At 45.6% G+C, this 72,089-nt stretch overlaps 1 long non-coding RNA gene across 1 annotated transcript; it reads left to right on the top strand.

Moving 5' to 3' along the window:
• Positions 1-20,389: 20,389 nt before the first annotated feature.
• LOC146776114 (uncharacterized) lies at positions 20,390-51,189 on the top strand. The gene is made up of 3 exons (XR_014971969.1): positions 20,390-20,472; positions 39,495-39,618; positions 50,859-51,189. It is a non-coding gene; the product is annotated as an uncharacterized LOC146776114 (long non-coding RNA).
• Positions 51,190-72,089: the final 20,900 nt, after the last annotated feature.

Below are 72,089 nucleotides of genomic sequence, written 5' to 3' on the forward strand. Positions count from 1 at the left end.
TTGACAAACCCATAAAGTGGCTGTCATATTCAAAAACATCCCATACAGACTGTGGCACCTATACACAAACTCATACACACACTGTGACACCTAATGACAAACCAAAAAATCACTGTCACATTCATTCATGTACCCAAGCAGACACTGTCACACCCATTCAGAAACCCATACAGTCACTGTCACACCCATTCATATACCATAAAGACACTGTTACACCCATTGACAAACCCATCCATATACCATGGAGATACTGTTACACCCATTCACAAACCCAGACAGAGACTGTCATATCCATTCACAATCCCGTATAGACTCTGTGACACCCATTCACAAACCCACACAGACACTGTGACACCTATTCACAAACCCATACAGACACTGTCACACTCATTCAGGTACCCAAACAGACACTGTCACACCCATTCATAAACCCATAAAGACAGTGTCATACCCATTATTATACCATAAAGATACTGTTACACCCATGGACACACCCATACAGACACTGTCACACCCATTCACAACCCCATACAAACACTCTCACACCCATTCAGAAAGCCATAGAGACACTGTCACACCCATTCATATACCATAGAGACACTGTTATACCCATTGACAAGCCCATACAAACACTTTCATACCCATTCACAACCCCATACAGACTCTGTCACATCAATTCACATACTCAAAGAGACACTGATACACCCGTTCACATAGCCATAGAGGCTCTGTGAAACCCATTTAGAAACCCATACAATCACTGTCATACCCATTACCAAACCCATGCAGACACTGTCACACCCATTCACAACCTCATACAGGCTCTGTCACACCCATTCACATACCCATAGAGACACTGATACACCTGTTCACATACCCATAGTAACTCTGTCACACCCATTCACAAACCCATACAGTCACTGTCATATCCATTGTCAAACCCATATAGACACTGTGACACCCATCCATATACCATAGTGACACTGTCACATCCATTCACAAACCCATACAGAGACTGTTATGTCCATTTACAACCCCATAGAGACTGTGTGACATCCATTAACTAACCCATGCAGAAATGGTCACATCCATTCATATGCCATAAAACACTGTTACACCCATTGACAAACCCACACAGACACTGTTACACCCATTCATATACCATACAGACACTGTTATTCCCATTGAAAAACCTATACAGACACTGTCACACCCATTCACAACCCCATACAAACACCCACACACCCATTCACAAACCTCTCACATAGAGAGTATGACAGTCACAGTTACACCCATATAGAGACTGTTACAGCCACCGTGAGTTCCACTCACAACTTGCTACATAAAATATTACATGTGCTCTTTTGTATTCAATGTGTGCTTTTGGTTTGCGGATCCACTAAGTGGATTTTTTTTTAAAGATTTCAATTACATATTTTTTAAGTGTTTGGGGAGTAGGGTAGCTCTGAGAAGAGCCTTTGTGTTTATATTGTGTATGTAATTTATTCATATAAGAGTGGTTGCAGAGTTTCATGTTTCTGAGAAACACCTTGTTGCCTTCATCTGTGGAGTGAACACCATCTCTTTATATATTCCATGCATATGGAACCATAGCTTTTTATTGTTGATAGAGCCCATTTTATGGCCTCTGGGAAATGCTGTAACAGTTTTATTAACATGTTTCCTGGTTTTCTCAATCTGTGGACAAAATTGAGATGACCATTTCCATTTCTGCCTCCGACACCCATAGGGACACTGTCACACCCTCTCACATATCCATACAGGTACCCTTATACCCTTTCTCATATCTATACAGAGACTCACACCTTCTCACATACCTAGTCAGAACTCTTTTATTCCTATTCACATACCCATACAGACAGTGTGACACCCATTCACATACCCATACAGACTCTCACACCCTGTCACATACCCATACAGAAACTCTCACACACTCTCACATACCCATACATTGACTTTTACACCCCTCACATACCTATACAGACAGTCTCACACCCATTCATATACCCATGCACATACCCTTACACTCTTTCACATACCTATACAGTCTTCCTTTATTCCCATTCACATACTGATACAGAAACTCCTACACCCTCTCATACCCTTACAGATATCCTTTATTTCCATTCACAGACACATACAGTGTCATACCCTTTCACATACACTTACAGAGACTCTCATACCCTCTCCCATATCCATAGAGAGACTTTTACACCTTCTCACATACCCATACATAGGATCTTGCACCCTTCACAAACCTATGTAGACACTGTCCATGTTTTCAGATACCCAGAGACTGTCACATCCTTTCACATACATATACAGACCTCTTTTATTCCCATTCACACCCTCTCATATATTGCCATACATAGACTGTCACACCCTTTCACATACCCATACAGTGAGATAACCATTTATATACCTATACAGAGACGCTCAACCCTCTGTCATACTAATACAGTCACGCCTATATCCATACACATACCCATACACAGACTCTCACACTGTCATACACTCATACATAGATTGTTACACCCTCTCCTATACCCATACAGACAGTGTTAGAACCACTCAAATACCTATACAGATACTCTCACACCCTATCACATATCTATACAGACACCCTTATACCCATTCACATACCCATAAAGAGACGTTCACAGCCTCTCAGATACCCATACATAGAATGTCACACCCTGTCACATCCCCATACTGTTACCCGTATACCTATTTACATACCCATACAGAGGTCCTCACACCCTCTCACATACCCATACATACACTCTCACACCATCTCACATAGCCATACCGACAGTGTCACAATCATTCACATACCTGTACAGATACTCTCACATTCTCTGACATACCCATATAGACACCCTTATATCCAAATACATACCTATAGAGATCCTCTGACACCCTGTCACATACATACCCGTACAGACTTCCTTTATTCCTATCCACATACCCATACAAACAGTGACACCCATTCACATACCCATACAGGGACTCTCACACCCTCTCACATACCCATACAGAGACTGTCACATCCTCCCAGATTCCCAGATACCCATGTAGACACCCTTATACCCATTCAGTCACAAAAACTTCATTCTGCAAATTACAGCCATAAAAGTACAGATAATAAAAAACATTTCATAAATAATAGAGTAGCATTTCAAGTTACATCTAGGGATAATACAGTTACTTTAAAGGAAGAAACTACATAGGGGGCATATTGATAACATACATAAAACATATATAAAAAGGGACGATTGGTCTCAGCCTAAAGATTTAAAAAGTTGAAAAGTTTTTTAAACTGAGGTTAGATCCTAACATACAAGTGTGATTTGGGTGGGGTAGTTATGTTGAGCTATATTTGTTTCTAACTCCCAGCGAAAGATGGAAAACCTTTCCCTCTGCCATGCAAATATTCTCATTCTTCAGCCTTTGCAAACGCTCAAAAGCCTCGTTATGGGAGTTCGTATTAAAAGAGCAAAAAATAGGACACAAAATCACTTCCTAGCATCACCATAAAAGTGCAAAATACAATAAAGTGCAATGATCTTTGAATGGCAGTGTTATTGCACGGACATCTAGGCAGTGGGTTTCCCCAGACTATATTCCTAAGAAAAGCAAATATGAGGTGCAATAGATTGAATTGTAGTATTGATAAATAAAACTTGAGTTTCCCATTCAGAAACCAGAAGAGATAAGGCTCACACCCCTGTGTCAAATTGATTGAATTAGAAGTGCGGCTTACAAGCAAGTTATCAAAGGCCGCCTGGTGGGCTCTGCCTTGCCTTCACCAAAATCCCTCCTTTACCCTGGTGATAGCCCTGGAGTCAATGCTTGCCGGGTTTTCGTTGTACTCCTACAGACCCAACTCTAGGAATTCTTTTTTATAAATCTAATCCATGGTAGAGAGAGCATTGTCCAGAGAGAGACAATCCTCCAGTACATCTTTAGAGAGTTGGGCATCAGGGTTCCCTTAAATCCTCAGCCATAGGAGTAGTATTTCCAGCTTTATCCTGTCACCTACAGCTGTTAAGCCAAACTCTGATAGGCACATAAAGGCAGGGCATGACTGGGTAACGGCCAATAGCCTACAAACAAACTTATTTTCTACTTGCTAAATTCACCAAGGAACTTTATATCCCCAGACCCCTGCCCCATAAGTCGCCACAGTAACACATTTACTTTGATAAATCTCCATCAGTTCTTTGATCAGTATGTGGCCCAACCTTCTCGCAAATAAGAACACCGCCTCCTCAGCTCTTTAAGTATGAGCATCCCTGGATTGATGTAGGCTCTTCCAGGTTAGGTTTTGATCAAAAGAAAGCCTAGATAATTTAAAAACTTTGCTCTAAGGATTTCCCCCCAAAAAGAAAGTCCTAGCTTTCACATTTCTAGGCACTCTCACATACCCATACAGACAGTGTCACAACCATTTCTATACCTATACAGACTCTCACACCCTCTGACATACTCATACAGATATCCTTTTACCCTTTCACATACCTATACGGAGTCTCTCACACCCTCTCACATACCCATACAGATAGTGTCATAACCATTCACATACAGTGACCTCTCACATACTTTGACATACCTATAAAGACACTGTTATATCCCTTCACTAACCCATACATAGTCTGTCACACCCTCTCAGATAACCATACATAAACTGTCAGACCATCTCAGATACCTATAAAGACAGTGTCACACCCATTCACATACCTGTACAGATACTATCACACCCTCTGACATATCTATACTGATACCCTTATACCTATTCACCCATATATAGAGAGTTTCTCACACCTTATATACCCATTCAGACCTCCTTTATTTTCATTCACATACTTATATAGACAGTGTGACATCCATTCGCAAACAAATATAGGGACTTTCACACCCTCCCACATACCCATGTAGACACCGTTATACCTATTCACATACCCATACACAGACTCGCATACCCTCTCACATGCACAGACTCTCATACCCTCTCACATACCCATACATAGACTGTCAGACCCTCTCACAAACCTATACAGACAGTGTCACAACCATTCTCATACCCACAGATACTCCCACATCCTCTCACAGATATATACAGACTCCCTTATACCCATTCACATACCCATGCAGAGACTCTTACACCCTCTCAGATACCAATATATAGACTTACACAGTCTTGCATACCCATACAGTGTCACACGCATTCAAATATCTCTGACACGCTCTCACATACCCATATATAGACTCTGACACCCCCCACATACCCATACAGACAGCAAAACTGTGACAAGGAATGACATGCTCATAGAGAAATTGTCATACCCAGTAGCATAACTATGCAAAGACTGATGTTATGTTTCTCTAGAGATACTGTTATATATAGAACGTCAATGTTATTTTCAATTTAATATGTTGTATTGTTTTTTGGATACTCAAGGTACTTAGTGAATTAATAATTAGATGATTTAATCTTGACCTTAATGCATTGTTTATTACTTTTCCACATATACAGTTTTGGAAAAAAAAGAACTACTATACCTGACAAAACACAAAAAAGAAAGAAACAGAAGAAGCAGCATTATCAACTTTAAAGCGAGATAGAAAAACAAAATAAGGTGGAGAATGTCCTGAGGAAATAAAGAGAAGCTGGTGAGAGTACTAAGCGGTTTCGCCCAAAATCTTGTCTTAAAATGCAGAATGAGAGTACAGTCTTATCTACAAATGGAATGTGCACATCAAGTGGAAAAAAGCAAGGAGTATGTGTTTCAGAAATTAAAAAATGTTCTGAGAAATCCGGGAGATTGTAATCGTGACAGAAACAGTTTAAGGAGTTAAGAGCTAAAAAATGTTGCACTAGTGTAATACAAAATGTGCCAAAAAGAATCAATAAATGAAAAAAGAGGAGAAGTGATGCATTTAAGCAAAAGTAACATATAGATAGTGTTGTTAAGATAGCATTTGCTTTGAAGAGGAAAGTATTTATATTAACATTGAATAGAATGAGGATACTAGACAAAACAGTGTTGTATACCCTAAGACAAAGGTCGTAGAACATGAAGACCACACCTGACCCATGTTCCAAAAGTGCAACACACTACTACCACCTGCTGCCAAGGTGCATATACCATGAAGAAAGATTTGGGGTACCAAAGTATGCTAATGTGATCCGTTCTTTTCAAGGCATGCAGCTGTGTGCTTAAGGTCCAGCCTAACTAGACCTGTGATACTAACATGCAAAGATAAGGTGCGGAAACAACTGTACCTGAACTCAGCGCACTGTTGTGATGTCCCTAAGGCTTCTACCAAATGGTATAATGATATAATCAATAAACCATGTTATTCATTTAAACAATGACATGATCATTTTAATTCATTGTATACTTTTTGTGAATCATTCAACTTTCATCAGTGTCTTTGTGTTCAACAAATTGCAATATACAATACAAACTGCAAATAAATGTGGTTCAATTACAAGAAGTTGTTCAATAAACATTATTTAAACATTCTAAATGAATTGAACAAAACACCCAATGCATTTTGGGTACAACCCTTCATCAGGGGAAGAAGTATGACACAATTGTAAGTTTCCATACATAAGATTCCAAATCTTTTCTTGTCTTGTAGCCACCGGCTGGAACAAATAGAACAAGTAAAAATCAGGTACAAATGAATACAAATAGAGTATCGCTCCGTATCCGCTCTTGCCGCCAATATCTCTCGTGCATAGTGCATTGAAGAACCTTATAACCCACATTGGGTGCATGTGAAAAGAACACGAAAAAACAAAGAAAAACAAACACCCAAGGGCTTGATTTATTTAGAATGGCGAGAAAAAAAGTAAAGAGACGAGCATACAACGAGTCCATAGAGCCCCCTTAACGTGACTATGAAATTGAGTCATAATCATAGGACTCCCTTCTTCACAACATTTGTTATTGTTTTATGGTTCATAGGAAATATTAAGACTTGAGCGGTATATGACTTTACACCGGCATTCCCTTCACACAGTGAGAGGTAGGACACATTCAAAGGCACGACACTGGCATTTTCAAGGAGCACATTGATCCTAATGTCTTACCATGCATTGCTTTTCTTTAATTGACTTTCTTTCATGGGCTTGTTGGTTTCGTGCTTCACGTTATTATGACTCAATTTCAATATAACTATTTTTTGCAAAACTTTTAAAGGTGAATGGAAGCACACGTCTAGTACAAATCCTTATTTCAATGAGGAAAGCTATTTCCCAGAGAACACAGTAATGCATGCGGTTGATTTAACTGGTCGTTGTTATGAAGTAAATTATGGTACTCCTGTTGCAAAAGAGGAGATGGTTCCTAGGAATGTAGAGGAAGTTATAGCTGAAGAGGCTCACTAGCATGTCTTTCAAGGAAAGTTTCCAGAAGCAACTTTCACCTTTTCAGGATGTTAACTTTGAACTTTGATTAGAAGACTTTACTTTGTAAAATCTCCTGGTTTATATTTTGGAGTAATGAATAGAAATGTATTCCATGGATAATTAGCAAAGGTAGAGAACGTTTTTGAAGCTATTCAGTTTAAGTTGTTTGGTCCACTAAAAGAGTCTAGGCAAAATGAAGAGTTCGTTGTTGAAGGAGTAGAAGACGATACAGATATTACAACTGAAAACTTTGCTCAAGACATTGCAAAGTTTAACACAGTTTCATCAGAAACACCAAACTGTGTTTCTATTCGTTGTCAATGCACTGTCTACAAAATGTAAACTCCTATATTTTGTTGTGTATTCTAAAAGCGAAAAAGAGAACAATGATAAGTGTTAAGAATTTGGATGATATTTGTTTGTTGAGGAAAGATTTGATTTGTCCACACAGTAGATTATCTGTAAGTACTGCTGTGATAAGTTAGAGAATAATAAATACATAACAGTTAGAATTGGTATCGATTCCACAAGAGCTTAAAGAATTAAATGTTTTGGAATCGATCTTATACAACACATACATCCTTTTCAAGTAATAGTTCGTATGGAGCCAATGACAGGGACATTACCTCCAACTGATCTCCAGAGAGGACTAAAAGGAAAAGTTGTATATTTAACTTTAGATTTTAAAAAGAATATTGAAACTGTAGGGGTAGATAAAGAGATAGAAGAACCGCTTATCATTTTAGTAAATGGAGTTCCAACGAAGAATAGGAAAATCTGGCAAGAGTTATTAGATGTTGATAAAGTAAAACAAGTAACATTATACCTTGTTGAAAATACTATTTACTATAAAATGTTGATGTTACTGAAAATGAAATTTGCATAGAGGATGATACCTTACCATCATGTGGACAGATTTAAAAAAATGGATCAGTCTAGAGCAGAAGAGATTTATGAACACTATAGCTCCACCCTCTGCATTCTAAAGAAGTTGTTGGTGATGCTACTGCATTGTTTCAAATGAAGCAAGCAAAAGGAACTCCCTTGAGTGTCTGGGAAAAAAAGCTTAGAGGCTCATTGTTTTCTGAAGCAGTTTACCACTAGAGTAGGTAGAGGCTAAAATGACCAACCTGTAAAGATACCAGCAGCTGACTACCGCTCCACGCGATTATACTCGGGGAACAACCTTTACAACGCAACTTTTACAACGCACTACCATTACAACGCATTTTTTACAACGCATAATCCATTACAACGCATGATATTACAACGCATGACACTACAACGCATTTTTAAAAACTACCATTACAACGCATTCCATTACAACGCATACTACCATTACAACGCATACCATTACAACGCATAATATTACACTATACTATCCAACACTTACCCTACTGATGCACCCCCTGGAGTTAGAATAGTAATTTTTACCCCTATACTATCCAACACTTACCCTACTGATGCACCCCCTGGAGTTAGAATAGTAATTTTTACCCCTATACTATCCAACACTTACCCTACTGATGCACCCCCTGGAGTTAGAATAGTAATTTTTACCCCTATACTATCCAACACTTACCCTACTGATGCACCCCCTGGAGTTAGAATAGTAATTTTTACCCCTATACTATCCAACACTTACCCTACTGATGCACCCCCTGGAGTTAGAATAGTAATTTTTACCCCTATACTATCCAACACTTACCCTACTGATGCACCCCCTGGAGTTAGAATAGTAATTTTTACCCCTATACTATCCAACACTTACCCTACTGATGCACCCCCTGGAGTTAGAATAGTAATTTTTACCCCTATACTATCCAACACTTACCCTACTGATGCACCCCCTGGAGTTAGAATAGTAATTTTTACCCCTATACTATCCAACACTTACCCTACTGATGCACCCCCTGGAGTTAGAATAGTAATTTTTACCCCTATACTATCCAACACTTTCCCTACTGTTGCACCCCCTGGAGTTAGAATAGTAATTTTTACCCCTACACTATCCAACACTTACCCTACTGTTGCACCCCCTGGAGTTAGAATAGTAATTTTTACCCCTACACTATCCAACACTTACCCTACTGTTGCACCCCCTGGAGTTAGAATAGTAATTTTTACCCCTACACTATCCAACACTTACCCTACTGTTGCACCCCCTGGAGTTAGAATAGTAATTTTTACCCCTATACTATCTAATACTTACCTTAAATGTAATTTAATATTATGCGTTGTAATGGTATGCGTTGTAAAGGTAGTATGCGTTGTAATGGTAGTGCGTTGTAAAGGTATTTTTTTAAAATGCGTTGTAGTGTCATGCGTTGTAATGTCATGAGTTGTAATGGATTATGCGTTGTAAAAAATGCGTTGTAAGTGCATGCGTTGTAATAGTGTGCGTTGTAACGTCATACATCCTTATACTCAGAGTATCCAAGGTTTCATCAGTGCATCCCATACATATTCCATCTGCTGGTTGAAAGTGACTTTTCTGGACTTTCTTATGCTGCGAATCATATACTGAAGACAGGAGCAAATCTTCAAAATCTTTCTGCAAGGGAATTTATTGATAAAGTTCAAGAAAATGAAGATAATTTGGAATATAACCATGAATTTGATGGCATGCCAACATGGACTACTTAAATATCATTCTATGTTTTTTATAAATATGTTTATTAATAGTAGTTGAGTAGCTACATGTAAAATTAATTTTTAACACTGTAATGAGTACACGCATAGTTTTTTTTTTTGTAAATAGAAAAACGTCTTTATTTATAAAATATATTTCCCATAAAAGTTTCCTTTTCTTATTAAAATAATTGCATATATACAGAAACAAGTGCTTTAACAGGAAAGAAGTAATCAACTTCAGATTGCCTCAAAATGATTCTTCACGTGAAAAATTGGGGCAAAACAATTAGAACCAATGGGCCGAAAGGGGGAAAATTAACACAAGCCAAATAGGATATCAGAGCTGGCAGGGTTCAGGAATCACACATGGACCACTTGAAATAATCACCTTCCTTGAAATCCCAACATTAAATGCTTCAACAATTTTGAAGTTTTTCAAGGAGCCACTGGCAAGGTTTCAAAGCTTGGCCCCACTGCTGGCCGTGCACTGGAGCAGCAAAGTGATTCAGATGAGTAATTTTGTTCAAGTGGAACTTTTACACATCAACTGTAGAACGAGCACTTAACAGAAATTCAGAATCAGCATCTATGTCTAAAAAACAAAACCTGACTCGATTCAGACAGGTTTTTCCATGGTCAATGTAAACTCTGGAGCCCCAAATAATTTTGGAAAGAGGGGAATAAGACTTCCCCCAAGCTTGAATGCAACAATATTTCCATTGCAAACACCATGATGTTTGTGGGCATTCCAGTCTATGTCCACCCAGAAACATATGTGAACATCAAACAGGAAAATCTGATAGTATTAAAAGTGTTTGGTCCGTTTGGTTGCACTCCCTGTGTATTAATGGTAAGGAGTTACTTACACTCGTACATCTATCCCTTGTGTACACGATTTATCGGTCCAGAACCATGTTTACACTCACACCATCAACCAACCGGGCAGTTATGATTATTCAAAGTTCAAAGTACTCACATATCTCTTGGCCGAGGTGTCCCACCTTGGAAATGCACCCGCAGTTCCTCCTACCAAGGGAAGTAATAAGAATATTTCTAATGTGGGAATGGGGTGGGCACATGCTAGAATATATTGCAAGAGTAAGGGGTCTTCCCAGGAGAAGAATATTGTCCCATGAAGAGACAGGAAACACTATAGAAGTGCACTTTATGGTCACAGCTATACATGCAAAATGTCACTTGGTGGGAATTTTACGTGCTAAATGTTATTCTTAGTAACTCAAATAAATCTATCAGGTGGATAGATTGTTTAAATGGCACATGTCTGGCAGCATTAGTCATACATCTTCCACTCCATACTGGGAGTTTACTGGAACTAATATCATATTGAAGTCAGCAACTTTCTGAACACAATCCAACAGAACACTGCAAACTGTGCACAAATGAAGAAGGTGAAACGGATTAAAATAGAAAAATCTAGGGCCCCCCTAGAGTCAAATTATGGTCATTGCCTCCAGTCTGAACAAGTGCACAAGGTAAGCCCTTCCACACTGGTAACCATAAATCCTACCAGTGTATATGTGGACTGTATTTATAAGGTTCAATCGAAGGCCTTATCAAGTAACTTCCTTCCAACAGTGGGATGGATAGCCCCCTTACTGTTTGCCTCTCCATAGATGCCCTGCTCCTCACAGCAAAGCCTTTCGTCAGATGTTTAATGTGCGCATTAGCACAAGGACTCAGGGAAGCGATCTGCTTTGCTGTTGTTACTGCCCCAGTAGGGAAAAGAATTTGTTTACGTAATCCATTTCCACCTCTGAATTTCTAGTACCCCGTATACAGATTCCAGCCAGTATCTTTGCACATAATTCCAGGTGTGAGTTAAAGTCTCCAGCAATGGGTACAACATGCTGTGCCCATAGTTACCAAGTCCTTTTCCATAGATTTTCTCCTATTCAGCTGGCCTTTCTGCTTAGAATAAACAACACGATTGTGAGGTAGTCCCCGACCACCCAAAACCCGTGTCCCTCCCCCCTGGATTGTTCCCCCTCCAATGTTCTCCCTTCCAGGGTACAACATACGGAAAACGATCTACAGCGTCCGTGACAACGGAGACCCCGCCCCTCTCTTTATTACAGGAGCCAATCCGGAACGTCAGCGGACCGGAAGGACTGCCCCGTGACCCCGGAAGTCCCTCCTCCATACTGCCGGCCAGCCAGAGAAAAGACGGAAGGAGGGAGTCAGCGGACGTCGGAGTATCGTGGCAGGAGGTTTCGACTGGAGGTGCGGAGAACGGTGAAGGCGGTGGCGGAGAAACCGAAGAGTGGTCCGAAGAGTGGGGGACTCCTACGGAGGTGGCTGAAGAGCGGCCGTAACTCGGAGGAGAGTTACGGCGGAGCGCGTGAGTACCAGTTACCATCTTTATAGCACGCTAGGTGCTCTGTGTAAATAGTGTAAACTCCAGTGTAAATGCCCCTCTCCCCTAGGCACGTACTTTTCACCAGACAGATCCCGTCTAAATCATATACAGCACCGTGCGCTTTGTAAATATTGTCCCACACGCCCCATTCCGAGCACCCCCTTTTCCCTTTGTCAGCCCCGCTCCGTCTCCCTTCTCTTCCCCTTGCCCTCACGGTCATTTCTTCGCCTTTCTCACTCCTGGTTATGGTTACGGTTTCAACCAACGAGCCTCAGTAGAACTAACGGCTCCTTCTCTCTCTCTTATTGCCCTCCGAGGAATCGTACCCGCCGGGTGCCGGGTGCCGAAGTCGACGTCAACGAACCAAAGGTCCTGGAGCCCCACAAAGACGGGAAGAGAGGAAGAACCCGACTCGGAGTGCCGTCCTTCTCCCGGCTTGAGACCTGTCCGGGACCCCTTTGTTTCTATACTACCTGACTTGTGTATAATAAAGAGTCAATATTGCCCACTATATCCGGCCTCCTTGCCTGCTTTTCCAGTCCGCCTACAGCCCACGATCACAGTTGGTGCCAGAAGTGGGATCACCTGGAAGCATGGAGGCCGTGATGAAGAGGATGGCCGATTCTCAAGAACAATTGGGGCAGTTAATGGAACGATTCTTAAAGACCGCCGAAAATGATCAGGGACAGGGGGACACCCACGAACAAGCCATGGGGAAACTGACAACCGTTCTGGAACACCAGAGACCAACAACCTCCCTGCCCTCTGTCGTTCTACAAAAGTTCGTGCCCGGAGAGGACCCCGACTTCTTCTTTACCAATTTCGAAAGACTAGCCCAAGCTGCCTCGTGGCCTAACGACTGTTGGGGCCACTACCTGGGTCCCTTGCTGACCGGTGACTTGCAGGCCGCATATCAACAGGCAAACATACAGGGTACCACTCCTTATGCGGATATCAAGAAATGCATCCTCGAACGACTGGGCATTGATGATGAAACCTACCGTGTAAAGCTACGTCAGGTCAAGGAAGGACCCCAAGAAACCCCCAGAGCCCTGTCGTTTCGAATCAAAGACTTAACCAATCGATGGCTGAGACCGGATACCGCCACCAAAGAGGAAATCCTCGAGAAAATCTATCTTGAACAGTTTTTGATGTCCTTATATCCTAGCACGCAAAGGTGGGTAAGACAACATGCCCGTCTTACCCTGGAAGTCGCAGTAGAAATAGCCAGCGCCTACAGTCGTGCTCAGGACCTGCAACGAGGCAAGGAGGATCATCCCCCTAAGGCCCACCCCGCAACAGGGCCACGAGCTCACCGTCCTCCCTTCCCAAGAAGACCGGAACCAGTCCCTCTGCCTCCTGTCCCTGTGCTACCGAGGCCTATCAACCCCGGGCCCCAATGTTACAGTTGTGGTGGGTTTGGACACATCGCTCGGGTTTGCCCCCATAAGGAGGAACCAATGGAGGTTGGCCTGGCCCGAAACTATGTGTGCTCAGTCCCGGGTACTGCGCCACCAACCTTCCTTTGTCCAGTGACCATTGAGGGACAATGAATGTTGCACTAACCCGTCAAGGGTAGTGTCCCTCTTTAAGCACAGCGTTGATGGGTAACGAAGTTACCAGATTGAAAAATGTTGTAACTCCAATGAAGTTTAAATCATGTTCATTTAATCATGGTACAGCATTCTTAATGCTTAATGTTTGGAATATCACAAGTTGTTTCAAACGATAATGAAGGAAAATCCCCAATGCATTTCGGGTGTTAACCCTTCGTCAGGAGGAATCCTGCGAAAGAAATAGGAGTCAATGTAGCTTGCCCCGTAATGTGCTAAACTAACAGTCAATGTTATTAACAACAGATGTGAAAGTTCATTGATAAATCCATAGGGTGAAATAGTAAGACGAGTGCTAGAATGGTCACCAATAAGGGAACTAAAAAACAGACACTGAGTTGTGAAAGCTTAAACAAGAAAACAGATCGAGAATTAGACCCAAGTGTGTCGATATAGCTAACTAAAGCGTTGTGATGAATTCATGTTATCGAAAACACGCCGAAAGGTGCACCAAAGGACAACAAACAGCGAGTTGAAGATATGCGCCAAAAAGTGAAGATAAGCCCGAATTCCAAAGTTTATAGACACCCGAGTGTTCGTTAAAGAAAAGTTACCTTGGTTAGATGTTAGACGACCATTGTCCAAATGCTCGGGAAGATACGGAAGAGTGTTGCTATGCGTGTAACAGGGTTATGAGCAGAAAAAAGGGTTATGAACAGAAAAGATGGACTAAAAGTGTGGCGGCCATCTTTGAAAGGGAAAAAAACGCTATGAGAAGATAAGACGATGTCAACAATGACTGTGTGCAAAGTAACACGATTAAAGATAAAAAAGATACGAGAGAAAAAGTAATAACAAGTAAATGTCAATGTAAGTGTATGGAAACGTGTAAAGCAAGCTCTAAGGTGATAGAGGTTAAAATAACCGAAAGTGAAAGTGGTAAATCTTCTTGTTAAGACATAAATCGGTAAGAATCAGAATCCAGGGTAACTGAAGATGTGATGATAGCATTGTTTAAATAAAGTTTTGTTTAAATAAAGTTTTCAGATGATGAAAAGGGTTAGCAAGTCTCAGTGTTGTGACATAAACAAGGGAATTGGAGAAGAGTGAATTTAGGAGTAAATGAAGATGAAAGTGAAGAATAATAAAGAATGATAACGTTTGATTGATATAAATGCAGAGATACACACGTAAAATTGAAATTAATGTTGGAAGAACACAGAATTAATCATTGAAACTGGCACTTATACAAAATCAGATAAAGCAACTAAATTCGGTACGATCATTCAGTCCCAAGGGTACCATGGAGTTCATTCTGTATATCCAAGCTGTTTCCTTTTGAATCAAAAATTTCCTGTTGTCACATCCTTCTTTTAATGGGACAATTTCACACACAAGGAAACGCAGTTGGCTGACGTTATGTTTGTGTTCATTGAAGTGTACGGCCACTGTAGATTTCTGGTTGTTGTTTCGAATGTTGCTCTTATGTTCATTCAACCGTGTTTCCATTGAGGGACAAACACTGATGGCTCTGGCAGACACCGGGTGTCGACAAAGCGTTCTTAGGCCTCAGGTCTTGCCTAACCCTGTTCCTTCCCCGTCAGGCACAGTCGCCATTCAATGTGTTCACGGCGACACGAAAAGTTACCCCACCACCCGAGTGCAAGTACAACACCCCAAGGATCCTGGAACCACCCTCACCGTAGGTCTGATACCTGCTCTTCCGGAACAGGCCATCCTGGGGAGCGACTATGCTGGCTTACCCGGGCTTCTGCAGGACACCACCGATTCCCTGACCCGCTGGTGGGAAGAAGCCCCTTTTCCCCAGGGGCCATCCTCCCCTACGATGGAATCCAAGGTCCCGAAAACCAAAACCCAAAAGAAAAAGGAGAAAAGAGAGTACACCGGGGTATTTCCAGTCATACCGGAAGAACACCCCTGGCAGACCGACAGGGAATTCAGGGCGGCACAGCAAGAAGACCCTAACCTGCAGGAAGCATGGGCAAAGGCGTTAGACCACGAGGATCCCTTTAACGTAGGTCCTTACTTCTACAAGAAGAACGGGTTATTATATCGTAAGGGGGGGACCCAACAAAAGCCCCAACTTCTGATCCCTGGCCCTTTTCGAGAGAAGGTTCTGTTCTTGGCTCACAGCCACCTCCTGGGCGGTCATTTTGGGGAGGAAAAAACCAGCCAATCCATCATAGAACGATTCTACTGGCCAGGGGTACACCAACACATTAAAACGTATTGTAGAGAGTGCCCGGTATGTCAAAAGCATAGCCGATATCGCCCACCTAGAGTACCCCTACAACCCCTTCCAGTTATTGACGTCCCGTTCAGTAGAGTAGGGATGGACATTATAGGTCCCTTGTTGCCCTCACGAAGCGGCTGTAGGTACGCACTAGTCAAAGTGGACTATGCCACGCGTTTCCCTGAAGCCCTACCGCTGCGTCAACCAACAACCCAAAATGTCGCCAAAGCTCTCATCTCGGTGTTTTCTAGGGTAGGGTTTCCCCGGGAAATCCTAACCGACCAGGGCACCCCTTTTGTCTCCAATCTAATGAAACAAGTCTGCTCCCACCTAGGGATCAAACAGATCCGAACCTCAGCATACCATCCCCAAACCGACGGTCTTGTGGAAAGGTACAACGCCACACTAAAACAAACCCTAAAAAAATTACTGGGGCTAGAAGCAAAGCGGTGGGAGGACATGTTACCATTGGCCCTGTTCGCTATTCGCTGCAAAACCCAGAGCAGCACCGGTTAATCACCCTATGAATTGCTCTATGGCCGACCCCCTCGTACCCTACTGGATATGGCCCAAGAAGCCTGGGAAGCGGAACCTGATCGCACGAGACCCCTCCCCGAATACATGGAGAATCTAAAAACACACCTAGCTGTGATAAGAGACATAGTCCACCGTAATCTAGAGAACGCCCAAACGAAACAGAAGGAGCAATACGACAGGGGTACCAAAAACCGCGTCTTCTCCGTGGGTTACCAGGTTCTCCTAATGATGCCATCCTCCGATCAAAAACTCTTAGGCCAGTGGCAGGGTCCTTATGCTGTCCTTCGCCAGGTAACCCCCAACACCTACGAATTAGACCTTGATCCCACACGCGGTACCACTCAAATATACCATATAAACCTGTTGAAAAAATGGGAAGGCCCTCGTCTCGCCCTATCTGGCTCGGTGAACCATACTCCCCTTTCCTTTTCCCCTTGCATAGACTCTGGACTAACATCACAACAGTGTCTCGAACTAACAAATAGTCTATACCCCTTACGCACAGTTTTTTCATCTTTCCCCGGCCATACCACTGTCACCGAACACGCCATACGAACAGTACCTGGGAAGGTGGTGCGGCAAAGACCGTATAGAATCCCTGAAGCCCGCAGGGTGGTTATACAGAGGGAGATTGAGCAGATGTTGAAAATGGGTATAATAGAACCCTCGGTGAGCGATTGGAATTCCCCGATAGTACTTGTACCCAAACCAGACGGGTCTGTCAGATTCTGTATTGACTTCCGAGAAGTCAACAAGATATCCTCCTTCGACACATATCCGTTGCCTCGCGTCGACGAGATGGTCGAGCGTATAGGGAAGGCTCAGTATATCTCCACGCTGGACCTCTGTAAAGGGTATTGGCAGATACCCCTCAGAGAGGAGGACAGAAAGAAAACGGCGTTTTCCACCCCTGAGGGGTTGTACCAATTTCTAGTACTTCCGTTTGGCCTGCATGGCGCCCCTGCCACCTTCCAAAGAGCAATGAATCACATATTGCGGCCCCACAGCTTGTATGCGGGAGCCTATCTGGACGATATCGTCATTTATAGCGACAGCTGGACACAACACCTAGAACACCTGCAAAAGGTCATCACCTCCCTGGGGTCTTACGGGTTCACCATCAACCCTGCCAAAACCACCCTAGCAGCCCAAACGGTTAAGTATTTGGGATACCTCCTAGGTGAAGGCCTGATATGACCCCAGCAAAGCAAAACTGAAGCCATCCACTCCCTTCCCTTTCCCCAGACCAGAAAAGACCTTCGTGCTTTCCTGGGCCTCCTCGGTTATTATCGGAGGTTTGTACCAAACTTTTCCCAAAGTGCAGCGCCGCTTACAGATTTGTTAAAAAAGGCCATAAAAACAGACACTTTCCTTCAGAACCCAACCCCTGCTTTGTGGAATGCTTATACCGACCTGAAAAATGCCTTGACCTCTAGCCCCGTATTAGTCAGTCCTGATTATGCCCAACCCTTCCTCCTCCAGACAGACGCCTCCGAACAGGGACTAGGGGCGGTGTTGTCCCAAAGAGACCCGTTTGGGAACGAGAAGCCTATCCTCTACCTCAGCCGCAAATTATTTCCACGAGAAAAGAACTATGCGGTTCTGGAAAAAGAGGCTCTAGCAATCAAGTGGGCCGTGGAAAGCCTCCGCTACTATCTGGAAGGAAGGGACTTCACCATATTCACGGATCATGCCCCTCTAGAATGGATGGCTCGGAACAAAGGACATAACGATCGGGTCCTCCGCTGGTTCCTGGCCCTCCAACCCTATCGCTTCACCACAGTGCATCGGAAAGGAGCAAACCAAGGTAATGCGGACTACCTCTCCCGCTACCCAATGTCCACAACCCGTACAAGAAAGACAGCTAGGGAAAGGGAATGTGAGGTAGTCCCCGACCACCCAAAACCCGTGTCCCCCCCCCTGGATTGTTCCTCCTCCAATGTTCTCCCTTCCAGGGTACAACATACGGAAAACGATCTACAGCGTCCGTGACAACGGAGACCCCGCCCCTCTCTTTATTACAGGAGCCAATCCGGAACGACAGCGGACCGGAAGGACTGCCCTGTGACCCCGGAAGTCCCTCCTCCATACTGCCGGCCAGCCAGAGAAAAGACGGAAGGAGGGAGTCAGCGGGCGTCGGAGTATCGTGGCAGGAGGTTTCGACTGGAGGTGCGGAGAACGGTGAAGGCGGTGGCGGAGAAACCGAAGAGTGGTCCGAAGAGTGGTGGACTCCTACGGAGGTGGCTGAAGAGCGGCCGTAACTCGGAGGAGAGTTACGGCGGAGCGCGTGAGTACCAGTTACCATCTTTATAGCACGCTAGGTGCTCTGTGTAAATAGTGTAAACTCCAGTGTAAATGCCCCTCTCCCCTAGGCACGTACTTTTCACCAGACAGATCCCGTCTAAATCATATACAGCACCGTGCACTTTGTAAATATTGTCCCACACGCCCCATTCCGAGCACCCTTTTTCCCTTTGTCAGACCCGCTCCGTCTCCCTTCTCTCCCCTTTGCCCTCACGGTCATTTCTTCGCCTTTCTCACTCCTGGTTATGGTTACGGTTTCAACCAACGAGCCTCAGTAGGACTAACGGCTCCTTCTCTCTCTCTTATTGCCCTCCGAGGAATCGTCCCCGCCGGGTGCCGGGTGCCGAAGTCGACGTCAACGAACCAAAGGTCCTGGAGCCCCACAAAGACGGGAAGAGAGGAAGAACCCGACTCGGAGTGCCGTCCTTCTCCCGGCTTGAGACCTGTCCGGGACCCCTTCGTTTCTATACTACCTGACTTGTGTACAATAAAGAGTCAATATTGCCCACTATATCCGGCCTCCTTGCCTGCTTTTCCAGTCCGCCTACAGCCCACGATCACACCGATCTAAGCAAGCCTCTTTTCAGCAGGTAGGAAGGATGTCACCTGGCAGGGCAGGCTCCAGCCGGGAGCATGGCAGGCTCCCTAGCTGCTGTGGGCATGTAGCAGCTCTGTGCCCCAGTCCTCTTCATCTACCTTCATGTCTGATGGTTTTACTGGGTGCATTTCTGCACTTGGAAAAAAACTGGGCTCTGTGTTCTCACAATGATAAATCTGGGTGCCGAATACTGCACCATTTAGAAGCAGCTGGGAGGTATGACCTCTGGGTACACCACATTAGCCGACTTGTAATTAAGCTTGGGCAATATTTCCTTTACACTGGTTATTGTTGCATAATTTTACGTTTCAATTGTAATGTGTAATGCCGTAAATTACGCTATTATGTCAGGTCACAGAAATGAGATTTAGTTTAGGTAAGAATTCCAATACGGGAGCACAGGAAATACGTGAATGGAAGGGGGCGAGTACTGTTCATGTCACATGCGATTTTGCAATATTTTTAGAGCAAAATGCCACCCCACACCCATATTGCATGTGAGGTGCTGGACTGCCATATCGCGCATTAATGAAGAATGTTTGGTATTTTGCGTAATTTACACAAAGGAAATTAACCTCAGGCAGGTGGAACTTGCGTAATGTCCTTTATGTCAATAACAAAATGACAAAACTTCTGTGTTTTATCTTCATAATGAGGGTCAATGACTTGTCCTTTCTCTTCCAGGTATAATGGCTACCAAACTGAACTTCAGCCAATCCTGTTACTGAAATGGCAAAGCTGCACAAGCAAGAAAACCTTAATAGTACAGAAGGTGTAAGTAAAGCATTATTCAGAATCCTCAATCCAAATGCTTTTTGAAGAGGTTTATACCATGTCAACATATTTTTACCCCTTGATCCAGCTTGTAAAGACAATGAACACTTTGACTGAGGCCTTTGCTGATACAATAGCTCAACGGGTCAACATACCTGTTGCAAGTATATTGACTGGCTGATACTATCACGTACACCTTTGTATTACCTTTCCCGAAAAATGAATTTGACCTAAAAAGAACATCTAACATTAATAATCATCACACTTAAATTATCATAACACTTATGTAAAAATCTCGTTTGAAGAGGTTAGTAGAGTTAGTTGAAGAAGCCAACAATAAAGGAGTGCGGCTATTTTTACCATATACAATAGCTGGAATAATAATGAAAAAGTCAATGTCATCTTTGCCTGGCACATATTTCCACCAGCAAAGGACAGATGCTATCTTGGATGGCAGAAGGAAGCCTAATCAGAACAGGCAAACAAGCCAACCACACTGAAACTGCAGTGAAGCCAATAAACAACGGGGGAATGGAGTTATCCAGCATTTTTCTTGCCATAAGCTATAGTTGAGTGGCCCCTTAAAGGATAATCATGCAGCACTCTGCATTGCATCCTCGCCTACAGGACAAGCAACTAAAGAACAATATTGGTACAGAAAATGCCAATGTTTGTTTTGAAAATGACGGGCACCAACCCACATAGGGGGCGTGGTGCCTTTAGTGGCAACAAGGGGCAGAACCAGTGTAGGAACTCTTCCGGGGAAAGTTACCCAGAAGAGCTTGAGCGTTGCGGACCCCCAGAAATGCATCACGTTACAGGAAACTGGCGGGGGGTTTAAAAACTCAGGGGCGACACCTTTGACAAAAAAAACTCAGGGGCGAGGTAGAACCCCCTCTTTGTCCTCTCGCCGCGTGGATGGCGAAATCGGAGCGTCTTGAAGTTAAACCGTGTAAGCGGTCGAGTAAGCGGTGCCGGAGCTGTCTGCAAGGTGAGAGGGCCTCATTAGCGTAGTCGTATTCTAAAGTTAAAAAGGACTTAGAGGAATAATTACGGTATATATAAGGGAGATGATAAGCGTTACCGGGCGTCTCGCGATAACGATGGTAATGGGGAGACGCGCTGCGTACAAGGGTCACGCTGAGATGCATCGTGTGGTTTAATTTGGTTGCATCCCCCGGTAGCTGGGAGACGCGCTGCGGATGGGTGATACGCACCGGTAACGGGGAGATGCGCTGCGTACAAGGGTCACGCTGGGATGTATTGTGTGGTTTAATAGGGTTGCGTCCCCCGGTAGCTGGGAGATGCGCTGCGGATGGGTGCATACGCACCCCATTGGCATAAAGGGCCGGAGCTTCAGGAGTTACCGGATACATCGTGGCCTGTAGTATTGGTCGCGCGCGATGTACAGGCACCTCACCTCCCCCCCTCCCCCTTCTTCATTAATGGCGGGCTGGGGGATTTCAAAGAGTCTTTGTGGCCTAATGGTTAACGTCTGAGACTCGTACTCTCAAGGTTACAGGTTCAATTCCCATTGATTCTGTTCAGTTAGATCTCTTTTCCCAGATGTGCTGGTGGTAATGGAAGAACGGGCATAATTAAACCGGCCTCGTAGGGCCCAGATATCGGCAGTAAAGCATGTCGGACCAGGTGGGTAATTAGGTGGGAGATGGCGTATAGACAACTTTTGGGACCGATTTGAAGTATAAGAATGATTGGGGAATATGTTATTTAACAAACCACCCAGTGGGCATGCATGAGGGTGATGCTAGGGAAGGCCCCCCCGCGCTAAATGAATGCAGGGGGCGGGGTGAGGGTAGAGTTGCAGAGGCATTAAGAGTTGCAGGTGGGGATTGCATAGAGAGTGACAGAATGTACTTTACCTTGACGCGGGAGCACGTGGTAGACTGGGCCTAATGGCACGGGGTGTACAGGGGTGAGTATCACAGCGCCGGTTGATGGGGTACTGCGGTATGGCGCGAAATGCCAGCACAAAGGTTGAGGCGTTGCACAGCACTACAACAAACATGCACGTAATCTGCGGGGCGCTGGCGTGAAAAATATGATAAAGCATGCGCAGACGTAAGAGCTGGTTAATAAGAATGGAACAGGGGACATCGTGGCAGAGAGTATCCCAGTGGTCCTTGGGTCAAAGGAGGCGGGGGAAAAAGGGGCAACGACTAACTGTGATTTGTTTCTTTAAGTGCAGAATGCCTCCAAAACGGGCCCAGAAGGGCAAAGGCGCCCCGGCCACCAAGGATGATTTCTGCTCTCTGGCAGAGCTCTGGGAGGTTGCAAAAAAAGGGGGGATCGACTGGGCGCTACGCACGTTGTCTGAGAAAGGAGAAGTGAGCGGGCAACAGGACGTCACACGGGCCAAGCGGGCAAGGCGGACACCGGAGCGCTTCAAGGATGCACAGCCAGACAAACGCACTAAAGTTATGGACTCTCAGACTGGTACCACAGGTGAGGCAGGGTTGAGGGGGCAATCGGCCTTGGCCACGGACATGATACAGCCTACAAGCTCAGCTCCCTCAGCGCAACTGAACGGGACAACCATACAGGCGTCAGGAAATTCAACGTCTACCAATATAACACAGGCAGTGGACCCCCCAGTGGTGGCGGGGCAAGGTGGGGGGGCAGAGACAGCACCACCCGACGCAACGGCACAACTGGGGGCAGTAGGGCCCCCAACACCACAGGCTGCTCCCCCGGTGGTAGCGCACGAAGGCAGCAGGATAGCCCAAGTGTGGGTCCAATCAGGAGGGGTGGCACAATCCCCAGTGGTAGTGGCGGCAACGTCCCAGGGACCAGCCATTAATAGCAGGGCATCAGGGCCAGTGGGCCCCATAGCAGCACCACCCCTTGCCTTGGGGACAGTATTAGCAGGGCAGCCCCTTCTCGCACATAGTCTGCTGATTTATGGTTCGGCATCTCTGGCGGTGGCCCCATCAGCGGTATCACTTGGCATGTACCAGCAGAGACCAGAGAAAAAATATTCAGAAGGGAGTTCGTAGATGTCTTTGACCTAATCAATGCTGGGGTAATTCCGGGCAAAAACAGGACAGGGAAGGAAGTGGAGCTGAAACAGAAGAGAGTGTGGGTGGACTGGACTATTAAGAATTGGGTCACGGGGTTCGCTATTTATGCGGCTATCATGGTCGAAAGGTATCCCCAAATGGCAGCCCAATTAATCAGTTACATTTCCATGATCGGAATTCCCGGGAACGGGTTGGCTGCAGTACAACAATAAGGTTAGGCAAATGAAAGCAGTCCACCCGGCAGTAGCTTGGGACCAGCGGGAGATAAACATTTGGCATGGGGTTTTTTATTCAACTGGGCCAGTTAACAAGACGACTCAGCCCTTTCGGGGGGACAGAGGGACGGGGGACAAAAAACAGGCCTGTTGGCAGTTCAATAAGAACGAGTGCAACAGGGGCACAGCATGCAAGTTCAAGCATTTATGTTCCTTCTGTGGGAAGCTGGAACACCCAGAGAGTAAGTGTTACAAAAAAGTGGGAAGGCCACAAGAGCAGCCTACACAGAACCAGCCCCAGACCAGGGGACGAGGTGCACAAGCATCCTAAGACACTACCAATTCCCATACAGCACCATGTATTGACCACAATTAGTAAATACCACAAGATAGAAGAGGCTCAGTTCTTACATCAGGGTTTTAAATTTGGCTTACGCATCCCATCCGATACTACCCCATCAGCCACCCCACCGCGCAATCAACGCTCAGTCCTACGGAACCCAGAAGTGGCTAGACAAAAGATTAAGAAAGAAGTGTCCTTAGGGAGGGTGGCAGGCCCCTTCCAGCAGCTGCCTAGGCATGACTTAGTATGTTCACCCCTGGGTTTAGTACCTAAGAAAGAGGAAGGAAAATTCCGGTTGATCCACAACTTGTCAAGTCCTCCAGGGTTGTCAGTAAATGATAAACTTGACCCAGACCTATGCACGGTGCGTTACACTACCTTTGATGCGGCAATACAGAAGTTACAGGGGCTGGGAGAGGGAGCGCTGATGGCAAAATCAGACATTGAGACGGCCTTTCGCCTCTTGCCAGTTCACCCAGAGGACACCAGGCTTCTGGGTTTCACCTTCGAAGGAGAGTTTTACATTGACTTGTGCATGCCAATGGGTTGCTCTATCGCCTGCGCAGTGTTCGAAACGTTCAGCAGGTTTCTGGAATGGGCAGTGCAGGAACTATTACCGTCAGCTGAGTTGGTGCATTATTTGGATGATTTCCTATTTCTTGGGCCGCCGGGCTCGTCGGCTTGCAGGAAGGCCCTGCTGAGCTTCCAGCACCTGGCAGAAGCACTGGGGGTCCCCTTGGCTGAAGAAAAAACAGAGGGGCCGGCGACACAGTTAACTTTTCTAGGGATAGAAATTGACACAGAGGAGGGAGTGTGCAGACTCCCCCAGGAGAAACTAGCGTCTTTTGGGGCCGCAGTAGAGGCTTGTTTGACGGCACACAAAGTGACACTTCATCAATTGCAAATCCTGGTAGGGCAGCTTAATTTTGCACTCAGGGTGATACCTATGGGCCATGTGTTTTCTAGAAGCATAGCGCGGGCAATGTCAGGCCTGAGGGCCAAACACCATCACACCAGGCTTTCTGCCGAAGTCAGAACCAATTTGGGGATATGGAAGGAATTTTTGGTGGGCTTCAATGGAGCGGTCATTTGGCAACAACCCAGTCAGGCAAATGTTGAGTTAGAATTATTCACGGATGCGGCAGGCAGCGTGGGATTTGGAGCGGTTTTAGGTACCAGGTGGTGCATGCAACATTGGCCGAGAGAGTGGGCGGTTTCAGGGCTCACCCTCAACATCACCTTTCTTGAGCTATTCCCAATCATTGTGGCAGTGCATTTGTGGGGTGACATGTTGGAAAACAAGCATGTTATATTTTGGTCAGATAGCATGTCAGCGGTAATGGCTATCAATAATCAGAGAGCTACTTGCCCCTGGGTCCTGCGCCTGCTGAAAGAATTAGTGCTAGGATGTTTGCAGCGCAATGTATACTTTACAGCAAAACACGTGCCGGGGGTGGATAACTCAGTTGCTGACGCCCTGTCCCATTTTAAGTTGACAGAGTTCCGCGCCAGATGGCCACATGCAGACAAACAGATGACGAACTTCCCGGAGGGGTTATGGAAGCTTGGTGCCCCACAACTCCCGAGTTGATAACCGCGTCATTGGCCCCCAAGACTAAGAGTATGTATGAGAAGTCGTGGCAGGCATACTTGTCTACCATTGGGGGGTCGGATGCGGTAGAGAGATTGTCACCACAAAGTGTTCTGGTATTCATAGTAAGACAAAAAGAGGGCGGAAAATCGCTGCCCATGGTGAGGAGGCAGCTATCAGCAATAGCCTTTTATGCTGGTCTGGGGGGGGGTAGCAGACCCTACAAAGGACCCAAGAGTAAAAAGGGCGATGAGAGGGTGGGAACGCCTGGTGCCAGGGATAAAAGACAATAGGAGACCGATTGATGCTAGCAGATTGTCAAACATCTTAGAAGTATTACCGCGCATCTGCTTCTCGCCTTATGAAACACAATTGCTGAGACTAGCGTACTCATTAGCTTTCTTTGGGGCTTTCAGGGTTTCGGAATTACTACCCGGGTCAAAGTCAGATAAGGAGGGGAGCTTACGCCTGGAGGATGTGATCTTAACCAGGGATGCAATGCAGGTCAGAGTTCGGAGGTCCAAGACAGACCCATTGGGCAAGGGGACGTGGGTCCAACTGGGGTCAGTGGTAGGGGCCACCTTTTGTCCGGTAACCCTGGCTCACGGGTTTTTCCAGATTAGACCGAGTGGGGTGGACCAGAGGGCGCTGGTGCATGCGGATGGTATCCCCCTTACTGGATTTCAATTTACCAGGATCTGCAAGAGAGCATTGGAAAATCTTGGTTTGGAAACGACGCATTTCACATCTCATTCATTCCGCATCGGGGCAGCCACTACGGCGGCAGCTTTAGGCCTCCCGGGCGACACGATTAAGAGGGTGGGCCGATGGAAGTCATCATGTTTCGAACGTTACGTACGCCCTCACCTTGCATGAATCCTGCCCCCCCCACTTCCCCCCGGTGGCTGATTCTGTCTCCTTTTCAATTTTGATCCAGGTATCCCGGGTCAGAGAACACGGGTATGTTGGTGTGGCCACTCCTTTATATGCAGAGCAGGGCTCTTCTTCAACAAAACACGTGAAGGTAGAGGGCAGAATGGTGTCGACCACAATTTGGTGGGGGTCAGCGGACAGCGTTTAGCAGACGTGCCAAAGGACTTGCGGGATGCCATGACCAGGGGCATGCCGGTCCCAGATGTGCTGGTGATTCATTCGGGTGGCAATGATATGATCCCAGCGGGAAGGAGGGGCGTTAAGGAAGCGCTGTTCTCTACCCTGTCAGTGGTGAGGAACATGTTACCGGACGCAAAAATATTCTGGTCGGAGGTGATCCCACGCCAAGTATGGGCAAATGGGGCACCGGCTAAAGCAATCAATAAATCAGTGAAGAGGTTGAACCAGTCGGTGGCCGAAATCCTAAAGAAATCTTGCATCAGTGCCATTAGGCACAAACTAATACAAGTGACAAGTATTGGACTGTACGCACCCGATGGGGTGCACCTGTCCCAGGCAAGGATGGAGTTGTTTGTACACACCATCTTGGGGGCTCTCGCGGTGGAAGTAGAAGGAACAAGGGGGGGAGGGCGAGTCCTCCAGGGAGCGCCTCGCCCTGTGGCGGTGTTCTGGACAAGAGACATGTCAGGGACTCCGGTTGGCGGCGGCTGCGTGGCCCCAGAACAGGGCGCGCAGCCTATTGTGGGCAACGGGCTGGCTGGAGAGGGGGCTGACCTGCTGGTGGCCCTGGACTCTCTGGCCCTACCCAGGAAGCCGGTGCTAGTTATCAGCAGTGATGAAACTACCTGCGGCTCTGTTGGCCGGTGGGCGGTCAGCACTAAAGAGAGCAGAGTATCTTGGATGGGGCCTGCTGGCACAACCCGCGGCAAAGGCCCTGTGGAGAGTCAAATGTAAATACAAATGTAGAGATGAAAATATATAACCTGATATCTTCTTGGCGTGCTCTGGTGTATTAAATAAAGCAATAATAAAGTTGGTGAAGAGATTAACAGTGAGTGAGCCAAAATTTAAATTGGCGGTAGCATGTTAAAATTAATAAAGACTACGCTGTTACGCCCAAATACAGTCTGACGTGTTTTACTGGGGATAATCTACACGGCAGGGGTGGGGAGAAGGGTGAAGTTGTGGTGAATTGCACATTGTCTGCCAACTATGACGGGCACCAACCCACATAGGGGGCGTGGTGCCTTTAGTGGCAACAAGGGGCAGAACCAGTGTAGGAACTCTTCCGGGTTAAGTTACCCGGAAGAGCTTGAGCGTTGTGGACCCCCAGAAATACGTAACGTTACAGGAAACTGGCGGGGGTTTAAAAACTCAGGGGCGAGGTAGAACCCCCTCTTTGTCCTCTTGCCGCGTGGACGGCGACATCGGAGCGTCGCGAAGTTACCCACCCACCCATCCCTATGCTCAGAGTTTGGTTAGGCGGGGTCCTGGACAAGAGACATGTCAGGGACTCTGGTTGGCGGCGGCTGCTTGGCCCCAGAACAGGGCGCGCAGCCTATTGTGGGCTCCGGGCTGGCGGGAGAGGGGGCTGACCTGCTGGTGGCCCTGGACTCTCTGGCCCAACCCAGGAAGCGGGAGCTAGTTGTCAGCAGTGATGAAACTACCTGCGGCTCTGTTGGCCGGTGGGCGGTCAGCACAAAAGAGAGCAGGGTATCTTGGTTGGGGCCTGCTGGCACAACCCGCGGCAAAGTGCCTGTGGAGAGTCAAATGTAAATACAAATGTAGAGATGAAAATATATAACCTTGATATCTTCTTGGCGTGCTGTGGTGTATTAAATAAAGCAATAATAAAGTTGGTGAAGAGATTAACAGTGAGTGAGCCAAAATTTAAATTAGCGGTAGCATGTTAAAATTAATAAAGACTACTCTGTGAAGACCAAATACAGTCTGACGTGTTTTACTGGGGATAATCTACACGGCAGGGGTGGGGAGAAGGGTGAAGTTGTGGTGAATTGCACATTGTCTGCCAACTATGAAAAACCTACACAATGTAAGTGTAATCAAGCTTTCCTGCTACCAGCTAAAACCACGGCTCTGTAGACAACTCCATGAAAATGTAGAAAGAATGGGCACAAAACAGTCAGAGAAAACAGGTTTAAAGTCTTGCCCAGTTGGCTAGTGAAAACCAACATGCCAGAAGCATCCGTCCTACTGACAGTATGCCAGTGTAAGGTAGAAGTCCTATGCTTTTTTTGTGCCATGAGCAGCTGCCAGGAATGACAAAAAAAAAAAAAATCCGCTGCAGAAGGGGCACCTCAGAGCAGCAGGGCACGTGACGTTGCGGTGGGAGTGGAGTATCTGACAGCAGAACCTCCCACTACAGGGAGACAGCACTCGGCAGCAGGTGACAGTTAACATGGGTGATATTTTTGCGCAATGCTATAAACTGTGGATAGGAGGATAAGAAATCACGAGGAACCTGACAGTAACACCACCTTGTAAGTCACGACAAGTAGTGGGTTTTGAAAGCAGAGGCGCACATCAGCATAGGATACCGAATGGCACCTGGCAGTAACACCTAGGGTGACCAACTGGCATTGGTGCAAATTCAGGACGGTGAGTGTAAAAATTCAGGACACAGGGTCAAAATTCAGGACACAAATTCAGGACAGGAGGTCAAAATTCAGGACAAAACTTCAGGACAATAAGTACATTTTACAGACACATCAGAGGAGGTCGCGCAATAGTATATAAGTAAGCCCAGCCATACCCAAACATATTCAACCATTTGCAAACCTATCCATCATGTATCCTGCCATCTATCATTTCACTCATCCATCCATCTACCCTTTCATCCTATCCATCTGTACACTTATCCATCCACTATTCTACCCATCCAGCCATTCACTCATCCATCCAGCCATTTATCGTTTCACCCATCCAGCCATCCTTTGACTTACTCATCCATCCACCCAGTCACTCATCCTTCCACCCATCCACCCTTTCAGTCATCCTTCCATCCTCCCTTTCTCTCTCCTTCGACCCTTTCACTTAGCCATCCTTCCTTCCATCCATCCATCTATCCACCCATCCATCTACTCATGAATTCATCCATTGACCCTATCACTCATCCATCCTTTCTCTCATCCATCTATCCTTTCACTCCTTCACTCATCTATTCATCCTTTTGTCCATATACCCTCCCTTTCACTCTCATCCACCAGGGTGGGCACAGGGGTGGGCATGCAGCATTCTAGTATCATCTTGGTCTCTTCCAGGGTGGGGTAGGGCTCCTCACCCCCTCCTGGACAAGATAAGGAAAAGACAGGCTCTCTTTCCAAAATGTTAGTTTTGCCACCCCCCACTGTGATGTACAGTACTTAAAGGAGATACTCCAAGAGAACGGATTTAACTGATTGTCCTCCATACTTTGTTAATCAGTGTGGGTGCGATCGTGCAATTTCTTTATTTTATTACATTATAGACTGCTTGTTTGAAGAACCAAGGTTTGCTTACAATTTAGTGGCAGTAATTAAAGCTCTGTGAAGAGAACCAGGTGCTGACTCGGTGTAATCAGCGCCTGTTCTAGGATGTTTGGGCCCTGGGCAGGAAGGGAATGTGTGAGGCCCCTCTAAGTTGCAGAGACATGACACATTCAGGGATGTTTGCATCTGAATACATGTTGATGAATACATTGACACACCCAAGCACACAGTCATTCATGCACTAACACACACCCACACACACACTGAACCATAAACTGACACAACTAGGCACATACTTATTTAAACAATGAGACATGAACTATCACATAAACTGATACACTCATGCACATACTGATGCATACACTAACACACCCTCACACTTATTTAAACACTGACAAACTCAGGCGCACACTAAAACATACACTGACTCACCCAGGTACTCACTAACGTATATATTGACACACCCACGCACACACTTACTAAAATACTGACACACAAAGACACTATCACATAAACCAATACAGCTATATACATACAGAAGCATTCACTGACACATCAAGACAGACTTATTTAAACACTGACAATTTCAGGCCGACATTAACACATACACACTGATACACCTAGGTGCATACCGATACATACACTGACACACACAGGGACACAGTGATGCATACACTGACACACCCAGTCATACATTGAAATATTTGCTGACACACCCATGCACACACTCTTTCATATAGTGACACATCCAGACACACCATAAGACATACACTGACACATTCAGGCACACACCTATTTAAACACTGACATACCCAGGCACACACAAATACATACACTGAAACACTGAGGCACGCACACACTGTGACACGCGTCTTCATATACTGGCATACCGAGGCACACACTGACATATGCACTTACAAATGCAGGCACACACTAACACATACACTGACACAACCATGCAGACATTTGTTTATACACTGACACACCCAGTCACACATTAACGCATACACTTAGTCATTCACACACACACTTATTAAAACACTGATACAGCAAGACAATAATAAGAGCATAGACACAGCTCTTTATGGAAAATGTGGTCATTTTCTAATAACTTAAAATTTGTATTTTGCAAACAAAATGCTATATATAGCATAGTAAAAGTGCAAACAATGAAATTGTATGCAAAAGAGTAGCATAATAAAAAGTTTACTGTTTTAAAACAGTAAGAAAAATTTAAAAATTTACAATGGAGACTCTTCTGTTTCTTGAACATGATGATAATGTCCCCGTATTTTAAAATGACAATGTCTTGGGACTTCACAAAAAGAACAACCACTATTTTAACTTCAGTGCAGGTTGATGTGGTTTTAATGTTCACCGACGATTGACTGAGGGTACATGTTCCTGCTCCTCCATCACTTGAGAAACTTGCGGTCCTTTTTAGAACTGTAACATAAGCACACTTACGCCTCCTGTTCATGTGCTTTGAGAATGATGATTTGGCAAAACAAACAAAACAATTAACAAGGATGCTCTACACCTTCTCCAACATTGTGATAATGTCTTAATTTTCTTTCGATATAAGCTCTTGGCACTTGGAACAATGAACGACCATTCGTCTAAGCTCAGTGCTGCTGGTGGAATGTTATTATTTGCAGATTTTTGGCATAGCGTAGATGATGATGCTCCTGCGTAAGTGGAGGATGTTGCTCTCTCCCTCACCATTCTTAAATACGCATGCTCATGGTTGCTCTCAATGTGCTTCAACATGGACCTTGTGCCATAACAATACTTCTTTATAGTACCTCTAGAATGCTGCTTCCCACACAGCTTACATTCACCTTATCTGGCAGTGACTTTCTTCTCTCCAGCAGGTGCAACAAACCAGTTCCCCACATCACTTTCCTTTCCGGTGGATGCAATTTCTTCTTCTATTACTCCTTCTTCCTCTTGTGCATGAGAAGAGCTGGCAAATTTGCTTCTGCCATTATGTAAGGCACCAATGAGCTTTCCGCCTTTCTGCACCAACATCCAGGATCAAAGTGACTGTTTTGGATGTGGTGTTCCCAAAACCTGGGTGTGGTTGAACAGGAACCGGACATGGAGGCCGTGGACCGCTGAATAGTATGAATATACGCGATCATCAGGGTGGACGTTCCGCCACAAGTCAATCAGAGTCCAGTGTGACAACCAGGTGGCCAGAGCTCTTGCATTCGACCCCACCTGTGTGCCCCGCAGTGGCGGGAAGGACCGGTCCATGTGCACATCAAGTACTGAGTTAAAGTCTCCCCCCAGGAGCCAGTGAAGGCCAGCATACGGCGCCAGCACCGCCGACAGACTGGCCAGGTAGGAGGATTGCTCCACGTTCGGCGCATAGAGGGATCCCAGTAGCACCTGCTGCCCATCAATTCTCCCGTGTACTAGGGTGTACCTCCCACCTGGGTCTACCAGCGCCTCCAAACAGACAAACGGGGTTCCTGCCCTCACCCATATCAGCGTGCCTCTAGTGTGCGCCGAACAGGTAGTGCCATATACCTGCCCCCTCCAGCGCGCGCGCAACCTGCCCAGTTCCCTCGACGTCATGTGCGTTTCCTGCAGGAGAGCTATGGCCACTGCGTGTAGCTGCATGTAGGCATAGAAGGAGTATCTATGCGCCGGTGTATGCATACCTCGAACATTCCATGTGACTATATTCGTAACGGCCATGCGGAAATCCTAAGTGTAAGTCTGTGGCAGTGGCTAGGGACGCCCCTCCAGGGCGAGGAGCAGTGGGCCTTCGCATGACAATCTAGTGAGCTGCAATGAAAACCCATCAAAACAACAACGCACAAACATAGAACCGTGTGCATAAACAAGCCACCAAGGCCGAAGTAACCGCTAGGGCGAACCCCTCTACGGGTATTCGTCCAAACCATGAGGCAATGCTCACAAAGCGTAACTAAGCCCAATGGCGGCTAATGGGGCTGGCGAGTTTTAGTCGCCACGCGTGGGTGCTCCCCTACAAAGGTGCCTGTGTATATGTGGAGTAAGGGACTCCTTTCCCCCTGCGTCGCCGAGACCTCCTGCTGCGTTGCGTGGTTGTCTCCAAACCCTGCGGTCGCTGGCCATTACTGCGCCCAGTTTCTTCCAACCAGTCCCAGACCTCGGATGGGGTATCGAAAAAGCGAGTGCCATCAGTGGTAACCACCCGTAGACGTGAGGGGAACAGCAGTCGCCACGCGTGGGTGCTCCCCTACAAATGTGCCTGTGTATATGTGGTGTAAGGGACTCCCTTAACCGTGGCGCAGCGCAAGTGCAGGGAGTGTATGGCCCCCGCTACATAATCTTACGGGTGCGAGCATACATCGTCACAGGTACCCATACTGCTGCAAAGGAGTATGAACCTGGCTGCCTCCCCATCTCCCCTTCCTTGCCGACCCCTCCGAGATCCATCAACAAGTCCCCCCCTGTCCATATCTCACCACTCCGCTGACCACACGGGCTTGAACCAAGAGGTGTCAGTCTTCGGGTTTCAGAGCCCGCCTCTGGGGGTTACGCACTTCAGTAAACACAGTCTCCCCCTTGCCCACACGCTACATTACGTGCTCCGATGTCTGGGGGGTGACCAGTGGCATCAGCTGGTCATCCGAGATCACAGTGGACGGGGAAGACCACCCGGGTCACCCCGCTCCCGGGTGGTCTCTCCTCTCTTACCTTCTGGGGATCCGAGAGTGGCCACCGCTGCCAATGCTTCTTGTCGTTCCATTCTACTCCTCTCCAGGCTGGGAGCCACCCCCAGTCCCCGTCCTCCTCCCGCCGGGGTCCTTTCCCCCTGCGTCGCCGAGACCTCCTGCTGCGTTGCGTGGTTGTCTCCAAACCCTGCGGTCGCTGGCCATTACTGCGCCCAGTTTCTTCCAACCAGTCCCAGACCTCGGATGGGGTATCGAAAAAGTGAGTGCCATCAGTGGTAACCACCCGTAGACGTGAGGGGAACAGCAGCGCATATGATATCTCCAGCTCACGCAGTCGGCGCTTTACCGCCAGATAGTTGCTGCGGCGCTTCTGCACCAGAGCGGTATAGTCCGGGAAGAATTGCACCTGCCCACTACCAACGGTGATATCTCCAATCCTCCTGGTCTCGCGGAGCACCACATCTCTGTCCCGGTAGTTAAGGAGCTTAAACAGGAAGGGCCGAGGTCGAGACCCTGGGCTGGGCCTCTGTGTTGGAACCATGTGGGCTCGTTCCACTACAAAGTGTGGCGAGAGTTTCTCAGGTCCAATCAAATTGCGCAGCCACTCTACCAGATAGTGCTCCGGCTGTCGCCCCTCCTCGCCCTCTGGCAGGCCCACCACTCGCACATTACTGCGCCGAGAACGCCCTTCTGCATCGTCCACACGATCTTCCAAGGCATGGACGCGGTCAATTAAGTCTTGGAGAGCGGCTGTGTGGGTGTTTACTACAGGTTGCACTTCCTGAAGAGTTTGCCCCTGCAGAGTCACCTTATCCGCCAACTTGCGGTGATCCGCGTGGAGCAGGGTGAAGTGGACCGTGACCTTATCGATGCGGGCCTCCAGCGATGACTTCGTCTGCTCGAGTGTGGAGCCGATCCGCTCCACTGCGGCTAGCACCGAATCCAACTTAGTTGCCAGCAGCTCAGTTTGTGGGGCCGCGCCAGGGTCTCTAGGCTCTGGGACGTGGCCCGGGTTGGCAGCCGGGGCCTGGCTGTCCCTCGGAGCGTTGCGTGGCCGGCCCATGACCAGCTGCTGTGCAATGGGCATCCGCCCGCGGTCCAGGTAACCAATAGACAAGCCGAGCCCAGCCGCTGCAGGTCTCTTCTCCCCAAAACCGCCGCCCTCGCAGGCCCACTGCTACACTCGCAGACCCGCAGCGCCAAAAGCGAGCATCCAAGACCAACTTGGGCAACTGGGCGACCTCTGGTTGGGGGATGTACTCCTTATCTCTCCCTGGGGCACAGGACCGCCGCGGTCTCTTAAGGTAACCAGCTGCGCACTTCCGTGGTCCTCCACGATCCTGCCCCCTCACGCGTGTACCTTCACGCCCGTGGAACCGGGCTCTGCCGGCGCCTCACATCGCGGTGAGGCACAGTTGGGGCCCCCACTCCACTGCCCGCAGATTGGCGCCGGAACACCTCCAGTCAGCCTCTAGCAATGACCCACCACAGATTGCCTCGTTCCCGGTGCCTGCGGTGGGGGTGACAGCAAAATGGCTGCTATCTGTGGGCTCCGCGCAGCACACCACGTTCGGGTCCCCCCGTTACCTCCACGGCACTCCCACTCGGTAGTCGAGTGTCCAGGGGTATAGGTACTGCCGCGTCGTCGTTCCTCTTGTCCGCTGCCGTCTCCACGGGGCAGGCAGCCGGGCGCCGCACCAAGGAGCAAGTCTCCTCTCCCTCTGTATCCAGGTGACTATGCTCTGGTGAGCACAGGACTGTAGAGCGCCTCCGACTGGAGCGTCAGGGGTATCCCGCTCCTGTTATGTCCGGCCGATGAGTCCCCCGTCCAAGGCCGACTGCCTCCAGCGTACTCAGCGCAGGTCTCCGCCCGCTCCACTCATCCCCCAAGTGCAGGCGTACCACAGCGTGCATACAGGGCGCAGACCTCCTCAGATCCGCGGCATCCCTTCAGGGCTACGATCGTTGCCACACCGCCATGTCGCCACGTCCGGCGCCGCAACCGCCGCGGCCCAAAGAGCACTCGGCGAGCCGCGGCGTGTAGTCGGGCGCGCGGCCGTCAGCAGGGCTCCAGCCCCACCCCTCGGCCGCCGGTCTCAGTCTGCAGGCAGCCGCGGGTCTCCGCACAGCAACCGCGCGTGCCGATCGTCACGCCGATGTGTCGGGAGATGAATGGGCCACCCCTACCCCAGCTCACAGCGCCCAGAAGGGGCCCATTGCAGGAGAAATCACAGGATGAAGGCACCGACAAGACGGAGCTCTACAGGCTCGCGGCCATCTTGGTCGCGCGTCAAGCCACGCCCCCCTAAAAACTGACACACCGAGAGACATACTATCACATAAAATGTTACACCCATGCACATACTGATGGATACACTAACAAACCCACACTCTTATTTAAACACTGACATACCCAGGCACACACATATACATACACTGACTCGCTGAGGCACACACACACACACACACTGACACACCCAGGGACACACTTATTCATACACTGACACGCCGAGGCACACACTAACGTGCACTTACACATGCAGGCACAAACTAACACATACACGGACACACCCATGCAGACATTCATTCATTCATACAATAAAACACCCGGGCACACACTAACACATACACTTAGACATCCATGCACACACTTATTAAAACACTGATACAGCAAGACAATAATAGGAGCATAGACACAGCACTTTATGGAAAATGTGTTAATTTTTTTATAACTTTTATTTATTTGGCAAAAAATGCAGTATATAGCATAGTAAAAGTGCAAGTAATGAAAATGTATGCAAAAGAGTTGCATATTAAAGAAATCTGTTTTAAAACAGTAAGTAAAAAGGAAACAAAATCGTTAATGGAGACTCTTCTGTTTCTTGAACATGATGATAATGTTCTCGTATTTTTAACTGACAACGTCTTGGGACTTCATAAAATGAACAACCCCTATTTTAACTTCTATGCAGGTTAATGGAGTTATAATGTTCACAGACAGTTAGTTGGCTGAGAGCACATGTTCCTGCTCCTCCGTCACTTGAGGAACTTCCGGTCTTTTTTAGAACTGTAACATAAGCACACTTATGGTTCCTGTGCATGTGCTTTGAGAATGATATATGGCAAATCAAACAAAAGAAATAAATAATGGTGTGCTTCACCTTCTCCAACATTGTGATAATGTCTTTAATTTCTTTCAATACAAGCTCTTGGCACCTGGAACCAGGAACAACCATTTGTTTAAGCTCAGTGCAGTTGATGGAATGTTATTTGCAGAAGATTGGACGAGCGTAGATGATGATGCTCCTGCGTCAGTAGAGAATGTTGCTCTCTTCCTCACCTTTCTTGAATACGCATGCTCATGGTTGCTCTTGATGTGCTTCCACATGGATGATCTGCCATAAATGTGCTTCTTCATAGTACCTCTGGAAAACTGTTTCCCACACAGCTTGCCTTCACTGTTTCTGACAGTGACTTTCTTCTCTCCAGAAGGTGCAACAAACCAGTTCCACACATCACTCTCCTTTCGGGTGAATGAACTGCTTCTTCTATTACTCTTTCCTATTGTGCAACAGAAAGAGCTGGCACATTTGCTTCTGACATTATATAAGGCACCAATGATCTTTCCACCTTTCTGCACCATTAGCCAGGATCAAAGTGACTAGTGTGGTTTTCCCAAAATGTGGGTGTGGTCAGGGTCGTTTCTAGGTGTTTTGCCTCTCTAGGCGAGAAATGAAAAATGCCACCCCTCCTTTTTACTACCAAGCAAAAAAATACGTGAAGCAAATAACATTGTCTGAAAATGACAAGGAATGCTTTTTTTTTTTAAACAAGACTCCAAGCTCCACTCTCAGAATTATTACTGCTACAGAACTGTCCCTTAACAAACATTTTTTATTTCTATCTAGATCAGATCAAATTGATGGACCTTAAAATGTTCCTTTTTACCCATTCCAAATTTCAGCCCTTTTTAGTGCCTGTACAACCTTCTTATGCATTTCCCTCTACGTTTCCCATCATGTTTCCGAGTCGCGTTTGGCAGACAGAAGACAACTTTGTTTCACTTAGAGTCTGCAGTGATATCCCTCTGACACTCATTGAGTGTAAGGGTTGCACTCTATCCAGGAAACGTAGGTCATCAGAACCCCTAAAACATGACTAACGTAATAACTTGGAATACAATGGCTATTGTCACACTAATATCTGAAATGCGTTTGGTACATACTAAAGTCAGCTTACAAATGTTCTGTGTACTCTACTTGTTAGTTGTAGGTATAAACAATACTCACTGAGGTCTAGGCCACAAAATGTGACCTGGAACACTCCACTTCTACCATGGACACCTTACAGTTTGGGGTACTCAGAAGGTCACTAGCAATAACTTCAAAGAGCTACTAAAAAGAAGAGTGTGTGAAACGTACTCAAATGCTCGTCTACGCTTGATGCAAGAAACCCTCTCAAACCATGCCACTGTGTGTGCACCGGGAACCGCCATCTTAAGTAAACACACGCACGCAGACAAACACTAATCTTGTCGACACACATGCAAGAGACCAACAACTTACTTGCCTTTGCAGAATGATAGTTTCTTTCGCAGGGATAAGACTTGAAAATAGCAGACCTGCTTCACCGCAGTGCTACAGGAAACAGTCTCTGCACACTGGCCTTGGACCATCACCCTGCATCTCCGAGAACCAACCGAGTCAGATGCCAGGTGCCCATGGCAGGGCAGTGCGTCTTCTCCCAGCGTTGGCAGAGTCGGAAGATCAAATGCAAGCACCTGAGCGCCTGTTTTGCTGGTTTTTGGAGAACTCTGATCCTTGTGTGGCTAGAACAGAGTTACCGCCTTCCCAAAGGGCCATCTTTGGAGCTTACTGCAAGCAGGCATGTGGCCAACTCAGAGACACTCAACCGCGGCAGCCTACACAGCCCGTCTCCAGCAGCGAGCTTCCCTACAAGGGCAGGCTTGCTGCACTTGCATCAATAGTTCTCGCTGAATCACTTCTGCAGCCCGTCTGCCACTTTCCTGAGAGGGGCTACACCCAGCAGTGCTCTGACCCAGTTCCACATGGTGGGGATGGGGTTTTGCAGCACACGTTTGTAGTACCTGTATGCGATGGAGCATGGGATGGGGAGGGAATGGTGGCGTTTGTGAAAACTCTGTTTCTGGCGTGCGGCATGCCAGCCCTTTCCCAGAGGGCCATGTTCAACTTCTCCCCGTCAGCAAAAATCAGCAAGAGAAAGAAACTGCACCATCACCTTACCTGAACCGACACAGACAGTCCGTCCCCCGTGCGCCGAGAGAGAGGGTGGTGCGACGTGCGCGTCACCGTCACTGACTAAATGATCCAGGGCCCTCATTGGTAGCGCTTTCCCATGCTACAAGATTGACGGCCCTGGGGACCCACACACTGGAACTGCCGGCCCGCTCCAAACACCACTATGCAAGGGTGAGCTCAACGCTGCGCAACATGTACAAGCAGGTGCGCTTGCACTCACAATCAGGTGCTGCTGCCTTCGAATTAAAAAATGTTTCCCCCTTTTGCCGCCCTAGGCGGCCGCATAGTCTTGCCTAATGGTAGAAAAGGAATTTATCCTGGTTTATCGGGAGTCTCAGTTTTCTTTTATTGCTTGTAATTGCTATTCCAGTATGTATTCTGTGTGCTACGGTATTTCAATTTGTCTGGTGCCTTCAATAATCTCCCAAATGTTGTTCATTTTTTCTGTTATTCAGTTCACTTGTCACTAATGCAAAAACTTTTTTCTGCCATTGTTCTAGAAATCTACCTCTGTCAATAATAATTGGGATTCCAGTGGTAACATTTAGCTACGTAATGATCAACGTTGCATATTTCAGTGTGATGATGCCAACAGAGCTACTACAATCGCCGGCTGTTGCAGTGGTAAGACGTGCATACCATTTGTTTTAAAAAATAGTGTTAGCCTTTTGTGATGGCATGGAAATGGCAGCAAACATAGGACCTGATTTGTAAAAGTAAAGATCTAGGCAGTCAACTCGACACACCACTAGATTTACACATAGACATAAATATCTACCAAAGTGTAATTCAGAAACTCCAGAACGAAAATTACACCTAATAATAGGAGTATGTGTTTCCACCCACTAATGCGAAGAGGTGGAGACACATAAAACTCAAATGCAACCTCTAAGTAACTACTAGTAACTTTAATGATGTATTGAACAAGTTACTTACCTTCAGTAACGATATACCTGTAATAAACATTAGTTAGTGATAGATTCCTTACCTTTTTTAAATTTCTTTTTATTTTTCAAAAACCTTTATTGACAAAATTGCATAAGCAAATTGCATTCTTGCACTGAAACAAAGCACCATACATATGAGCACAATTGATAATCATAAAGGGGACCAATAGCTCAGAAAATCATAAAAAGGCAGCATGGCAAATGTTACACAGACACATTTGGACAGGAAACAGCCATTGGAATGAGATGCACAAGTCTCGGGGGAGAAGCAGGCCCTGCTGAGAACAAAAAGGGGCAGGGGGAGGCCAATTACTGTCCTACACCGGCGGCCGCCGCGGCAGAGTGCCGGCGGGGAGCGCGGGAGAGGAAGCCAGATGCTGAGAGGAATGAGCAAGGAGGTATGAGTCAAGGGACCCCCATATGTCGAGTGGGCGAGATCTAGCAGGCATAAGGTCCAAGAATTCAGTTAGCAGGGTCAGGCAGCGCGATGTATCCTCGTGCCATTGAGCGAATTTAGGTGCAGGTTTGCGACCCCAACACATGGAAACCCTGCGCCGTGCGAGGACCAGCAGCATGGCAATTAGACAGCGGGAAGCGTCTGGGCAAAATTTAACAAAGCCGAGGAGGCAGAGCGGGGGTCAGGCTGAATCGGCGAGGAGGTGATCTCTGATATAGCAGAACAAACCTCGCGCCAGGAGGCCTTGGGGCACAACCAGGCAAGGTCAGCGAAATCTGCTGCAGGAGCTGAACAGCGTAGACATCTATCACTGGGAATAAGTCCCAGCTTGTGCAACTGAACAGGAGTGCGGTAGAGACTATGCAAGTATTTGAAATGGATAAGGTGCAGGCGATAGTTAGGAGACAATCGCTTAGTCTGCTTACAACAGTATAGCCAATCAGCTTGAGATATATCTATGCCAAGGTCCTCGCCCCACGCCACACTAGCACGATCAGTGGAGATGGAGGTGGCTGCTAGCGTAAGGGCATAGAGTTTGGTTACCAACTTCCGAGGGGAGGAAGACGAATACAGAAACTCCAGAGCGGTCATCAAGGTGGGAGGCAAAGGGAACGCAGGGTGTAACTCCTTACAGATGGCCCATAACTGATAAAACAGCAGAGTGTCCATGGGGCCGGAGTCCTCCGCCAGGGATTGGAACATATTCGCCGGATAGAGATCCGCTATCGTATTCAGCCCGAGGCAAGTGGCATGTTTAGCCATGCCAGATGGTTGGAGAGGAGGAAAAGCCGGGTGCCGAACTATCAGCATTGAGTTTGCCGAAAGCAAGGGGGCACCGGAGAAACGACGAAAACCCTCCCAGGCCTAGCATAAGGTCTCCACCGTGTCTATTTCAGTACGTGGAAGTTTGGCCGAGGCAAATAGGACAGTGGTGAGCGGCCATGGGGCAGCAAGATCCACCTTGACCGCCACGTGCGGTTGAAAGGGAGTGAGGTGAAGCCAAAAATGCAAGAAGCTGGCATGAGCACACATTGCATAGAGCTTGAAGTTAGGGGCGCCGAGGCCGCCACATGACATTGGGACAGTGAGAACGTCGTATGCGATCCTGGGTTGCCTGCTGGCCCAGACAAGAGAGATGATCAACTAGCAAACCCTGCGAAAAAAATGGGTGGTGAGGGGAACAGGTATGTTCAGGAGTACATATATAAGAATTTTGGAAGGACGACCATCTTGACAATGGCTATTCGACCGGCTAACGACAGGGGCAGCCGGCTCCAAAGGAGGATCTTTGACTCAAGCCAGTTCACTGCACGACCGAAATTAGCCCTCCAGAGTTCGTCCACGTCTCTGCTCAACCAGACACCTAAATAGCGAGTGGGACCTGACGCCCAAACGAAAGGATAGTCCGAGGTGAAAAGGGTGGTGGCGTCCGTGATAGGGAAGAGGATCGACTTGTTCCAGTTGACCTGTATGTCCGAATAACCCCCAAATTGTAGGATCTCGCGTACTAACGGACTTAGATGTTCCTGGGGATGATGAACATATAAAGTGATGTTGTCCGCATACATAGAAACCAAGAGAGCGCGTGCCGCAAACCCGATTCCTCTCTGTGTGTGGTGTTGTTGGAGTCTAGCCGCCAGTGGTTCCATCGCAATAGCGAATAGCAAAGGTGAGAGCAGGCACCCCTGGTGGGTGCCACGTCCGATGGGGATGGGATCAGATGCCATGCCATTGATCCATAGATGAGCGGTGGGGGAGAGCATCAAGCAGGACGACCACCGCAGGAAGAGCTGGGTTGATTTGGTGAAGGACGGAAAAGATGGTCCAAAGATTGTGGGAGGTTGCCCGGGCCGGTATGAAGCCGGACTGATCTGGGCAAGCGATGAGCGGCATGAGAGGGAAAAGACGCCATGCTAGCAGTTTGGCAAAGATCTTGTTATCAATGTTAATGTGGGACAGGGGGGGATAAGAGTTGTGCAGTTCGGGGGGGTTTGACCGGGTTGAACAGTCAGCATGGCCTCACGGAGCAAAGATGGAAATTGGCCACTCTTGAAGGACTCATTATACATGGCGACCAGATGCGGCACCAGTAGTGGAGCGAAAGTCTTATAAAAGGAGACGGGCAAGCCGTCCAGACCAGGGGCCTTGTCACAAGGCATGCTATTGATGGCGGCAAGAATGTCCTCTTTAGAGAAGGGCTCGTCCAGGTATTCCCGATGATAGTTTTCGAGCCATAAGAGCTTGAGGGTATCGAAATACTGGTCGAGGACCTCACGCGGGGGGCGGAACCTGCTGTGTACAATTGCGTATAAAAATCAGTGAAATGTGCCTTGATCTCCTCTGGAGAGGGTTACGAGCTGGGCCACCGTCCTGGAGCGCTATGATGTAGGATGTAGCACGGGCCGGGCGGAGAAGGTTGGCCAAGCTTTTACCTGGTTGGTTGCCCTCTCTGAAACAGCGTGCCCGGGCCTCCCTACCAAGGAACGAGAGCTCTCTGTTAGCCTCCTCTGTGAATTCAGTATGTTTCTCACGAAGGCGGGTGAGTGTAACAGGGCTAGGGTAAATAGCTTTAGAGGAGTCTAAGCATTTAATTTCGGATTCCAGCTTATTAAGAGTGTTGCGGATGGCGCGTAGGACCCCGGACTGTTTAGAGATACATGCGCCACGAATAACGACTTTGAAACCCTCCCAAAGAGTGGAAGGGGAGTCCACAGAGCCCTCATTGAGCTCAAAGTAGTTAATGATCGCGGTCTGGATCTCGTCACAAAAGAAACATTCACGCAGAGCGTTAGATGGTAGCTGCCAGGAGAAAGCACATCGGGGGACAGAGGTAGACGGAAACTGAACCGAACTGGCGCGTGATCTAAAAGAGTTTGCGCCATGTGATCAACAGAAGTGAGCCAGGAAAGGGCATCAGGAGAGGAGATCCAGAGATCCAGCCGGGACCAACAACCGCGTGTGCTGGTGACGCAAGTGCCCTCACGGGCATCGGGATGCGTATGGCGCCAAGCGTCGTTCAGGGAGTTCTCTGCAAGGGTGGAGTTTAGAAATGCCGCAGCACGGGGTGGGAGGATTGAGGGCCAGAGTGATCAAGGTCGGTGAGGAGCGCAACATTAAAGTCCCCATCCCCAGATCCCCTGACTCTTCTGAGGGGCAAATGGGACCACGATGTGGCTGGTCTGGACGACGAGGAGTGGCGGGCCGCGGTGGCTTCTCCCCGTGAGGCTGCCATCTCCTCCCGATTCCGATTGGTCCAATTAAAGATTTTCCACAGGGTGTATTTGTCAGGGACCTCACTGGTCCATATGGGCTATACCCAAGATGGTGGTTGTGCGAGACAGTGTGGGCAGGAGGGCACCTTCATTCATTATCTCTGGGAGTGTGCCAGGATTCAGAAGTACTGGGGGAGTGTGGTGCTCATGATGGAAGAGGTATTGGGGAAACGGGTGCAGTGCAACATTAAATTGGTGCTATTGAACATTTGGGATACCACTAATCTGACTGCCAAGGAAAGAACCTGGGCCACTCTGGGATTCATGGTGGCCAAACAAAATATTGCACGACTGTGGAGAGCCCCAAGACCACCGTCGATCGCCGACTGGGCTAACGTTATGGACTGGAGTATGGTAACTGAAAAGCCCATATTCGAATCCCGTGGGTGTCCGGCAAAATGGTCGCAAATATGGGGGGGCATGGAATTCCTAGTGTGGTTAAACAGGAGACAATGCAAATGAAACTTTCAGTTTTATTATTGAGCGACTCCGCAAATTCCGAGGGGTATCATCAGATTTGCACAATGATGAAACAGCTCATTTCAGCATGGAATTGAAAAGAAACAGTAAAAAAGTTTTAAATATGTGCATCTTAATAGTATAATGTAATTAGAAACTTTCTATACTCCTAAAATATATTTGGGGGATTTCAGTGAATCCACGGGTCAGGTCCACAGGTATGTTTCTACCTCATAATCAGCACAAAAACCATAGATAGAAAAAGATAGATAGAAAAAGATGGCCGAGCGGTAGGAGTGGTAATTTAAGACTCCTGGGGTTTGGGATTTCCCATCGGACCATATCCCTTGCTAACCCACAACATCTATGAGCAAAACAGCCTGTTAACCCCTTCAGCGCTGCGCGGATTCCTCTGCGGTGCTGAAGGGTTCGAGCGCGGGCGGGGCCATGATGGAACGGTTCCGTCATGAGCACAGCTCAACCGATGCTCATGACGGAACCGTTCCGTCATGAGCATGGAAGGGGTTAAAGATAGTAAATAACGCAACAGATGCTACGATCCCTTCAGACACACTGGCTGTTTAGTAGCCAGGGCTCCGTCCGGCCTTCCATGCTGACCAGCAGAGTTTTTTGTCTCCGATCGAATCCGGGCGACGTGCTCCTCTCCACTGATGCCGACAGCGTGACTCAGCTGATGGGTCTGAAGTCCCTGCAAGTGGGACGGCGTGCGGAATTGAAGCTGCCCCCGCCGTTGGGCTTTGGCATCTGAAGCTGAAGGTGGGTCGCCGCCATCATAAATAACCGCGCACTGCTGTACTCATGGTGTTGGGTCTCGGTGCCGGTTGATGAATCAAGTGCGCATCTGCCTAGCTCAGGTGGGAAGACCTTGCCTCCCAACTGTCATGTCTGTTTAAGCTCGGTGATTAAACCAGCAGGAGCCGCCCAACTGTCATGTCTGTTTAAGCTCGGTGATTGAACCAGCAGGAGGCGGTTCTCGTTACTGGTTGCCGTGTGCAGCTGTGGATTCACCTGAAGAGGAACCGGCCTTTGGGATTGGGCAGATCCCTCGTGACTATCGCCAACAACCAGGTGTGGAGGCAAGTGTTTTAAGTTCTTGACCTGTCACGGACCTCTGTTCTTGGTCCCATTCGGGAAGGGCGCAGCCTGCCAGGGATAACCTGCTAAGCAGCTCTCCAGGGATTCGAAGGCCCTATCATCCATTTTGTTCATTTTGTTTATAGTCGGGGCTCAACCCCACATGATGTTGCCCTCTCTCTATCTCAGAGGGAAGTAGAAATTAAAAGAGGGCCATCTCCTGTCCTCTCTCTTTCAGCTATTGTGTCAGCCATCTTTGACCGGTCTACTTTAATTGTAGGAAGGTATGCTGAATCATGTTTTAACCAAGCAAAATTGATTACTGATCTCCTTTGAACCATGGAAAGAAATCATGATACTAGAGAGAGGTCTTACTAATAAAGAAAAAGAAGGAGAAAAGGAAAGAAAGGAAAGAAAAGGAAAAGATAGAGGAAAAGAAAGGAAAAAAGTAAAGAAACATGCATATGCAATGCAATCGGTCTCGCCTTTGGGACCTTATATGTATTTAGCTATGCAACACATTAGCCTGGGTGCTGAAACATCTTCTGTTCTTTAACATAGAGGAAAAGTAAGCACCAAACTGCGTGACATAGCAGGTATGGGAACACATGGAGAGAAGTATTGCCTTTCAACAGGAAATGGTATAGTCCAAAGCTCTTTAATATAAAATCAGGCCTTTGGTGGTCATATCACTGAAAATACAAAATTTGAAAAAAATATTATTGTCTACGGGTGCTCAAGGAAGACAATTTCTATGGACAAGAATCTAGAGAATTCTAAAGGGATTCTGGTATTTGACTGACCTCTGCTGGTCGTTTTCTATCAAGAAAGTTAACTAGAGGCAGTTGCCAGAAAAAAAGTCCCTAAGCGGATCAGCCAAGTCCTAGGGCTGATCTTCAGAGCCCACAAAGTACATACACATAAGTATATAACAAAGTATATACAGGAGGTCTTGAATGCTCGACCTAAAAAAGGAAGAAAAGAAGTAGTAAGAAAGAAGTGGAATAAAAGGGGAAGGTATTTTTTTTTGTGTCTGTTTCCTCGCCCTCCCCTGTGCAAACTGACTCTCCCTCTGGAACACCCTGCCCCCTCTCATATTGCACTCAAAGTTTGATCCTGTTGGTCTCAATGCCTTCGTGATTAATTACCCTCCTAATCTTTCTAAAAATGCGGCCAAAAAGCAGAAACATCGGTTACTCAAATCGTGACCCGAAACACTTATTTCAGACCTCTACTTCTGTGCTAACAAGTGTAAACTAACAAATGACCTCATCTTCTACTCCAGAAAACGGGCACATTGGAAGAATGTCTTCTATACCATGCTTCATATAACCGGCTCCAGGAAAACTTCTTATGGACTCAAACTGTCAGTCTCGCCCTCGCCCTTCTTCAATGCGAACGCGACCATCTCCCTCTATAACAACGGTATTATTCTAATCCAATTCTCGAATGACAATTTAGCTAAGATGGATATTATCTTCCCTTCACTCAATAATGCAGTAATTTCTAATTCCTCTCAGACCCTATTAAACCTCCCTACTTCCCATGACCTCTTTATCTCACCTCACCTAACATCCGGGTTACTCGAACTTCACATAACCTTCCACACTGCTTAAGTGATCCCTACTCATCCAGTCCCCTGACTTAGTATCGCCAGAACACTCACTGTCCACATGATCACTGAATCTTGTGGCTATTGGTTGTACTGTGAAACACTCCTGACCGAGCTATACATCTTCACACCTTGGGTCCCCTGCCAGGGCATCCTCTTTAACTCATTTGTTTGTTCTCTCTTCTGGGGAACTTCCTTGCCTGATTTTCCCTATCACGCCATCAGACCAGGCTGACACCAGATTACCGCCACCCTGCGAACCTATCGCAACCCAACCCTCATATCGGCTCTTTGCTCACATCCTTTCTGCCTCACTTATGCCCCTTTACCCTCTCTCCATCCCTAGGTGATATCTCCATGCTAACTGGTTTTCCACAAGACCTCAGTGAGTCGTTTGCTCCCCCGGACCAACTTATTACCACCTCTGTACGGCCTGCTATACCTCAAGACACATCCCATCTGCCTGAACTCTCCACACAACCCTCTCCTAACAACCAACAAATTGAGGGGCATTTTCCTGGCCATATTATGTCCTCACCCCTCATTCAAAGCATACACATAGAGACACACTTATTTAAACACTGACACCCTGAGACACAATATCACATAAACTGATACGCCCATGCACACACTGATGCATACTCTAACACACCCATATACTTATTTAAACACTGACATACTCAGGGCCACACTAACATATATACTGACACACCCAGGCACAAACTGATGCATACACTGCCAGAGCCAGGGACACACCCAGGCATATACTCCCACATACAGGAACATACCCATGCACACACTCTTTCATGCCCTGATGCATCTAGACACAAACTAAGACCTTCACTGACACACCCATGCATACACTCATTTATTTAGTGCCAGACCCAAAGATACACTTACACGTACTCTGACACACACAGGCACACAGTGATACATAGACTACACACCGACAAACACACTCATGGATACACTGACACACCCAGACACACACTTACGCATACACTGACACAGCCAGGCACACACTGACATATACACTCCAATACAGCCACTCATTCATGCACTAAGAGACTCAAACACACACTGATGCATACACTGACACACCCAGGCACGCACCGATGCATACACTGACACACTCTTATTCATGGACTTACACACCTAGACACACACTTAACTATGCACTAACACACCCACGCACACACTAACACACACATTTACAGAGTGAAGCATACATTGATGCATACACCAACACACCCACACACCCAGACACACACTATGACATAAACTGTTACACCAATAAACACACTGATGCATACACTGACACACTATCACATACACTGACAGATATACTGACACACCCATATACACACTCTTTTCTGCAGCGACACATCCAAACACACAATAAGACATACACTGACACATCAAGACACACAACACACACACTTATTTAAACTTTGGGATACCCAGTCACACACACAAGCTTACACTGATACACCCAGGCATACACTTATTCATACAGTGACACACCGAAGCACACACTGATGTATATACTTACGCGGGAGGCACACACATCCAGACCCACACTAACACATCCAGACCCACACTAACACATACACTAAGACACCCACACACAGTTATTAAAACACTGATACAGCCATACAATAATTAGAACATTGATCCAGTTCTTTATGGGAAATGTGGTGGGTTTTTTATTATCTTTCTTTAAAAAAATATATTTTTGTTTTGCGAACAAAATGCACTATTTATCATGGTAAAAGTGAAAAGAATCATATTCTATGCAAACCTGTTGCAGTTTAAAAAATGTACTGTTTTAAAACAGTAAGAAAAAAAGAGAAAAATTACCAAAGGAGCTATTTCTGTTTCTTCAACAAAATTATAATGTCAATATAGTGACAATCACTATTTAAACTTCAATGCTGGTTGATGAAGTTTTAATATTCACAGATGGTTGACTGAGGGTATATTTTCTGCTTCTCTGTCACTGGAGGAGCATAGAGTCTCCTGTACAAGTATAACATTAGAATATGTTGCTATGCTTTTAGAATGATGATGTGGCAAAACAAACAAAAACAATTTACCAATGGTGCCCCATGACCTTCTCAAATATGGTAATAATGTCAGAATTCTGATTCAAAACAAGTTGTTGGTATTTAGAACAATAAAAAACCATTTCTTTACACTCTGCACAAGTTGGTGAAATGTTGATATTAGCAGAAGGTTGCCTGAGTGTAGATGACGATCCTCCTGCATCAGTAGAAGATGTTGCTTTCTCCTTCAGCCTTCTGAAATACACTCATGATTGCTCTTGAGGTGCTTCCTCATCGATGATGTACCAGAGCTGTACATCTTCATAGTACCTCTGGAAAGCTGTTTCCCACACAGCTTACATTAAACGTATCTGGCAGTGGCTTTCTTGTCTCCAGAAGGTACAACAAACCAGTTCCAGACATCACTCTGCTTTCGGGTGGAACTAACTTCTTCATCTTCTGGTACTTTTTCTTCCTCTTGTTAATCAGAAGGAGCTGGTACATTTGCTTCAGCATATTGTAAGGCACCAATCAGCTTTGCACCTTTCTGCACCAACAGCCAGAATCAAAGTGACTGTTTTGGGTGTTGTTTTCCCAAAATTTGAATGTGGTTGAAGAGGAACCAATAGAAATTAAGCTCTGGTCTTTATTATTGAGTGACTCTGTTATACCTTCTGCTCAGCCTGTGTGTCTGTGGATGGAATGTTGGTGTGAGAGCTGGTTATGGAATGCTGGATGAGAGAGAGTGTCAGTTGAAGTAAGGGCTGGGCAGCAGGGAGGCTGCTCCTGGTGGGGGTCTTCTGTATAACATCTTACTTGGAATAAATCAACATAAAGAAACATACCTGGACTGGACTACTTCATTACAACATATTTTGTCGACTTTGTGTTATAACGATGGATACAGTGGAGGTACTGTTCACTGCTGCGTTTACAATGTTTCTATTGACTCACAATGCCAATCAATCCTCCACACAAACCATGCAACAAATTTTAGTAACATCAGAATGGGGTTAGTTCTTCATTACGAGGGTTTCCTTGTCAACAAGTCTTCGGGTTTTTTTCATGAAGATCCAGCATTGGAGTACTCTCTCTATACTATATTTGCTCATTAGAAAGTTTGGTCAACTCTATCTTGGTTCTGATCTTCCTACTCTTCTCTCGATTAGAGTATATGTTCTATCTTAAGGTTCCTGGACTTGGAACAAACTTCGGGTGAGGAGTCGCTCACAAGAGTTTTCACTTGCTTAGTTTCGCATCTTTCCCAGTGTTGTTTCTTGTGTTCAAGTGCTTTAATGCTTTATGCTTAATTCGTGTTTCACTAAAGTTCTACACTCTATTGTTTGAGTATGCTTCCTATGTGCTGATCCTATGCTGTATTACCACTCATTGCCCTTTACTTACTAATGTGCAAATGTGTTTTTTCTTAATTCTTGTTTCACTTTTCCTTAGCTCCTTGAAGTTATGTTTATTGGCATGCGTTTTTATGTGAGTGGAAGTTAGTGCTTGATGGTCTTGCTGTTTCCCACTTTTACGTGGTTGTGGTTTCTTGCCTAATACCACTGCTTGTAGTGCACATTTCGTATTGTGAATGTTCTTTTAAATATTTGATTGCTGTTTGATGCTGTGCTTTATGCTTACACTTCTTCCACACATCAGGGTTGCGGTAGAATGTTATGGAATGCTGGATGAGAGAGAGTGTCAGTTGTAGTAAGGGCTGAGCAGCAGGGAGGCTGCTCCTGGTGCGGCTCTTCTGTATAACATCTCACTTGGAATAAATCAACATAAAAAACCACCTGGACTGGACTACTTCATTGCAACATACTCCTACGGATTCTGCCGCATATCCTTGGATTTGCATAATAATAAAATAACTAGTTTTAGCAATACATTGAAAACAAACAAATATGTTTAGGCTAATACTATAATGTAATTACAAACTTCCTATAACTCTAAAATAATATTTTTACATTTCAGTGAATCCCTGGATCGGATCCGCAAGTTCATTTCTACCATGTGATCGGAACAAAAACCATAGAGTTGGAACCGGAGAAGCCCTCAGATCCCAAATTCTATTAAAACAACACAATACTTATATAGAAAATATTAAAGGTGTTCAATTGTTTTTTCCCAAAAAATATATTATAATTATTTACATTGTACTATGGTTGTCACTCCTTGGTCATCTATTTTTGAACTCTATGTTCTACATTGCTTCCTACCTTTTCCATCATTTTCACGCCTTCCACCTTATTGTTTTTGTCTTATTTACAGTACTTTGTGATTGTATTTTTCTAAAAATGTAATATTTCCACCTTTTGTGCCATATTTTGCATCTACATATTCATTCTTTTTTCAATACTGTGTAAACTAATATTAATCCAGGGGGTTGGCCCTTGACTATGGTTCTAGCAGACCTCCTGTGAACAATCTACCACAGCATTAAAAAAAATTGATTTTAAACAAAGATTTTGAGAGATGTTATAATTAGTAAACATAATAAAAAAATTATAGATTTTTTTTAAAACAAAGGTTACAAGAATGTTATACTAATAAAATAAAAATAAATAAAACCTTAGATATTCACATAAAAAATACAGATTTTACAGGGACATGCTAGTTAGGAAATCACATTAAAAGAAAACTTAAAAATTCACTGAAAAAACAAAGGTTACAAGGACGTTATAGTTCGGAATTAGAATTAAAAATACCTTAGAAATTCACTGAAAAAAATCAATGGTTACAGTGACGTTATAGTTAGGCTGAGATTTCACTCATACAAAATCAGTAGCTATAGATAGCTGAGATAACTATAAATTAAGCCCCTGCAATGCACTGTTTATGACCTCACATATTACATCACTCATGACATGGTCAGTGAAATCACTGATGACATCTCAAATGACATCTCAAATGACATCCCTGATGACATCATTCTGTGAGTGTGTTTCACAAATGTTTTTGACAGTTAAAGATCCATACTAAGCTACTGCGTAAGCTAAATTACTAATCTTTTTGTACTATTATTGAGTGATACTGTTTCTCATATATGGCATCTGAGTGGCACTGTGACTATCTGTATTAGTGCAGCAGTGGGTGTCTGAGTGGCTGTATGGGTGTGTGAGTGGCTGTAAGGGTGAATAAGTGGGTTTTTGAGTAGCTGTGTAGGTGAGTGAGTGACTATGTGAGTGGCTGTATGAGTGGGTGAGTGTATGTTTGTGAGTGTCTATATAGGTGACCGTGGTAGCTGTGTGAGTGACTCTATGGGTAGAGGAGTATGTGTGTGAGTAGCTGTATGGGTGACTGAGAGGCTGTGTGAATAGCTTATGAGTGAGTGACTGGGTGTGTAAGTGGATGTTTGGGTAAAGGAGTGGCTGTTTTGGTATATGGGTAAGTGAGTGGGTGTGTGAGTGGCTGTTGTACACAGTAAAGTATTTATGTGAGTGTATGTATAGATGAGTGAGTGGGCACATGAATGATTGTATTGCTGTCTAAATTGGTATTTAAGTTGTTTTGTGGATGAGTACATTGATATGTGAGTGGTTGTATGGGTGAGTGAGTAGCTCTGTTAGTAGCTATATGGGTGAGTGAATTGCTGTGTGAGTGGCTGCATCCGTGAGTGAGTGGTTGTGTGAGTGGCCATGTGAGTGTATGAGTGGGTATGTGAGTGGATGTATGGATGTGTGAGTGGCTCTGTGAGTGGCTGTATTGGTGAGTAAGTGGTTGTGTGAGTAGCTGTTTGAGTGAGTGAGTGTGTGTGTCAGTAGTTGTATGGATCTGTGAATGGGTAAATGAGTGGCTGTGTGAGTATGTGAGTGGGAGTATGAGAGGCTGTATGGGGTGTGACTGGTTCTTGGGATGATATCATCAGTGATGTCATCAGTGATATCATCTGAGATGTCATCAATGATGTCATCAGTGATGTCACTGACCATGTCATGAGTAATGTAATATGTATGGTCATAAGCAGTGCATTGCGGGGCTTAAGGTACAGTTAGCTCAGGCAATTATTACTGCTGAATTTCAATGGTTTTGTATAAATGAAATCTGAGCCTAACTATAACGTCCTTGTATTCTTTGTTTTTTCATTGAATTTCTAAGGTTTTTTTAAAGTCTATTTCTTAACTATAATGTCCCTGTTACCTTTGTTTTTTTCAGTGAATGTTGATGTTTTTAAAAATGTTACTTCCTAACTGTAACCTGTAACCTTTAACCTTTGAGAGTAGGTGTATGAGTAGCTGTATGGGTCTGTGAATGGCTGTGTGAGTGACTGTATTGGTGTGCACATGGCTGTGTAAGTCAGTGTAGGAGTGCCTCTGTGGTTCTGTGATTGGGTGTGTTAGTGTCTGAGTGAGTCTGTGTGTGGGTGCATGAGTATCTGAGTGGGTCTGTGACTGGGTGCATGAGTTTGTGAGTGGGTTTGTGAGTGGGTGCATGAGCATCTGAATGGGTCTGTGAGTCAGTGCATGATTCTCTGACTGGGCCTGTGGGTGGGTGTGTGAGTGTCTTTGAAGGTCTGTGAGTGGATGGATGAGTCTCTGAGTGGGTGAGGGAGTAGTTGTGTGACTGTCTGAGTGGGTCTGTGAGTGGTTATGTGAGTTTCTGATTAGCTCTGTGAGTGGGTGAGTGAGTGTCTCAGTAGGTCTGTCAGTGGGTGTATGACTCTGAGTAGATCTGTCATTGGGTGCATGAGTCTGAGTAGGTTTGTGAATGGAAACATGAGTGCCTGAGTGAGCCTGTGAGTGGGTGGATGAGTGTTCAAGTAGGTCTGTGAGAACATGCGAGAGTCACCTAGTGGGTCTGTGAGTGGGTATGTGAGTATGTGTGGGAGTCTCTCAGTGGGTCTGTGAGTGGGTGAATGAGTGCTTGAATGGATCTGTGAGTAGGTGCATGAGTATCTGAATGTTTCTGTCAGTGGGTGTGTAAGTCTCTTAGTAGGTCAGTGAGTGGGTACGAGTGTATGATTGGGTCTGTAAGTGAGTACATGAGTATATGAGTAGGTTTGTCAGTGGGTGTGCAGTAAAAAAGTAGGGGTGTACATGGAGCAGGTCCTCATTCCGTTCCCCCTGTGACAGTCCTTCTGTCTACATTGCATGCAGTTCGCTACCCTCTGCTGCCTTCGGTTATGAGCCTCCTCTGCTCATTTTCTGCTTAGTTTTCTGCCTCTTCTCTGCTCACCGCTGCCCTCTATGTTGCCTCTTTCTGGGTGTTATTTTGCCTCTTTCTGCTTGCTCCTGACCTTTATTCTGCCTCTTGCAACTCGTTTCTCACCTGTATTCAGCCTCTTGCTGCTGGTTTCTGACCTCTATGTTGCCTCTTCCTGCTCATTCCGCCCATTATTTTTCCTCTTTCTGCTCGCTCCTGACCTTTATTTTGTTCTTTCTGCTAATTTATTACCTTTTTTCTGGGTCATCTTGTTTGTTTCTGACCTCTTTTTTGCCTCTTCATGCTCAATTCTGACCATTATTCTACCTCTTGCCGCACATTTCTCACCTCTATTTTGCCTCTTTCTGCCCGTTATTTTGCCTCTTTCTGCTCGCTCCTGACGCTCATTCTGCCTCTTGTTGTTGGTCTCTGAGCTCTATTTTGCATTTGTGACCTTTATTCTGCCTCTTTCGGCTCCCTTCTGACCTTTATTCCGCCTCTTTCTGCGAGTTTCCGATCTTTATTCTGCATCTTACCGCTCATTTTTTACCTCTATTTTGCATCTTTCTGCTTGTTTTCGACCTTTTTGCTGCCTCTTTCTACAAACTTCTGCACTTTATTTTGCTTCTTTCTGCTTGCTGCTCACCCCTATTTTTCCTTTTCTGCTCATTGCTGTCCTTTATTCTGCCTCTTTCTGCTTGTTTCTCACCTTTATTTTGTCTCTTTCTGCTCGTTGCTCACTTTTATTTTGCCTCTTTCTGCTCATTTCTCACCTTTATTTTGTAACTTTCTGCTTGTTTTACACCTTCACTCTGCCTCTTTCTGCTCATTTCTGACCTTTATTCTGCCTTTTCTGCTCATTGCTGACTTTTTTTGCCTCTTTCTGCTAGTTTCTTACTTTTATTTTGCCTCTTTCTGTTCATTTCTCACCTTTATTTTGCCTCTTGCTGCTGGTTTCTGACCTCCATTTTAACTCTTTCTGCTCATTTCACACCTTTATTCTGCTGATTTCTGCTCATTTCACATCTCTATTTTGCCTCTTTCTGCTCATTGCAGACTTTTATTTTGCCTCTTTCTGCTTGTTTCTTACATTTATTCCGCCTCTTGCTGCTCATTTCTGACCTTTATTCTGCCCGTTGCTTTCCTTTATTTTACCTCTTTCTGCCCTCTTTCTCATCTTTATCTTGCCTCTTTACGCTCGTTGCAGATGCTTTGCTCTGCCTCTTTTTGCTAATTTCTGACCATTATTCTGCCTCTTACTGCTCATTGCTGACCTTTTTTTGCCTCTTACTTTTATTTTGCCTCTTTCTGTTCATTTCTCACCTTTATTTTGCCTCTTGCTGCTGGTTTCTGACCTCTATTTTGCCTCTTTCTGCTCATTTCCCACTTTCATTCTGCCTCTTTCTGCTCTTTTCCCACCTTTATTTTGCCTCTTTCTGCTCTTTTCCCACCTTTATTTTGTCTCTTTCTGCTCGTTGCTGACATTTATTTTGTCTCTTGCTTGTTTTCTCACCTTTATTTAGCCTCTTGCTGCTCATTTCGGACCTTTATTCTGCCTCTTTCTGCTCGTTTCCCACCTTTATTTTGCCTCTTTCTGCTCATTGCTGACCTTTTTTGCCTCTTACTTTTATTTTGCCTCTTTCTGTTCATTTCTCACCTTTATTTTGCCTCTCGCTGCTGGTTTCTGACCTCTATTTTGCCTCTTTCTGCTCATTTCCCACCTTCATTCTGCCTCTTTCTGCTCTTTTCCCACCTTTATTTTGCCTCTTTCTGCTCTTTTCCCACCTTTATTTTGTCTCTTTCTGCTCGTTGCTGACATTTATTTTGTCTCTTGCTTGTTTTCTCACCTTTATTTAGCCTCTTGCTGCTCATTTCAGACCTTTATTCTGCCTCTTTCTGCTCGTTTCCCACCTTTATTTTGCCTCTTTCTGCTCATTGCTGACATTTATTTAGCCTCTTTCTCATCTTTATCTTGCTTCTTTCCGCTCGTTGCTGGGCATTATTCTCCCTCTTTCTGCTAATCTCGGACCTATATTCTGCCTTTTTCTGCTTGTTTCTCACCTTTATCTTGCCTCTTTCTGCTCATTGCTGACCTTTATTCTCCCTCTTTCTGCTTGTTGCTGACTTTTATTCTGACTCGTTCTGCTTATTTAGGACCTTTATCTTGCCTCTTTCTGCTCATTGCTGACCCCTATTCTGTCTCTCTCTTTTCTCACCTTTATTTTGCCTCTTGCTGCACTTTTTAATCGTGGTCCCAGCTGGCTCCCCACCTCCTGCATTGCGATCTTCCGCCAAGTAATAGCAAACAGCTATGTCCCGGGAGTGGGCACCCCCTAAATCATAGAAAAGGAGACATGTTCATGCAAGCATGTGACTTCCTGGCTGCTACTGCCCCAACACCCGTACACAGTCTCACCTTCTAACTTGGGATGTCCGCGTGAGTCCTCCGACTCACCTTGATGTCTCTGTGGCCAGCAAGGAATCTCCAAAGCTGTACAGGGCCTGCAGCTGCTGCAAGCTTCCTTCTGTTGTGGTACATCACGGCTGTGGTGTGCCCATTTGATTTACGCGGCTGGTCCTACCATGGGTGGTCTGCTTGCGGGAACAGCTTCACGGCATATATCGGCACACAATATTTCACCTCAAAGGATCGAAGCAGACACCTCCTGCAGTTAAAAAGTGTTTTATTGTTCTTCCGCCTTTATGTGTTTTGGCCGACCACATTGGCCTTGGTCATATGACTTGCATGTATATTGACACTACTTTTACATTTCATATATCATAGAAAAGGAAACAAGACTCTTGTCCCAATTCATTCTGGAGGTGCATACTTCCCAATTTTTTTAATACAACATGAATCGCCCCAAATCACTTTTTATATATGGTGATGATCGCAATCACCTGAAATTTGGTTACAATACATTATCTCATTTTAGTTATTTATTGCCATGATTTTTGGGAAACATCTTGAAACCACATTAATCAATGGTGCCAGTATCAAAATAAAATGTTATGAAACTAAACCATACTTCATGAAAAGAGTGTGTGTGTGTGTGTGTGTGTGTGGTTGTGTGTGTGTGTGTGCGCGTTTGTCTGTCTGTGTGTCTGTCTGTCTGTCTGTCTGACCCCGGTTGAAGTTACACTCCCCATCAGTTCTTAAATCATGTGGCACAAACTGGCATAAAAACAGCTATATTCCATTGCCTGACGCGTTTCGGACTGCCAAAGTCCTTGTTCACAGGCTTGCTTTGCAGAATCACCATTGCTGCAGACTACTAATTCAATTTACCAATTGCTTTTAATTATCCTCTGGTGGGTTATCACAAGTGAACTGTTGCATTCTGGTCTCAGTAGTCCAGCAGTAATAAGTGCTACCCTCCAGTGGGTGTTGTGATACAAAGTTTTCATACCCTCCAGGAGGTGGCCTTTATTAAAAGCACAGTTTGTCATTTTTCTTAGAACAGACGTTCCGTGATTGACTAAGCACAATCCCAGCCACAGACCCGCTTGATCAGCCGTAAAATATGTTTACCATTTTGTCCCCGGTTGAAGCTGCGCTCCCCATCAGTTCTTAAATCATGTCCGAAACGCGTAAGGAATAAATGCATGGATTCCAAAAAAGTATACTTTGCTTTTGTTTTAAAGGAAAACCTCATGAGGAGTGCAAGTTCATTTCTGGGATAGAAACAGAGCGATATAACCGCCACTGCCACCGCCGCCGCCCCTAGGGGGAAAAAGATCTTATGGGTGGTGCACAAGGCTTAAAATGCAAGCGCTTCTCAACAGGGAGCCTATGGAATTTGCGAATAAGACCAGAGACAGCACAACACTTTGGAAGTGAGAACAGCAGCCTAGCCACAGTGTTTTGAGCCGGAGTCTGTGAATCATGGGCTTGTTGGTTTCCAGGTAGAGGATTATACACCCACTCACTCACCCAAACAGACACTTACACATCCACTCACTTACTCATTCTGCCACTAACACACTCACTTGCTCACCCATATAAAAACTCAAACACCCACTCACTAATCTATACAGTCTCTCACATAAACACTCACTTATCCATACACAAGTTACACACCCACTCACCCATATGGACACTCACATAGCCACTTACTTTAATGTATATGTTTAACAATCAGAAACTTTTAGAAAACTTTTAGAGTGATCTAATTCGAGATCTCATGAGTGATGTCACTGACCATGTCATGAGTGATGCGATATGTAAGGTCATAAGCAGTGCATTGCGGGGGCATAATTTATAGTTAGCTCAGGTAACTATAACTGCTGGAGTTCTATGGTAGTGTCCAAGTGAAATCTGAGCCTAACTATAATGCCCCTTTAACCTTTGTTTTTTCAGTGAATATAGCCTTTATTTTTTCAGTCAATATATATATAGATTTATAGATCATCACTGAAAAAGCAAGGGTTAAATTAAAGTTATAGTTAGGTGTGATAAAAGGATGTATTGTTTTTTTTAAAACCTCAGAATTTCACTGAAAAGAATAAAGGTTAAAGTAGTGTTATAGATAGGTGAATATGTCAGTCAGTGATAACAATAAAATTTTGACCCAAACAGAAATTCATCAGTTATAGTTAGCAGCGCTAACCTTAACTTGCACCCCACAATGCACTGCTTATCACCTCACATATGATATAACTCATGACATGTTCTATGACATCATTTAAAAAATCACAGAGGACATCTCAAATAATATAATTGATGACATCATCCAGTGAGTTGCTAGTTTGTTATATAGTTTACATAGTGGTGAGCAACTACCCTATTGCTTAACTACCTAGTTTTGTACAGCCATTGTCCTGTTAATGGGTGTAATTATTTATAAAAATGCATTTGTGCTACTAATGCATAACAGGTGTCTAGAGGTATTGAACATGTTATAAATGTTTGTATTGAAGAGTAACCATGTGTGCAGGTTGCAGCTGGCAACTTGTGTCCACTATGTTCCACACAGGTATTTAGGATCTATAGAAAATATTTGCAACAGAGCAAAGATTTTACATACAACATATTAAGGGCCCGATAATGGGTTTGGCGGTGTGGGAGCGGGACTGCCACGCTGTTGCCCCACTCTCACATCACCAAACCTGTGTGCGTACCACCCGCCAGATAACGACTTTTACAGTCACTTGTGGGCAGTTCTTTGTCGGTCCCACCGCGGTGCCTATAAAATTGGCACTGCAATGGGAACGTCAAAGGCAGTACCTGCACGGCATGGACTGGTGCAGTCCATGCCGTTCAGGTACTGGGGTGCATGCACACAGGGGGGAACAACATGTGCCCCCCTGCATGCACCCAATGGCCCTGAAGCAGGAGGGGCCCTATAGGGCCCCATTTGTTTCCTCTTTGCCATGGATTTCATGGAGTAGGAACCGCCATACAAACAATGGCAGAGAGGAAACTCATAATATGCTTGGCGGGACCACGTCTGTCTCGTAAAGCATATTGTGGCCTCAAGACCATCGTGCCATCACCAGGGATCTCGGAAACCTGGTGGATGTGGCGGTGCAATGGCAGAACGACCGCCCCAATTGTAATAGGGCAGTCAAACTGCCAGTGTGGTGGTGTCCATACCGCCACCATGGCTACAGCGGTCCATAGGCCCGCCGAAGTCATAATCGGGCCCTAACTATTGTAAGCACCCTGAAGTTATTAGACAGAATCGTGTTGGCATGACAATTTCTAGGTAACGTAGAAGGCTGTGTTCACCAGTTATTAAGCTATGTGAATATGCTTGTTTTGATTCATAAGATGGGTATCTGTAAAGTTTTCACCTCAGTATGAAGGTTGTAGGTAGTATGATCTTTAGCACCTTCAGACCTTGGTTAATTTAAGTGAATAGACTATTTGAACAAATTCAGCATAGAGTGTACACTGTGCTTAGTAGATACTTTTTAATACCCTATGGTCTATTTTTCATGAGAATTTCACTGTCTGCAAACCGTGTGATACAGACTAAACGCTCTCCACAGAGTAAACAGTGCTAACACTGCCCACTTTTCTACTTATATGCACTTCATTTCTTAATGTAGGTTCAGTGGCTGTCAGGGGTTTGATACATGTAAAGAATGTCAGTAGTAGGGCATTAGTTATGTAACAGGGCTTGCGTATCTGGAGGAATTTGGTTTTCCCACAACAGTTGTATACAGATTGAACACTGTGTGCAGGATAGGTTACCCTTTCATCTGTGGTTCATAGTCAACATGAATTCTGCTACCCATGAAGTGTATGGTATAGGGTCAATGTTGCAAATAGCTTAAACTTGATCTACCTATAGGGGATGTATGTATAATAGCAGTAAAGAAGCTTCATAATATTCTGAGCTGTTTTGCATTTATGTTCATAGCTCCAATGTACACCCGTTTAGAGAGCAATGTGTCTAAAAGAAGTTTGGATGATGTCATCAATGATGTCATCGGTGATGTCATAGAATATGTCATGAGTGATGTAATATGCAAGGTCATAAGCAGTGCATGACAGTGGCGCAAGTTATAGTTCGCACTTCTAACTATAACTGGTACATTTCTGTGTTTTTATTTCAAAACGTTAATGTTGTCACTGACAAATTCACCTAACTATAACGCTACTTTAACCTTTGATTTTTCAGTGAATATATATAAACATATTACCTACTGGCGGTCGCCAGTAGGTAGTTATAGTTAGGACCACGTTTCCATAGGAAATCCGCAACATTCTATTTTGAATAACTTTGGCGCCGGTCGACGAATCCTCGCGAATTTTTCAAAATAGGTGGGGCGCTACGCTCCGCTCCTACCCTGAAAGTCTCGGGGGGATTCGTCAAGCGGGGGCTGAGATAAAAGGGGGTCCCAAAACGCGTTTTTCCCATGCATTTTTCCATAGGACCTTTAGACACAGCTACAGCCCGAACGGCTGAACAGAATTACTAGAAATTTGGCAGAGAGGTAGTCCTCAGGTCAAGGAAGTGCCTTTTGTAGGTTTGGTGTAAATCTGTTCAGTAGATTCTGAGAAAATAGCCTTTAAATCAATATATATATCTGAGCCAGCTTACGGTGCGCTTACGGTACGCTTACCGTACGCGTACGGTGGCGTGCGCGAGCGCGATTCTGATTGGCTCTTAGATCTTAGTAAACATTCGAATCGGCCGAAACCAGGAAGCGGCGGCCGCCATTTTCTCTCTCGCACTGAGAGTGTGGATTAAAATACAAAGCACAAAAACATGTAAAGGGGCTGTTTGGACAGCTCCAAAACACCTAGCCATGTTGAGGGAGTCCCCAAAGATCCCCCAAGGCCAAAAACGGAATTTTTATTTTTCGCTAATTTCGCCGATTACGCTTACCGTACGCGTACGGTAAAAAAATATTTAAAAAAAAAAATTATCCACACTCTCCCCACCCCGTGTGCAAATGGTGCCCGAAGGGCACCATTTTTTGCATGGCTTATAACATTCAGTGAAAAATTAAAATATTACCTTTCAAAACGAAGTGCATCATATGTCCTCCATGTGCGCACGGTGCGCGAAGCGCATCGTGCGTACATGGCCCATCTAGCGTAACGTGGGCACGCGGTGCGCGTAGCGCACCGCGTGCCCACCGTGCGTGCACGGCACTAACTGCGTAAAGTGGGCGCATGGTGCGCGAAGCGCACCGCGTGCTCACTGTGCGCGCACGGTGCGCGAAGCGCACCGTGCGCGCACGGAACGAACTGCGTTAAGTGGGCGCGCACGCCACGAATGGCGTAAAGTAACTTAGCATTTAAAAAACCGTACAAATTCACTGAAAAAACCATAGGTTTCACACACGTTATAGTTAAGAATTAGCATTTAAAAAACCTTGCAAATTCAAATTAAAATATTACCTTTCAAAACGAAGTGCATCATATGTCCTCCATGTGCGCACGGTGCGCCAAGCGCATCGTGCGTACATGGCCCATCTAGCGTAACGTGGGCACGCGGTGCGCGTAGTACACCGCGTGCCCACCGTGCGTGCACGGCACTAACTGCGTAAAGTGGGCGCGTGGTGCGCGAAGCGCACCGCGTGCTCACTGCGCGCACGCACGGAACGAACTGCGTTAAGTGGGCGCGCACGCCACGAATGGCGTAAAGTAACTTAGCATTTAAAAAACCGTACAAATTCACTGAAAAAACCATAGGTTTCACACATGTTATAGTTAGCGGAAATTTTACTGATAAAAAACCAATGAAATTCCCCCGTTATAGTTAGTGCAGGCAACTATAACTCACGCGACCGCAATCTTCTGCTGATGACATATGTGTCTTTATGAAAAAAAAATATTTGTAATATATGTATAGCTAAAAAATTTCCCATGCATTTTTCCATAGGACCTTTAGACACAGCTACAGCCCGAACGGCTGAACAGAATTACTAGAAATTTGGCAGAGAGGTAGTCCTCAGGTCAAGGAAGTGCCTTTTGTAGGTTTGGTGTAAATCTGTTCAGTAGATTCTGAGAAAATAGCCTTTAAATCAATATATATATCTGAGCCAGCTTACGGTGCGCTTACGGTACGCTTACCGTACGCGTACGGTGGCGTGCGCGAGCGCGATTCTGATTGGATCTTAGATCTTAGTAAACATTCGAATCGGCTGAAACCAGGAAGCGGCGGCCGCCATTTTCTCTCTCGCACTGAGAGTGTGGATTAAAATACAAAGCACAAAAACATGTAAAGGGGCTGTTTGGACAGCTCCAAAACACCTAGCCATGTTGAGGGAGTCCCCAAAGATCCCCCAAGGCCAAAAACGGAATTTTTATTTTTCGCTAATTTCGCCGATTACGCTTACCGTACGCGTACGGTAAAAAAATATTTAAAAAAAAAAATTATCCACACTCTCCCCACCCCGTGTGCAAATGGTGCCCGAAGGGCACCATTTTTTGCATGGCTTATAACATTCAGTGAAAAATTAAAATATTACCTTTCAAAACGAAGTGCATCATATGTCCTCCATGTGCGCACGGTGCGCGAAGCGCATCGTGCGTACATGGCCCATCTAGCGTAACGTGGGCACGTGGTGCGCGTAGCGCACCGCGTGCCCACCGTGCGTGCACGGCACTAACTGCGTAAAGTGGGCGCATGGTGCGCGAAGCGCACCGCGTGCTCACTGTGCGCGCACGGTGCGCGAAGCGCACCGTGCGCGCACGGAACGAACTGCGTTAAGTGGGCGCGCACGCCACGAATGGCGTAAAGTAACTTAGCATTTAAAAAACCGTACAAATTCACTGAAAAAACCATAGGTTTCACACACGTTATAGTTAAGAATTAGCATTTAAAAAACCTTGCAAATTCAAATTAAAATATTACCTTTCAAAACGAAGTGCATCATATGTCCTCCATGTGCGCACGGTGCGCTAAGCGCATCGTGCGTACATGGCCCATCTAGCGTAACGTGGGCACGCGGTGCGCGTAGTACACCGCGTGCCCACCGTGCGTGCACGGCACTAACTGCGTAAAGTGGGCGCGTGGTGCGCGAAGCGCACCGCGTGCTCACTGCGCGCGCGCACGGAACGAACTGCGTTAAGTGGGCGCGCACGCCACGAATGGCGTAAAGTAACTTAGCATTTAAAAAACCGTACAAATTCACTGAAAAAACCATAGGTTTCACACATGTTATAGTTAGCGGAAATTTTACTGATAAAAAACCAATGAAATTCCCCCGTTATAGTTAGTGCAGGCAACTATAACTCACGCGACCGCAATCTTCTGCTGATGACATATGTGTCTTTATGAAAAAAAAATATTTGTAATATATGTATAGCTAAAAAATTTCCCATGCATTTTTCCATAGGACCTTTAGACACAGCTACAGCCCGAACGGCTGAACAGAATTACTAGAAATTTGGCAGAGAGGTAGTCCTCAGGTCAAGGAAGTGCCTTTTGTAGGTTTGGTGTAAATCTGTTCAGTAGATTCTGAGAAAATAGCCTTTAAATCAATATATATATCTGAGCCAGCTTACGGTGCGCTTACGGTACGCTTACCGTACGCGTACGGTGGCGTGCGCGAGCGCGATTCTGATTGGCTCTTAGATCTTAGTAAACATTCGAATCGGCCGAAACCAGGAAGCGGCGGCCGCCATTTTCTCTCTCGCACTGAGAGTGTGGATTAAAATACAAAGCACAAAAACATGTAAAGGGGCTGTTTGGACAGCTCCAAAACACCTAGCCATATTGAGGGAGTCCCCAAAGATCCCCCAAGGCCAAAAACGGAATTTTTATTTTTCACTAATTTCGCCGATTACGCTTACCGTACGCGTACGGTAAAAAAATATAAAAATAAAAAAATTATCCACACTCTCCCCACCCCGTGTGCAAATGGTGCCCGAAGGGCACCATTTTTTGCATGGCTTATAACATTCAGTGAAAAATTAAAATATTACCTTTCAAAACGAAGTGCATCATATGTCCTCCATGTGCGCACGGTGCGCGAAGCGCATCGTGCGTACATGGCCCATCTAGCGTAACGTGGGCACGCGGTGCGCGTAGCGCACCGCGTGCCCACCGTGCGTGCACGGCACTAACTGCGTAAAGTGGGCGCATGGTGCGCGAAGCGCACCGCGTGCTCACTGTGCGCGCACGGTGCGCGAAGCGCACCGTGCGCGCACGGAACGAACTGCGTTAAGTGGGCACGCACGCCACGAATGGCGTAAAGTAACTTAGCATTTAAAAAACCGTACAAATTCACTGAAAAAACCATAGGTTTCACACACGTTATAGTTAAGAATTAGCATTTAAAAAACCTTGCAAATTCAAATTAAAATATTACCTTTCAAAACGAAGTGCATCATATGTCCTCCATGTGCGCACGGTGCGTGAAGCGCATCGTGCGTACATGGCCCATCTAGCGTAACGTGGGCACGCGGTGCGCGTAGCGCACCGCGTGCCCACCGTGCGTGCACGGCACTAACTGCGTAAAGTGGGCGCGTGGTGCGCGAAGCGCACCGCGTGCTCACTGCGCGCGCGCACGGAACGAACTGCGTTAAGTGGGCGCGCACGCCACGAATGGCGTAAAGTAACTTAGCATTTAAAAAAACGTACAAATTCACTGAAAAAACCATAGGTTTCACACATGTTATAGTTAGCGGAAATTTTACTGATAAAAAACCAATGAAATTCCCCCGTTATAGTTAGTGCAGGCAACTATAACTCACGCGACCGCAATCTTCTGCTGATGACATATGTGTCTTTATGAAAAAAAAATATTTGTAATATATGTATAGCTAAAAATTTTCCCATGCATTTTTCCATAGGACCTTTAGACACAGCTACAGCCCGAACGGCTGAACAGAATTACTAGAAATTTGGCAGAGAGGTAGTCCTCAGGTCAAGGAAGTGCCTTTTGTAGGTTTGGTGTAAATCTGTTCAGTAGATTCTGAGAAAATAGCCTTTAAATCAATATATATATCTGAGCCAGCTTACGGTGCGCTTACGGTACGCTTACCGTACGCGTACGGTGGCGTGCGCGAGCGCGATTCTGATTGGCTCTTAGATCTTAGTAAACATTCGAATCGGCCGAAACCAGGAAGCGGCGGCCGCCATTTTCTCTCTCGCACTGAGAGTGTGGATTAAAATACAAAGCACAAAAACATGTAAAGGGGCTGTTTGGACAGCTCCAAAACACCTAGCCATGTTGAGGGAGTCCCCAAAGATCCCCCAAGGCCAAAAACGGAATTTTTATTTTTCGCTAATTTCGCCGATTACGCTTACCGTACGCGTACGGTAAAAAAATATAAAAAAAAAAAAATTATCCACACTCTCCCCACCCCGTGTGCAAATGGTGCCCGAAGGGCACCATTTTTTGCATGGCTTATAACATTCAGTGAAAAATTAAAATATTACCTTTCAAAACGAAGTGCATCATATGTCCTCCATGTGCGCACGGTGCGCTAAGCGCATCGTGCGTACATGGCCCATCTAGCGTAACGTGGGCACGCGGTGCGCGTAGTACACCGCGTGCCCACCGTGCGTGCACGGCACTAACTGCGTAAAGTGGGCGCGTGGTGCGCGAAGCGCACCGCGTGCTCACTGCGCGCGCGCACGGAACGAACTGCGTTAAGTGGGCGCGCACGCCACGAATGGCGTAAAGTAACTTAGCATTTAAAAAACCGTACAAATTCACTGAAAAAACCATAGGTTTCACACACGTTATAGTTAAGAATTAGCATTTAAAAAACCTTGCAAATTCAAATTAAAATATTACCTTTCAAAACGAAGTGCATCATATGTCCTCCATGTGCGCACGGTGCGCGAAGCGCATCGTGCGTACATGGCCCATCTAGCGTAACGTGGGCACGCGGTGCGCGTAGCGCACCGCGTGCCCACCGTGCGTGCACGGCACTAACTGCGTAAAGTGGGCGCGTGGTGCGCGAAGCGCACCGCGTGCTCACTGCGCGCGCGCACGGAACGACCTGCGTTAAGTGGGCGCGCACGCCACGAATGGCGTAAAGTAACTTAGCATTTAAAAAACCGTACAAATTCACTAAAAAACCATAGGTTTCACACACGTTATAGTTAAGAATTAGCATTTAAAAAACCTTGCAAATTCACTGAAAAAACCATAGGTTTCACACATGTTATAGTTAGCGGAAATTTTACTGATAAAAAACCAATGAAATTCCCCCGTTATAGTTAGTGCAGGCAACTATAACTCACGCGACCGCAATCTCCTGCTGATGACATATGTGTCTTTATGAAAAAAAAATATTTGTAATATATGTATAGCTAAAAATTTATGGAAGAAGACATGGGCAAATAAGTGTCTAAATACAGTATTAGCATCAGCAGAGGATTGCGGTCGCGTGAGTTATAGTTGCCTGCACTAACTATAACGGGGGAATTTCATTGGTTTTTTATCAGTAAAATTTCCGCTAACTATAACATGTGTGAAACCTATGGTTTTTTCAGTGAATATATATATACACACTACACACACATATACTTACCTTAACTATACTTACCATGCATAGTAAAGGCATGGGTGGTAAAGGCATATGTGTGGTAAACATTTGTGTGGTAAATGATGCATGGTAAAGGCATATGCGTAGTAATGCCTGCATTGTAAAGGCTGTTTCCCGTTTTGCAGTCTGAGAATTCTTCTTTAGCCATCCAGTTCAAAAAGTTGTTGGCACTCACAATCTTTTTCCAACCTATGCACGCATTATGAGGCATGGGGCCATATTACAAAACGGGCCCCAGGGCCGCAACAGGCATGTGAGCCCGCTTTGCACACCCCTGGGGCACGTAGGTATTACAGAAAGGGCCGCAGACGCTTATGTAATACTGAAAGTGCTGGCGCACATGTGGCGCCAGCAATTTCTCAAGAGGGCATTCCCTCATTTGCATGAGAATGTGGCCCCATGCAAATGAGGGAATATCTTTGTTTCTGGGCCGCGCCGTATTATAGATGCAGGTGCAGAGGAAAATAAGCCGTCAGGAGGTGCACTGACAGTGCACCACTTAAAAGGTAGCGCATTGTCAGTGCGCCCCCTGATGACAGCCCTCTGGAAGGGGACATGGGGCATCCTATGGACCCCCAAGACATCCCCTTGCAGGCAAGTGCAGTCACTCACAACACTCGCCTGAAATGGGATCTCAAATCCCTTGTTAAAGTGCAGGCGGGTTGCAGAGAAATTGGATACGCTTTTAAACAGCTGCACCGTATTTCTCGTGAATATGCTGCCCTGGGGGCAGCCGAGTTTGCGGCCGCCCTGAAGGTAGCGCATTCTACATGATAGGGCACACTTTTCCTGTTTGCAACCGGCGCACCTGCTTAAAGGTGTGCCGTGGCGCAAACAGGAAAAGTGCGCCCTATCTGTAATAGGGTCCCTGGTGTCTATTACACTCTGCAGCACCGCAGGTGGCCATCTTGGCGATGCTTTGCTGCAGGAACTGCCCCTTTCTTTGCGCCATCATGCGCCTGTACACAATCTCCTAGGCTTTATCCTGCGATTCGGTGAAGTAAGTGCTTCTGTCGAATGTGAATGTGTTTTAAACGAGTTTTCGTTGCTATACCAATAAATGAAAGAGGGTATAAAGAAGAGAGCATATTGAAATCTGAAGTGTATTTTATGTTTTAATATTTTATTTGATGTTATCTGATTTTTTTTTATTACGGTGTTTTGTTTTTATCTTTTTACTGTATATTTTTGCATGCACTAAACTAAATCATATTGAACCCCTTGTATCATCCTTGTTACTCTTTTACTTTCTTTTCTTATTAGTTTATGCAAACTTTTAGTAGTTCACAACCTTTTTCGCTCTTTCAGTAGAATTATTTCCCAATGCTTTCCTATTCGCTTGCTATTGCCATCTCTTTTCCATATTCCCAATTTTTCTTTTTTCTTCTCTCTCTAGCTCTCCTTTCACCCCGATCTCTTTTGTAGTACCCTTATGTAGCGCATAAAATAGTTTACATTCAAACCTTGGATTAGAAGTGCGAGTGTAATAATGAAAAATACAAATGATATCCAAGGGAAGTTCCCTTTCCTCTCCTTGATTGAAATGCTGCTTCTCAGAATTGTATTCCTTTCTCTTTAATACACGGCCGACTTGAGTTTTATTTCGAAACACCTCAGGAGACCGGCAAACTCAAATCACTTTAACAGCATGGGAAGCAGTCACAGTCCATTTTACTGTCACAGCAGCAGGTGGAAGTCGAAAGAAGAGTTTTGATCAAACGTTGTTTTTCGAAACTTCCTAATTTACAGAGCAATCACCTCCACTTCCTAAAGTGCGCCAGGCGGCCAGGCTGTTATTCTCAGGAGGGAAAGCGAGAAGGGACTAACAGCCAGTAGTCGACAAGGCTTTATTATTTCTGTACTTGTATCATGATAACTATAGTAATACCTTGAAGCGTTCCATCACTTTTTGTGACTTGCAGGGTGCATGGCATGCTTTCTTTTTCCTCGTGTTTGCCTTTTGAACAACAGTATGTCAAAGCCCTGTGTGGCTTTTAGAGCATTTCATGTGATCAAGTCCTCGCCGGGAAATGAAACAGAAAGATCAGCAAATAGCAGAAATATGATGAAACTCTGCTCTCATCAAACCCTTCGCCAGCCTTGCACAGATGGCCTCGTGCTAATACATTCTCATCTTCCATTTGTCTTTGATTTTGCTGCTCTGACAAAGCTACAGGGGTGAAATCCTTTTAAAACCTTATGTCAATGCAAGCCAAAGATATAGGACACTGTGTGGCTGTGTAATGAAGGTTCATAGGAAGTGGTGCACATCAAATGCTTTGTTTCTGATTAGAGCACGGATCAAGGCAAAGACCTAGGAAAATATGTCGAAATTGGTGTTCTATTCAGAGGATCAGGAACGCTGGCAATTTTATTTCATGTACAAGAGAGGTTTTTCTTAAACAGCCTCAGCTTAAATCGTAGCAGTTCAAATGGAAAATGCATGTTTTCCAATGATTTGGATAATGTCATGTACTCTACATTTTTAAAGCTCACATTGTAAAGGAGGTTTGTTTGCACACCCGAAGTTTTCAATAATATATATAGCTTGGCGTGATTTAAGCTGTTTATTTTATGCAAAACATGCACAAAATATTCACTGAAAACTCGAGAGGAAAATACAGAGACAAACAGCTAGCTACTAAACTTCAAATGGGAGAGGCATCCTTTGAAAACATCAGTGTCATGAACACATGGCAATGTGGAACAACAAAGCGGTGCCCAATCTTTGAATAATATTTTGGCGTTGAACACTTGGGGAAAATGTCCCCTGAAAAGTTTCGAAAATTAGGTCAATATAAATCATTGCATAAACAATAAATTCCAAGGTTAATCCTCATTTTGGCAATTCTACAAAAAAAGAACATGAAATACTATCACAACGCTGGTATGAAGCACCTTATTAAATGACCTGTAGACAGATTAACAGGGACATAGCTTCAGGAGGGGTGTATGTAGTGGCACGCTCCTCGAATAACTTCACAGTCAGGTATGATGTCTGCTGTGGTCGGTAAAAGCAGGGATGAACTTTTTTATGTTTCGGTTCTAGACAGCACATGTGCAGTATCGGAGAGACATGTTGTATATACTTTTTGGGCTTTAGCACACCCATAGGCTTCCCATTTGCTGGCTCCATAGTTGCTCTCATATTCTATCTCCACATTTGTCCTTGACATGTATGTGTCCTGCCTCTTCCTGTGTTTAGGCCTCCCCAAGAGTACGGACCAATTACTACTATTTATCCACTGCTCCCATTTAGCAAACATTATTGGAACTACTTTTTAATTTAAGTTTGAGCACTTTACAGTAGCACTTGAGATTTCACACACTCCGAGCGTTGTTTCTGTAAACATGCGTGTAAATCTTATTCTTATCTTGTCGAATTTGTTGTGCATTTAAAGACCTAGATCAAATGTCAGACACTGTTTTACGGGGGCCCCTGTTCCATCCCCCAATCCCTTACTCCTTTTCTGCTTGTTTTGGATGCAAAAGGAACAAATGATGGGCGAAATGCTGAACAATGCAAACATTCACCTCCATTCACTAAGATCTGGGTTTAATCCAGTGTTATTTTGCTCAGCTCACCACACCACCCCAGTTTAGACCCAGCCATATGCAAATCAGTCTTTACCCTCTTCCTTATGGGAACAGTCCAGCCCGAACTGCCAAGCCAAGTCCTCCCTGGACCGGAAACAAGCATCCAGGGACCGCTTTCGGGGCAACTCCCCTCATCATCCAGGCTATCTTGAATCCAGTGGTGTAGTGAGCACGGGGTCCACTTCTGGGCATACCATTCTGACTTAGGGCGACAAATGCAAAAGGAACAAATGATGGACGGAATGCTGAACAATGCAAACATTCACCCCAGTCGCAAAGATCTTGGTTTAATCCATTGTTCTTATGCTCACCACACCACGCCATTTTGGACCCAGCCATATGCAAGTCAGTCATGACCCTGCTCCTTATGGGAACAGTCCAGCCCAAACTGCCAAGCTAGTCCTCCCTGGACCGGAAACAAGCATCCTGGGACCGATTTTGGAGCAACACCCCTCATCAGCCAGGCTAGCTTGAATCCAGTGGTGTAGTCAACACGAGACCCACATCTGGGCATACTCTTCCCACTTAGGACGACAAATGCAAAAGGAACAAATGATGGATGGAATGCTGAACAATGCAAACATTTGTGACATCCAAAGCTTGTTTTTGGATGTCACAGAGGATGCTTTTCGTACACCGGAAACAAAATCTCTTCGAAAACATGTGGATGGGATTTTTCCAAGAGTGTTGCTTAAGAGTCATCCTCTTGCCTTTTTAAGTTGATTCCATCTTGCCGAAGACCAGACAAATGCACCCAATTGTCTGAGGTGCTGTTCCCGGATGGGTGGGCCTTAGAGCAGAGAAACTGCACAGGCGGCTGAGAGGACTATGTGTTTGTCACGTGACTGATAGTAGTAACCTGTGCCGGATGTGCGTGGTCACTAGGCTTGGGCCTACAGCGCTTTACAAACATGATCAGAATGAAGTCCTCAAATGGACAGCACAGCTTATGGTAGCTGTGCATTCTTTTTCAGACAGATGCTTTTGATAGACCCTGTGCTTTACTCCAGCCATTGAGACAGGATAGATAATACCTGCCAGAGTCATGGTGTGTGTTTTCATCAGAAAGCAATCTAGTTAATTGATTACCCCCAGTTGATCACAGTGGGATGATAACAATGGGAAATTAGCTAGAAACATTGCCGTTTGGTAATTTCATGTGGCTAATAACAGAGAAGCATTCTGATAATCTATATTTGACAGCTAACGGTTCATGGGGTGATTTTCACTTACTCCTGACTCTGCTGCTGATCCTACGGAACAAAAGAGTTGCACATGGACTAAGAAATACTTGCCAGAGTATAGGGAACTTTTTGTAGGCTGTGTTTTCTTCATGTGAAATTAGAGGTGTGCAAGCCAGCATATTCACGGAGATAAGTCACGGTTCTGCCATGCAAGTTATGCCATAAATGATGTGAAAACATGCTAACAACGCTTCAACCTTCAAAAAAGGTAATTATTCAACGTGTAAGTCTGTCAATCCAAAAGGGTTACATTAT

The sequence above is a fragment of the Triturus cristatus genome, chromosome 12 (assembly GCF_964204655.1).
Source record: "Triturus cristatus chromosome 12, aTriCri1.1, whole genome shotgun sequence".
NCBI classification, from domain to species: domain Eukaryota; kingdom Metazoa; phylum Chordata; class Amphibia; order Caudata; family Salamandridae; genus Triturus; species Triturus cristatus.